The sequence below is a fragment of the Gopherus flavomarginatus genome, chromosome 1 (genome assembly GCF_025201925.1).
Source record: "Gopherus flavomarginatus isolate rGopFla2 chromosome 1, rGopFla2.mat.asm, whole genome shotgun sequence".
In the NCBI taxonomy this organism is placed as follows: Eukaryota; Metazoa; Chordata; order Testudines; family Testudinidae; genus Gopherus; species Gopherus flavomarginatus.
This window is the reverse complement of record NC_066617.1, coordinates 373,727,863-373,799,635: the sequence shown is the minus strand read 5'-3', so window position 1 is coordinate 373,799,635 and position 71,773 is coordinate 373,727,863. Positions and strand designations below refer to the sequence as shown.

Sequence of the window (71,773 nt, the reverse complement as noted above, 5' to 3'; positions counted from 1 at the left end):
ACCCACCCCAGGAAATTGGGCTGTGTCCTCTTTCCTGGGCTCTTGAGTCCAGCAACCCCCAAATCACCCACAGTCCCAAAAGTCTCTGTCCTGGGTCAGTGCAGCCCAAAGTTCGAGAGTCTATCTGCAGGTCTCCCCCCCCTGCCTGGTAGAAAGGGGCACCTTACGTGGTCCGGGGCCAACTGCCCTGCCTCTCCGTGGATTCTGCTCCCGCCTTCTCCACGAACTGCTCCGCTTTACCAGCCACTCCACTCTGCTCCTCCAGCCGTTCTCAGAAACTGCTCCGCTCCGCCAGCAGCTCTGCTCCACCTGTGAGCTGCTCCAGTTGTCCCTGCAAACTGCTCAGCTCTGCAGGCCGCTCACAGCTACTCCGCTCTGCCAGTCGCTCCGCTGCCACCAGCTGTCCCGTGATCCGCTCCAGCCGTCCCCACAAACTGCTCCACTCCGCCAGCAGCTCTGTTCCACAGTATAGCTTTGGGCTCCCCACTAGTTAGCACAGTACTCAGTGCTCTCAGCTCAGTGATTTTAGCTCTTTAGTGATTTTCAGCTCTTAGTGATTCCAGCTCATAGTAGGGGAGCCCCAGTGCTAGTGCACCATTAGCCCAAAGTGATTTCAGCTCAGTAACCTGTAATTAAATTCTTAAGAGAATAAAAAAACAACTCTGACATTCCACAGTGGAGAGAGGAGAGGGTGCAACTGGTGCTTCTAGCCCCACAAGGAGACTGCACCACCAGGCACAAATACCTGTCCCCAGCCTCTCTCAGTTCTCTGGGTTTTGGAACCCATGTCCCATGTCTAGCCAGTACCACCCAACTGAGGGTGAGCAATTTGTCACCAAGCATTCCCACAGCTTGGTAGTCTGGGATAGGGTGGGCGTGCCTATGCAAATACACTCTCTCACATTCTTTCCACCAGATGTCAGGGTAGAGCTTATTCTGACTCTGCTTACATCCTCCCCCCAGCCAAGAATTTGTCGTCCCGACAAATCACCTTCCCTACTATACCAACTTATTGGTCCCCTCCAAAAGGCATTAGATAGCCCACTTTAGCTTTCACAAACCTGTGTGCTAAATGTATAGGCTCCTCACTAATCACCCCAGGTGCATCATAAGTTAACCGTTTCACTGGTCTTATTACCCTGTCTCGCCTATTGAGAATCTCTGTTGCTATGGTAGAGGGGACATCCTCTTGAGTGCCGGATGGGGAGGTTTCCTGTGAGTTCCCCTCAGATACTGGCATAGGCCCCTGCATTTCTAGTTCTAACAGTGGAGGGTCGCAGGTGCTCTGGACATCCTCCATCTGTATGTCACCACTGTCCAATAGTCTGTGTAAGTCATTACACGGGGGTCCCACCAGTGGCTCAGGGATGTCAGGAATGGGTCTAAATACTTCTGCCATAGGGTTTAGGGCGGAAGAGGATGTGCTCTCTTCTGGTTCAGCGGATCGAGACTGAAATCTTGTCTTCATCCCAGGATACACCATGGTTGTGTCTTCCTCCTCAGACTCACTCTCAGATGTGCTGAGTAGGGGTAGGTTAGCTGCAGGGAGCCGGCTGTCCACGTTGGAAGGCGGCTTTGGCACAGCACCTTTGTTCTGCCCAGTTGCCCGGTTGTGGCCAATCTCATAAGGGCTGCCTACCAATTCCCCCACAGGGAGCAAAAGGTTTCTGTGCACGGTCTTGGTCTGCCCTGTACCCTCTTCAGGTTTGATCTTATAAACCGGCAGGTCTCCTAGCTTTTCCATCACTAGGTAAGGTATTGCCTTCCACCTGTCAGCTATCTTGTGTTTGCCAGCAATACCCAAATTTCGCAGTAGGACTCTGTCCCCTGGCTGGAGCTCTTGCACACGTACCCTAGCATCATATCGATGTTTGTTGCGGCCTGCATTCTTCTGAGCTGCAGATGTAGCTAAGTGATAAGCATCCCGCAGCTTTTCTCGTAGTCGGGATAGATATTGCTGGTGAGTGTCATAGCTATCTCCATCCTCGGATACACCAAAGCACAGGTCTATGGGTAATCTTGGTTCTCGCCCAAACATTAAGAGATATGGGGTGACTCCCGTAGCGTCGTTCTTTGTGGCGTTGTAGGCGTGCACTAGAAATGCGACATGTTGACTCCAGGTTGCCTTCTGCTCTGGCCGCAAAGTCCCTAACATATCTAACAGGGTTCGGTTGAACCTCTCTGGCTGCGGATCACCCTGTGGGTGATAAGGCGTTGTCCTTGACTTTTTAATTCCTGCTATCCTCAGCACCTCCTTCAGAAGGTGACTCTCAAAGTCTCGTCCCTGATCCGAGTGTATCCGGGCTGGGAATCCATAAACTGAGAAATATTTTTCCCACAGTACTCGAGCGACAGTAGTGGCCTTCTGATCACGTGTGGGGTATGCCTGCGCATATCGCGTATAATGGTCGGTCACTACTAGAATGTTCCCAATATTCCTCTTGTCTACTTCTAAGGACAAGAAATCAATGCAAACCAGCTCCAGAGGTTTGTTGCTGGTGATGTTCTTCAGATATGCGGCCCTTGTGGGCAGAGTTTTCCTTTGAACACATCGAGCACAGGTATCACATTTTCTGCGAACATCTTCGGCCATCCGAGGCCAATAGAACCTACTACGGATAAGTTCCAGGGTCCTCTCCATCCCTAAATGTCCAAAATCATCATGCAGGGCCCTCATGGCCAGGGCTCTGTACTCTTTTGGCAGCACTAGTTGATTCCGTTGCTTTTGTAGAGGGTCTGTGGTCACGCGGTGTAGCACTCCCTGAATCAGTTTCAGTTTGGTCCATTCTCTCATTAGTAGTTTACCCTCTGGGGTAGGTGGGACAACCTCAGCTGGGCCTCGCCCCTCTCTTTTAGCAAGTAGTGTATCACAAATGTCAATATCTTGCAGCTGGGCTTCCTGCCAGTCAGCCGCATTGAGCATGGGCAAGGGAGATTGGTCCAAAGCAATATAGTTCACTGAAGCAGAAGGCACGCATTCAGGGGGCAGGCCCAAAGCTTCAGCAACACATCCATGAAGGCTCTCAGGGGCCTCTGACTCTCGGCGACTCACACTGCAGATAGCTCTCACGCCATCCGTGGGTATCACAGCAACGTCAGGTGCCTGCGGACGTCTGGACAAGGCATCTGCATCTACATTCATAGAATCATAGAATCATAGACTATTAGGGTTGGAAGGGACCTCAGGAGGTCATCTAGTCCAACCCCCTGCTCCAAGCAGGACCAATCCCCAGATTTTTACCCCAGTTCCCTTAATGGCCCCCTCAAGGATTGAACTCACAACCCTGGGTTTAGTAGGCCAATGCTCAAACCCCTGAGCTATCCCTCCCCCCTGCTCCTCCCTGATCGGTATTGAATGCTGAACTCATAGCTAGCCAAGGCAGCCACCCATCTCTGGCCTGTAGCATCCAATTTAGCACTTGTTAACACATAGGTCAGTGGGTTGTTGTCTGTCCACACCTGGAACTGAGCACCGTACAAGTAGTCTCGAAATTTCTCAGTGATGGCCCATTTCAAGGCCAAGAACTCCAGCTTGTGGATGGGGTAGCGAGTTTCACTGTCAGACAGTCCTCGGCTGGCAAAGGCTACCGGTTTGCGTTTGCCTTCCACTTCCTGATACAGTACTGCTCCCAGACCCTCCAAACTGGCATCAGTATGCAAGATAAACGGTTTGCTTGGGTCAGCAAAGACTAGGATGGGAGCATGAGTTAAGCGAGTAATGATTTCCCGAAAAGCTCTCTCACATCTTTCATCCCACCGCTGCCCAAATGGTTCGAAGGGGCCATAGTGTCTCTGCAAAGGAGTCTTTGGAGGCCTTCGCTTATTCTGGGTCTTAGATTTGTTCTTGTTGGACTGGTATCCCCTGGTAAGATCATTCAGAGGTTTTACAATCGTAGCATAGTTCTTCACAAATCTGCGGTAGTAGCCACTAAATCCAAGAAACGTCTTGAGTTCTCTGTAGTTAATGGGACGTGGCCAGGTAGTGAGTGCTTCTATTTTATCGGGGTCAGTACTCACACCCTCTTGGGACACGATGTGACCTACATACTTCACTGAGGTTTGGCAGAACTGGCATTTATCAATTGAAAGCTTCAAACCGTATGCCTCCAACCTATCGAGCACTTTAAGAAGTCTTTCTTCATGTTCCTCCAGGGTTCTTCCAAACACAATCAGGTCATCCAAGTAAACTAACACCTGCAGTAAATTCATGTCTCCCACGACTTTTTCCATAAGTCGTTGAAATGTGGCAGGGGCCCCAGAAATCCCTTGTGGCATGCGTTCGAACTGGTAGAACCCTAACGGGCAGATGAAGGCTGTCTTCTCCTTATCCTCTTCTCCCAGAGGGATCTGGTAGTATCCACTCCGAAGATCCAACACAGAGAACCACTGACTGCCCAGCAAACAGTCCAAGGCATCTTGTACTCGAGGCATGGTGTATTGATCAACTGTAGTGCGCCTGTTTAGGGTGCGGTAGTCAATACACATCCGGATTTTTCCACTCTTCTTACGAACGACCACAATGGGTGAGGCATAGGGGCTTCGTGACTCTGTGATGATACCATTCGCGATCAGCTCTTGAAGATGATGGCGCACGTCTTCCATTTCAGAGAGGGCAATCCTCCTAGACCTCTCCCTGAAGGGTCGGGGATCTTGTAGCCTGATATGGTGTTCCACTCCCTTTGCACATCCCACGTCCCACTCATGTAGTGAGAACACCTTGGATCTCTCGCAAAGCTTCTTCCTCAGGCGATCCTTCCACTCCTCAGACAGCGGTGAGTCCCCGAAGTCAAACTTCGCAGGATCTATCATTGGAACTTCAGCTTCACACTGGGGTCTCACAACGCTTTCAGGCTCAAAGATGTCTGCAATCTTCTGCCCTGGTTTTACAAACACATCACGGCATGTTTCATTAGCAACCAGTATCGTCACCTCCTCCTGGGCTTCAGCAGGTAGGGTTATGACTCCACTGAGAACCAGCACTCCTTCTGGGAGCCCTCCCTGGGTTGGCTGCTCTACCACAGCTAATGTTCCCTTACTGCCTTTTAGGCAGGTACTCCTGACAATCACCTCCTTTTCTGACATGGCAGGCACCACTAAAGGGACCGGGCCCGCATACCTCAGTGCTCCTACTGGCAAATCAGGCATCACTTTTCTTGTGTCCTCAATTTTTCTGTAAGCCGCGGCACAGTGTGTGTGTATCACCAAGGTGTTCAGATATTGGTCTCCTGCTTGCTGTCTGCAGTAATCGGCCAGTATCCTAAAGAGGCTGGAGTTGGTCCCTATTAGCACAGACACATCAGAGGCTCCTTTGGGGTCAGGGCATATTAAAGCAGCAGTGTCCACCTCCTGTCTTACCCCAGCAATCTCTTCTGGGAATTCCAGGTGTACTATGACATAGCCCTGATAAGGGTATTCATCCATGCTGAGGCCACATAGGCCAAGCCCTGTCAGGGGCTGTATAGGCAGATGCCCAAGCATCTGCTGGTAGAAAGACTGGAATATGATAGTCACCTGGGATCCAGTGTCAAGCACTGCTCTACATTCTGTCCCTTCAACCTTTACAGTGACTTCCGCTCGGGGTCCTATCAATCCTGGGGGGATTCGGGACGCATGGTTCCTTCCAGGGGAGCCTCCGCATCTTGCAGGCCTAGGCGGCTCCCTTCCCAGGCCCTGGGGCCGTTTCCCGGCTTTCCCCAGGTGGTCCTCAGCTTTTGATATACCAGCATGGGATTCTCTGCATTCTGACACCTTGCAGCAATGTGCCCACTCTGGCCACACCGGTAGCAGAAGAAGGATTGTCCTTTCCCTTGCTGTCGAGGGGGTGCAGATGTTCTAAACGTAGTCCTCTGGACCATGGTAGCAGAGGGTTCCTTGCACCTTGAAGTCTTTGCTGAATCGAGGGTACTCTCTAGTTCAGTCACTTTCTGTGTTAAGGCCTGCACTCGCTGAGTAAGTTCCTCTTGAGGATTCACCATTAGTGCCTTGGGTGTCCGTGTGGATGTTGTGCCAGATGCTTGGTGTTGCTGCACCTCCCAAACCTCGCCAGCTGCCTGCCTCTCTTCTTCTTCTCGGACCTCTTTTATCAGGTGAGAGTAACTTGGTGGATTATCTTGCCGTTCCCTTAATCGAAGGTGGAGAAGGATTGGGTTCTGATATTGAATTCCTCTCACAATCTGAGACAATCTAGTCCGGTCCATTTGCTCAACGGCTACTGCTCCCCTCATGATGGCTCTCTGTAATAATTTCTCCAATCTTTGGACATAGGCAGAAACCTTCTCTCCCTTTTGTTGCCTGGCATTGAGGAATTTGCAATAAACATCCTCTGAACCCTCCGTTCTCCCAAAAGCATGGTCCAGGGCCTCTAGGCAGTCCCTCACCTTGACCCCAGGGTTACCGAGTTTCAGGGTGCGAATCACATCTAGAGCTGGCCCCCTGAGACACTCTACTAGTCGCCTTCTCTTTTCAGCCTCAGGCACCGCCCACTCCTGCAGCATCTCTGTGGTGTGCTCCAGCCAGGGTTCAAATGCTTCCTCCCCAGGTATTGGGGTGGGACCCCCAGAAAACAACCTCAGTTTACGATAGGGGCTTGACTCGGGGTGGGGTGGCATGACCTTCCCTAATGCTTGCCCCAAAGCCTTCACCCACTCATCAGGTGAAGGAGCAGTCTCCTGTTGTGGGGCTCTCGGCTTAAGGCCCAACAGACCTGGCATATCAGCCAAAGTTTTTCCCTCTTTCCCCAAAAAGTCTGACATTTTCTTTAAAAACTCTACATCAGCAGTAGGGGCTGGTGAGGGCTGGCTCCCAGTGGTTATTACCTTCCACTCACCATCATCCACTGCTATCGTGCCTGGAACCTGTAGAGGGTCCACAGCCGAGGGCAGCTCACACAATACAGCAAAAGCGCCCTCTTCCCTCACAAAAATGCGCCCACGCATTTTGCACTTACACAAGTACTCAGTGGATGACCTTAAGATAGGTTCTATTGAGCCCTCATCGACTGCCTCCAGCACTCCCGTTACCAGAAGACAGTTCCTGGGGTCAATATTCATCCCCTTGCACCAATCCTCTAACAAGTGTAGAGCCATTATACAAACTCTAATCTTTTCCCAATACAACAGATCAAAAACAACAAGGTAATTAGGGGTTTTCCCAATTCAATGGATCACTCAAAATGTGCTTGCGAGGGGTACTGACCTAGGATATCCCGGACGAGCCCCCAAAATGTAACCCTTCTGCCCCTCTAAGTTGGCAGCAACAAGGGCCGGGTTCAGTATCCAGAGGTTCCGTTTCAATAACCCAATGCCAAACCAGCTCGAGCCCCCACCCAGTGACCTGGGAAAATCTTACACACACCCCTAGGCGCCTCAAAGAGGCAATGCTTCCCCTCTCGCAAGCACAGAGTCTCGGTGTAGCAGAAAAGATTTAATACATGAGATAAACAACAAACACTAAATTGGGAAAAACACCTCTACTAGAGTTCATAGACCAAACCGTGAGCAAAGACCCACCCCAGGAAATTGGGCTGTGTCCTCTTTCCTGGGCTCTTGAGTCCAGCAACCCCCAAATCACCCACAGTCCCAAAAGTCTCTGTCCTGGGTCAGTGCAGCCCAAAGTTCGAGAGTCTATCTGCAGGTCTCCCCCCCCAGCCTGGTAGAAAGGGGCACCTTACGTGGTCCGGGGCCAACTGCCCTGCCTCTCCGTGGATTCTGCTCCCGCCTTCTCCACGAACTGCTCCGCTTTACCAGCCACTCCACTCTGCTCCTCCAGCCGTTCTCAGAAACTGCTCCGCTCCGCCAGCAGCTCTGCTCCACCTGTGAGCTGCTCCAGTTGTCCCTGCAAACTGCTCAGCTCTGCAGGCCGCTCACAGCTACTCCGCTCTGCCAGTCGCTCCGCTGCCACCAGCTGTCCCGTGATCCGCTCCAGCCGTCCCCACAAACTGCTCCACTCCGCCAGCAGCTCTGTTCCACAGTATAGCTTTGGGCTCCCCACTAGTTAGCACAGTACTCAGTGCTCTCAGCTCAGTGATTTTAGCTCTTTAGTGATTTTCACCTCTTAGTGATTCCAGCTCATAGTAGGGGAGCCCCAGTGCTAGTGCACCATTAGCCCAAAGTGATTTCAGCTCAGTAACCTGTAATTAAATTCTTAAGGGAATAAAAAAAACAACTCTGACATTCCACAGTGGAGAGAGGAGAGGGTGCAACTGGTGCTTCTAGCCCCACAAGGAGACTGCACCACCAGGCACAAATACCTGTCCCCAGCCTCTCTCAGTTCTCTGGGTTTTGGAACCCATGTCCCATGTCTAGCCAGTACCACCCAACTGAGGGTGAGCAATTTGTCACCAAGCATTCCCACAGCTTGGGAGTCTGGGATAGGGTGGGCGTGCCTATGCAAATACACTCTCTCACATTCTTTCCACCAGATGTCAGGGTAGAGCTTATTCTGACTCTGCTTACACACAAAGCAGCCAATTAATATCTGACTCAGCAGAGAGCCCAAGGGTTCTCATCTCCCTTTGGGGACGTCCCTTAATTACTGTTTACTCCTAAAGGTGGATAAAGAGCACAGAAAGACAGACAGGCTGGTCTCCAGCCAGTTTGCATTCAGATGCCTCTTCTCCAGTAGATGCTGAGCGAACCCTCCTGGGATTGCACACAATTATATTATAAATACTGCACACCCTCAGCTTTTGGTGAGGGATGTTGCTGCAGATGCTGGAGTGAGAGAGGTGTGGGACACGGCTACCTGAAGGGGATTCTCAGGGAAGACACTTCCATATCGGGATTCACAGGTACTCATCTCTAGCTGAGGAGCTCACCTGCTCGACAAACTCAGTGAAACGTGGAGTGATGAGATAGAGAGTAAGTTTGTGGTACTTTCCTCTCTGTGCAGCCATTAAAAACCTTAGGGCTCTTGCCACGGGGGATGAATTTGCTCTAATATCATTGACCTAAATGTCCCTCTTTGCTATGCCCACCCAGGCTCAGGGCCTCCAGCTCCAAACTGGCTGCATTTCAGTGGAGGAAAGGTGTTAGTAGATGTAGAAAACAAAAGTCAATTTCTGATGCCATAGTCTGTAGTTTGCTTAGGCCCCACTGAGAGAGGTAGGTGGGTATATGCTATTACTTTACTTTTATCTGCTGGAATAATTATAAAAAATTGTCAGCATGGGCAAGACATGTTTTCTCCTAGCTTCATTTCAGAAGTCGACTGAACTGTTATGCCTGAACTGGCTGCATTTCAGTGGAGGAAAGGTGTTAGTAGATGTAGAAAACAAAAGTCAATTTCTGATGCCATAGTCTGTAGTTTGCTTAGGCCCCACTGAGAGAGGTAGGTGGGTATATGCTATTACTTTACTTTTATCTGCTGGAATAATTATAAAAAATTATAAAAAATTGTCAGCATGGGCAAGACATGTTTTCTCCTAGCTTCATTTCAGAAGTCGACTGAACTGTTATGCCTGAAATTTTAAAAAAAGCAGTTCAGCCAGAAGCAGACACACTGCATGGAGAATTTAAGTCCAAATGGTTAAAGATTGAAAAACTTATAAGCAACTGAAAATCAGGTCTCCTAATTGAAGGTGTCAGACAGCCAACAGCACCACCTACAATGGCCAATTCATTCGTGAATCCCATTCAGCTAAGTTCTTTGCTTTAACAATGTCTGTGCCAAGTAGTTCCACAGGCCAAATGTGATTTAAGCAAACAATTTTCTTTTATCAGTGTTATATGTTCAGACTTTCAATGTCATTGAATGTTCCCTTGTTCATGTGTTATGAAACACAGTGAATATAAATGCCTGATCTACTTTCTTTATCAATTGATTCATATAGTTGCAGACTTGAAGGGACCATTAGATCACCCAGTCTGACTTTCGGCATAGCACAAGCCATTAAATTTGACCCAGTTACCCCGGGGCTGAGCACAAGGGCTTGTATGTGACTGAGGTCTACATAGGGTTAGAAGGGACCACAAGGGTCAATTGCTCTAACCACTTGCCAAGGGCTGAACAATCCCAGTGGTGCCCCTAGATGATCGAGATGCTAAAGGAGCAGTGAAGGATGATAAGGCCATTGCAGAGACACTACATGAATTCTTTGCATCGGTCTTCACAGCTGAGGATGTTTGGGAAATTCACAAATCTGAGCCATTCTTTTTAGGTGTGAAGAACTGTCCCAGACTGAGGAGTCATTAGAGGAGGTTTTGGAACAAATTGATAAATTAAATAGCAATAAGTCACCAGGCCCAGATGGGATTCACCCAACAGTTCTGAAGGAACTCGAATGTGAAATTGTAGAACTGCTAACTGTACTCTGTAACCTATTATTTAAATCAGCTTCTGTACCACATGACTGGAGGACAGCTAATGTGACATCATTGTTTAAAAAGGGCTCCAGAGGTGATCCTGGCGATTACACACCAGGAAGCCTGACTTAAGTACCAAGCAAAGAAAGGGGAGGGAAAGCTCAGTGGTTTAAGCATTGGCCTATGAAATCTAGGCTTGTGAGTTCAGTTCTTTAAGGAACTCATTTGGGGAACTGGGGTAAAAATCTGGAGATTGGTCCTGCTTCAAGCAGAGTTGTTTTGTTTCTTTTGTGCGGGGCTGGAAGGGATAGCTCGTTGGTTTGAGCATCAGACTGCAAAACCCAGGGTTGTGAGTTCAATCCTTGAGAGGGCAGTTTGGCGATTGGTCTTGCTTTGAGCAGGGGGTTGGACTAGATGATCACCAGAGGTCCCTTCCACCCTTAATGATTTAATGAAACTGGTTGAAATGATGGTAAGAAAAAAAATTGTTAGACACATAGATAAATCATAATTTTTTGAGGAAGAGTCAACAAAGTTTATGTAAAGGGAAATCATGCCTCAGCTGGAGGTCAATGCAGTTTGTCCTAATAGTTAATTACGCTCAGTGCTAAACATTGGGTCCTTAATTCCAGCTGGAATTTGTATGAGTTCAGCTTTCTGCCTTTCTTGGCCAGATTAAAGAGACGGTTATTACTATTTAAGATAAATAAATGAAGGTCTCTGAGTGTCTCACCATCGGACATTTTTTCCAGGCTCAATTCATTTTTGTGGCTCTTTTCTGCACCCTTTCCAATGTTTCAACATCCTTTTTGAAATGTGGGTCCCAGGACTTTACGCAGTCGGTTTCACCAGTGCCACGTGCAGAGGTAAAATCCTTCCCCTGCTCCAACTCACCGCTCCCCTGTTTATGCAGCCAATGACCACATCACCTTTTTGGCCATAGCATTGCACTGGGAGCTCACAATGATTTGGTTGTCCACAATGACCCTTAAATCCTTTCCAGTGTCCCTGCGCTCCATAATACAGGCCCTAGTCTGAGGGTCAGCCCTGCATTACCTGTACCGAGAGGATAACTTTGCATTTGTCTGCATAAAAACATTTTGTTTGCATGAACCCAGCTCACCAAACACCCCAGATCCGTCAAAGTACCTGCCTTGGCCTCCTCATTGTTCCCACTTTGCCATTCTTTAGGTCATCTGCTAATTTTGTCTGCAGTGATTTTCTATTTGATTCCAGATCGTTGCTGAAAATATTGAATAGCATCAGGCCTAGAATTGATCCCTGCAGAAACCCACCAGAAACAGCCCGATTCACTGACAATGGCCCATTGACAACTGCTTTCTGAGACTGCTTATCAGTTAGCCAGTTTTTAGTCCATTTAACATGTGTTTTACTGATATTGTATAGTGTTGATTTTTTTATCTGAATATTTTCCCCTACTAAATCAAATGACTCAGAGAAATCAAAGTGTAGTGTTTCTATGTGGTTCCCTTGTTCAAACAAATGTGTTCTCTCATTAAATGATGAAATCAGATTTATTTGACGAGATCTGTTTTAAATAAACCCAGTTGTTGACTGGCATTAATTATATTCCTAGACTTTTTTTTTTTAACTAATCCCATACCAGCTTCCACTGTTTTCTAATCTTGTCAAATCTTTTTTTAAAGCTTTCCCTATATGTTTGATAGTTTAAATTTAACACAGTACTGTTCTATATATGCTTTTTCATATATATATATATATTTCATCACCTCATGTGATATAAATACTTCATACTGCTTCTTTCCAAATGCAGAACAAAAATATTTCTTGAACACCTCTGCCTTTCCTGCAACATTAACAATTTTCTTTTCTCCCTCTACGAATTGGCCGAAACCTTTTCTAGGCTTTCTTTTCTTCTTAATACAATTAATAACCTCCTTTTTTTGATCCTTAGCCATGCCACTCACAGATTTCTCCCTGACATCTTTCACATTACTTATCAATTTTCATTAATTCCAATTTGTATTGTTTGTTATCTATTTTCCCTTTTTCTAATTTGTTATGTGTTACTCATTTCCCCTCCCCCCCCGGGCCCAATTACTGCCTTTACTTCGCTTTGCTACTGAACAAGGTTTTTAGCCAAAGTTTTCCACTTTCTTGGCTGTGTTATTGTGGAGTTTTAGCTATCTAATACTTTTAAAGAACTCCCAAGTTTCATTCCCATTTTTCTGTCTAAATTTAACCTTCCAAGTAGTTTTATTGATATGTTGCCTCAACTTTGGGGAATTAGCCCCTTTGAAGCACTGTCTATACATATTACTGGTTGGGAACTGTTCTCCATTTTTCCATTTGAATGTAATCAGTTCATTTGTTTATTTTGTTCTCCTTATCATATGACCCCTTCTTTGTCTCTTTTCTAAACTGAACAGTCCCAGACTTTTCAGTCTGTCCACATCTGGCACCATCCCCATTCTCATAACCTGTCTCAGAAATCCCCTTTCTGTGTGCTATATCCTTTAAGAGACTGAGTGACAACAACCGAGAACATGTCCAGAGCAGGTTATTCTCCATCCCATTCCTTAGGCATACGAACATTGTCTTTGTTTGGCCACTGCTAGGAATGAGCAAGTGTTTCTGTGAAGTTGCTATCAGTGATGCCCGGGTCTTCTCCCTGAACTGTGCTCTAGCTGGGATCTATCCCCTGGCACATGTCTTTGCAAAAAAATTCATTTTTTTTTCCACTCTCAGATGTTGAGCAACTGGGTGAATGGGGAACTTTCTACAGCATGGACACTCTAGCCTGGCTTTCATTGCGTTAAGAAACAATGATGGATAACCAGTATCCACACTTGTGTTTCCTGCTGGTGCCTATTAACATTTCCTGCACCGTGATGTGCAGGAATTATTGCTGCATGGAGCACCATGAAGTATGGAATTGGCATTAGTATGGCCAGTTGTTCAGAATTAATTCCTCTGAAGAATGAAAATACCAGTTTTCAGTGTTTGACGGGCAACCAATCTGCTTTACCCATGAGAACAGCCCCCAGTAGTGCATGTAGTGTCTCATATTAACACTGTCCCTCCATTCAGGTGTTTGTCCTGCGATCATCACGCTAGACCCTGGGCACATACAGGAAGTTGGGGGAAAATATGGTATATACAGGAGACACCATTCTGCCTCAGAGTTAGAAACCTTCTCCCCTATCCCATGTCAGATTCCAACATAACTGACTTCATCAACCCCTCCAACTTTATCCTGCTGGGCATTCCTGGCCTGGAGGCTGCCCATATCTGGATCTCCATCCCCTTCTGCACCATCTACGCCATAGCCATCTTGGGGAACTTCTGTGATGCAGTAGGGACTGTCTGTGTGGGGAGTGGGAGAGCAGGGGAGGACTTTAGGAGATGGACGATGCCAGAGCCTGTAACCTGAGCTAGGTAAGGGAGAGGAAAGGTCAACACCTTTGCCCGGGAAGGGGACAAAGGAAGGGAGTGGCAGGAGGGAAGCAGTTGGAGTTTGGGCTTGGGGCTGTGTGGGCGGAATTCAGGGTATCCTAGCTAGGATCCAAGCACCCTGAAAGCCCAGAAGGACTCGGTGGAGGGGTCCTGACTGTGCCTGCAAGCTCTGCTTTAACCTGTGTTCCTGTTGTCCAATAAACCTTCTGTTTTACTGGCTGGCCGAGAGTCACTGTGGGTCCCAGGAAGAGGGGTGCAGGGCCGGACTCCCCCACACTCCGTGACAACTGGTGGCAGCGGTGGGATATACTGCACCCCGTGGACGGCGCTTCCTGCAGTAAGTGACTGGGGAGCAGTAAAACGAAGGGGTGGTTAACCCCTGGGAGTGTGTGCCCAGTGAGAAGGACTTTGCAGTAACAGGGTCCCCCGGGGGATTGCAGCGAGCGGTCCCAGGGGCGGAGGAGTCTGCAGCTCGACCCTGGCAGAGAGGTGGTGACCTCAAGAAGGGCTGGTGCACTAGGGATCCCCCTGGAAACCGTGGGGAGCGGCGAGCACCCCGGCCTGTGAGTGGTCAGCAGGAAGATGTATGCCAAGCGGCGCAAGTGTGACCTGCTAGAGCTGTGCAAGCAGAGGGGGCTGCACCCAGGGAGACGCACCAAGGACCAGCTGATTGCCCAGCTGGAGGAGGGAGACCGCATGAATGAACGGAGCCCTGTCTCTGAGGGAAGCAGCCGAGCAGATGCAGCGCAGGCACCAGTGTCTGTCCCCGCTGGGAGTGGTCAGCCGGCGGACGAGGGCTTCCCGAGACCCCCCCTTCCTAGGCGTAGAGGAAGGGCGGGGAGGAGCCCAGTGTATACCGAGGGCACCGTGACACCCCCGGCCAGCAGGGGATCTGCCCGGCGAAGCCCACCCCCCAGCAGGGGATCCTCCCGGCAACGCTCGGCATCCGTGGAGCGGATGCGGCTGGAATATGAAAGGGAGCTGAGACGGGAGGAGCTCGAGTTAAAGAGGCGAGAGCTGGAGGAGAAGGCGAAACAGCGTGAACATGAGGAGAACCAGCGTAAACATGAGGAGAACCAGCGTAAACATGAGGAGAACCAGCGTAAACATGAGGAGAACCAGCGCCAGCGTGAGTGGGAGGAGAAGGAGAACCAGCGTAAACATGAGCTGGACCTGGCCCGGCTGAGGAGCAGTGAGGCTCCGGCTGCGGTGAGTGAGGGGGGACCCAAGCCTACAAAGAGCTTTGATAAGCACTTGCTGCCCCGGCGTAAGGAGGGGGAGGACATAGATACCTTCCTGACGGCCTTTGAGAATGCCTGCGAGCTGCACAGGGTTGACCCTGCAGACAGGATTGCAGTTCTCACCCCCTTACTGGACTCCACAGCCGTGGAGGTGTACAGCCGACTGAAAGGGGCGGAGGCAGGGGACTATGAACTGTTCAAACAGGCCCTGCTCCGCGAGTTTGGGCTGACTCCTGAGATGTACCGGAAAAAGTTCCGGAGCCAGCGTAAAACCCGTGAGGTCACATACCTACAACTGGTCAACCGGGCGCAGGGGTATGCCCGCAAGTGGACAGCTGGGGCCCAAACTAAAGAGGACCTGCTTGACCTATTCATACTGGAGCACCTGTACGAGCAGTGCCCGTCCGACCTGAGGCTGTGGTTGATGGACCAGAAGCCGGAGAACCCGCAGCATGCAGGCCAGCTGGCCGACCAATTTGTGGACAGTCGGGCAGGGGATGGCAGGGAGGAGTCTCGAAGGAGCAGGCCTGCCTCAACGCAGAGAGAGAGTCAACATGGGACCTCCCAAAGGGGGCCTATGGAGAACCCCCCCAAAAGGGGAACATCCAGCGGCAGGTCCCTCCGACCCACTCAAGGGGACCCACGAGATATGGGCTGCTATCGCTGTGGCCAACGAGGTCACATACGGGCCCAGTGCCCCAAGCTCAGGGACAGACCAAGCGGACCCAACCCGCAGAGGGTGGACTGGGTAAAAACCCAATCGGAGGAGGGGCTACATTCCCAGGAAAGGGGGATTGGCAACATACCACCTATGGATGCTCCCGGTTCCGGGTTTTTGGTTTACCGGGTGGGCGCGGGGCTGCCCCTCCGGAAAGAGTGCATTGTTTCCCTGGAAGTGGATGGGAGGAAGGTCACTGGGTACTGGGACACGGGCGCAGAGGTGACGCTGGCCCGGCCCGAGGTGGTGGCCTCAGATCGGATGGTGCCCGACACCTACCTGACCCTGATGGGCGTGGGCGGGACCCCATTCAAGGTACCCGTGGCAAGGGTACACCTGAAATGGGGGGCCAAGGAGGGCCCCAAAGATGTGGGGGTACACCAATATTTGCCCACTGACGTGTTAATGGGAGGGGACCTTGAGGACTGGCCTAGTAACACCCAGAGTGCCCTGGTCGTGACTCGTAGTCAGAGTCGGCAAATGGCACTGCACCCCGAAAACGGGGAAGGTACTCGACCTGAGGTGCAGGACCCTAACTCAGGGAGCGGGGAACGCCCAGGGGCACGGTGCAGAGAGGCTGCGGCCTCAGACCCAGCCAGCAAGAGAGAGCCGGTCCCCATTTCTGTCCCAGCTGCTGAGTTCCAGGCCGAGTTGCAGAAAGATCCCTCCTTGCGGAAGCACAGGGACCGGGCTGACCTTAGTGCGGTACAGACCATGAGGAGAGGTTGCAAGGAGAGGTTCCTGTGGGAGAAGGGGTTCCTGTACCGAGAATGGGCTCCCCCAGGGGAAGTAGAGTCATGGGGGATCAGGAGGCAGCTGGTGGTTCCCCAGAAGTTCCGTCACAAGCTGTTGTACCTGGCCCATGACATCCCTCTCGCAGGGCACCAGGGAATCCGGCGCACCAGGCAGAGGATGCTACAGAACTTTTACTGGCCTGGGGTCTTTACCCATGTCCGACAGTACTGCCAATCCTGTGACCCCTGCCAGAGGGTGGGGAAGGCCCGGGACAAGGGGAAAGCGGCTTTGAGGCCTTTACCAATCATAGAAGAACCTTTCCAGAAGGTGGCCATGGACATAGTGGGACCTCTCAGCAAGATGACCCGGTCAGGGAAGAAATACATCCTGGTGGTGGTGGATTTTGCCACTCGCTACCCCGAGGCAGTGGCCTTGTCCTCTATCGAAGCAGACACAGTGGCAGATGCGCTGCTGACAATTTTCAGCCGGGTGGGGTTCCCCAAGGAGGTCTTAACGGACCAGGGGTCCAACTTCATGTCGGCCCTGCTCCGGTCCTTATGGCAGAAATGTGGGGTCCAGCACAACTGGGCCTCAGCGTATCACCCCCAGTCCAACGGGCTGGTAGAAAGGTTCAACGGGACGCTGAAGATGATGCTAAAAACATTTATGAACCAGCATCCGCAAGATTGGGACAAGTACTTACCTCACCTGCTGTTTGCGTACAGGGAGGTACCCCAGGAATCTACCGGGTTTTCACCTTTCGAACTGTTGTATGGAAGGCGGGTGAGGGGGCCCCTAGACCTGATGAGGGACGAATGGGAGGGGAAGGCCTCTCCCGAGGGAGAGTCAGTGGTGGAGTATGTCCTGACCTTCCGGGAAAGACTGGCCGAGCTCATGGGCCTGGCCAGGGAGAATCTGGCCCGAGCCCAGAGGAGGCAGAAGGTCTGGTATGACCGCACAGCACGAGCCCGTGCCTTCGCCACCGGGGATCAGGTGATGGTTCTTATCCCCGTGAGGAGAAACAAACTCCAGGCCGCCTGGGAAGGGCCCTTCAAGGTTATCAAGCAACTGAATGAGGTAAACTATGTGGTGGAGCTGTCAAACCGGGCACATCACCGTCGGGTGTACCATGTGAACATGATGAAACCATACTATGACAGGGGGAATGTGGTGTTGGCCGTGTGTGGACATTGGGAGGGGCAGGGAGATGACCCCTTAGTGGATCTATTCCCTGGGACAAAAGCTGGTTCCCCCCTGGAGGCGATTCCCCTCTCTGAGCAACTGACCCCGGGCCAGCACGCTGAGATCAGAGGGGTGCTGCATCTGTACCGACAGCTGTTTTCCAACCAGCCTGGACGCACTAATTTGACTGTCCACCGGGTGGAGACGGGGTCACACCCCCCTATAAGATGCTCCCCTTTTCGGGTCACTGGTAAAACTGCCCAGGATCTTGAAAGAGAGGTCAGGGACATGCTGGCTTTGGGGGTGATCCAGCCGTCTTCCAGCCCTTGGGCCTCGCCAGTAGTGCTGGTTCCCAAGAAGGATGGGTCAATCCGGTTCTGTGTGGACTATCGAAAGCTCAATGCCATCACCGTATCTGATGCCTACCCTATGCCCAGGCCTGACGAGCTCCTAGACAAGCTGGGAGGTGCACGGTACCTCACCACTATGGATCTTACCAAAGGCTACTGGCAAGTGCCGCTGGACGCAGATGCCAGGCTGAAATCGGCCTTTATCACCCCTCTGGGGCTCTATGAGTTTTTGACCCTGCCCTTCGGCCTCAAGGGAGCGCCGGCCACCTTCCAGCGCCTGGTGGATCAGCTACTGAGGGGGATGGAGAGTTTTGCCGTGGCGTATATTGACGACATCTGCGTCTTCAGCCAGACCTGGGAGGACCACGTGTCCCAGGTTAAACAAGTCCTGGACCGACTCCGAAAGGCTGGGTTAACAGTAAAGGCTGAGAAGTGCAAGGTGGGGATGGCTGAAGTATCTTACCTGGGCCATCGGGTGGGGAGCGGCTGCCTGAAGCCGGAACCAGCCAAGGTGGAGGTGATCAGAGACTGGCCTGCTCCCCAAACCAAAAAGCAGGTCCAGGCCTTTATTGGGATGGCGGGGTACTATCGAAGGTTCGTGCCCCACTTCAGTGCCATAGCCGGCCCCATCACTGAACTGTGCAAAAAGGGGAAGCCAGACAAGGTGATCTGGACTGAGCAGTGCCAGGAGGCTTTCCGGGCGCTGAAGGAGGCTCTGGTTAGCGACCCAGTTCTGGAAAACCCAGATTTTGACAAACCCTTTATGGTGTTCACCGATGCCTCAGACACGGGACTGGGGGCGGTGTTAATGCAGGAGGATGAAAAGGGGGAGAGACACCCTATCGTGTACCTGAGTAAGAAGCTGCTACCCCGGGAACAAAGCTACGCGGCCATCGAGAAGGAATGCCTGGCCATGGTGTGGGCCCTTAAGAAGCTAGAGCCATATCTCTTTGGGCGACACTTCACCGTGTACACCGACCACTCTCCCCTGACCTGGCTGCACCAGATGAAAGGAGCCAACGCCAAGCTCCTGAGGTGGAGCCTGCTCCTGCAGGACTATGACATGGACGTGGTCCATGTGAAGGGAAGTGCCAACCTGACAGCGGATGCGTTGTCCCGGAGAGGGGACCCTGAACTTCCCCAGGTCACTGGGCAGAGTGACCCCGCTCAGTTCAGTCTCGAAGGGGGGAGAGATGTGATGCAGTAGGGACTGTCTGTGTGGGGAGTGGGAGAGCAGGGGAGGACTTTAGGAGATGGACGATGCCAGAGCCTGTAACCTGAGCTAGGTAAGGGAGGGGAAAGGTCAACACCTTTGCCCGGGAAGGGGACAAAGGAAGGGAGTGGCTGGAGGGAAGCAGTTTGAGTTTGGGCTTGGGGCTGGATGGGCGGAATTCAGGGTATCCTAGCTAGGATCCAAGCACCCTGAAAGCCCAGAAGGACTCGATGGAGGGGTCCTGACTGTGCCTACAAGCTCTGCCGTAACCTGTGTTCCTGTTGTCCAATAAACCTTCTGTTTTACTGGCTGGCCGAGAGTCACTGTGGGTCCCAGGAAGAGGGGTGCAGGGCCGGACTCCCCCACACTCCGTGACAACTTCATTATCCTGCTCATCGTGAAGAGGGATCCAAGCCTGCATTGGCCCATGTACTATTTCCTCTGCATGCTGGCCATCACCGACCTGGTCCTGTCCACGTCCATCCTGCCCAAAACATTGAGCATCTTCTGGTTCAATTCCAGGGAGATCTATTTCAGTGTCTGCCTCACACAGATGTACTTCATTTACTGCTTCTCAGGGATAGCGTCTGGGATCTTTGTGGCCATGGCTTTTGATCGCTATGTGGCCATTTGTGATCCCCTGAGACATTCCACCATCCTGACAAACCATGTGGTGGCCAAGATTGGCCTGGCTGTGGTGCTGCGCGGTAGCATGCTTGTACTGCCCTATCCCTTCCTGGCGAGGCAGTGGCCATATTGCAGAACCAACATCATCCCCCACACATACTGTGAGCACATAGCCGTCGTGAAGCAAGCCTGCGCTGACATTCGTGTCAGTATTTACTACGGCCTCTTTTTGACAGTCTCTGTGGTGGGTCTGGATACGTTTTTTATCGCCATGTCCTATATCCAGATCCTCAGGGCCGTATTCAGCCTCCCCACAAAGGATGCCCAGCTCAAGACTTTTGGGACATGTATCTCCCACCTCTGTGCCATTTTATCCTTTTATGTCCCAGCTCTCTTCTCCTACCTCACACACAGGTTTGGCCACAATGTGCCCCTGCATTTTCACATTCTCATGGCCAACATGTACCTCCTGGTTCCCCCCATGCTAAACCCCATCATTTACGGGGTGAGAACCAAACAGATCCGGGACAGGCTGCTCTGGCTCTTTTCTCATAAAGGGACTGTGACGACGCGGTTCTGGCGGGACCCAACTGAGAGTGCCAATTCAGGACCAATTGCTTAAACAGAGCAGTCACAGCCCTAGGCTGGGGTTTTTCCACCTCTAAGGTAAACCAAACCAGCCAGACAAAGAAGACTTCGGTTTTACCCCACTGGCTAACCACAAGTCACACAAGCAATTTCCTTAGACACTAAAGTCTCCCAGTATCACCACCAGTGCCGCTCGTCCGGGGAATGAATAGTTATGAAAACCAACACCCCAATAAAAGAATACGGTTCTCTCGATTCCAAAGAATCAAGCCCCAGACGCAGGTCAATATACACATCAGGTCTGACCCACAAATCACGCTGTTACCAATCCTTTAGAATCTAAAATCCAAACGTTCATTCATAAAAGGAAAGAAATATAGATGAATGTTAGAATGAGTTAAATGCAATCAATTACACACATATTGGCAAAGTTCTAGTTTCAGGCTTCTAGCAATGATGGAATAAACTACAGGTTCAAATCAAGTATCTAGAGTACAACCACCATTTGGATGGGGCATTCAGTCCTTTCTTCAGAGCTTCAGTTTCCAGCAAGGTTCCTTCAGTAGTAAGAAACAGACCAAACCAGATAGTCTCTACGTAAAAGAATAAATGGACACAAATCTGACATCAGGAATCATAACATTCAAAAACCAGTAGGAGAACACTTCAAACCTCTCTGGCCACTCAGACTGGGAGTGGATGTGTCATTACAAAAACTAAGTTCCCCATACTAATTTCCCTACTGTTACTCACACCTTCTTGTCAACTGTTTGAAGGAGGCCACCCTCACTACCACAACAAAAGTGATTTTTCCTCCCTTGATACTCTACCATTGAGAATAGCCTGCTTCCACTTTAATTGAATTATCCTATTAGCACTGATCCCCTACTTGGTAAGGCAACTCCCATCTTTTCATCTACTGTGTATATATATCTGCTAATGTATTTTCCACTCCAGGCACCTGATGAAGTGGGTTTTAGCACATGAAAGCTTATGCCCAAACAAATCTGTTAATCTCAAAGGTGACACAAGGACTCCTGTAATTTTTGCTGATACAGACTAACACGGATACCATTCTGAACCTGTTATCTGTGAATTTTTAACCTGAATAGACAAGTCTGAGTTTAGTCCCACCACAATATTTTGATCCACTGTAACCATTTGTGTCTCTTGTGGCAAACCTGCCTGTGACTCAGTTTGAACTGCAGGATTCAAGTAGAAGTAGAGGATTACTGTGGGTGCGAGTGGCATTTTTATTGTGTCTGGCACTGAGCTCTTTCGTGTTGGCTTTCTTGCGCAATTACTGTTAATGGTTCTGGTACGTGTGGAAAGATATTTCTTTTGAATGCCACTATAGCTGATTCGCATGGTAATATTTATCTGCTTTTTTGTTGCTTTGTACAATTTTAATTTTATACACATTGGCACTTAACCTGTCCACAGTAGTATATAGCCCATCGTATGGGTTACATCAACTGTGCTCTGGTACAGCATAAGATACAAGCATAAATTGGTTTCCAAACTCCTAAGCATTTTTTTTCTTTCATTTTTGTCAAAATAAGCTTTTGCCTTTTGTTTGGATTTTTCCAATTTCGCAGCTACCTGCAAGTGGACCTGATTCAGATGTTTCTGTAATGCTTGCAGACGAGTTTCAAGCTTTACTTCCTTTAGCTGTGTGTCACTGGCATGATATAAAAGATGCTCTGGCACGTGCATAGTTTGTTTAGTTATAACTTCACCGGGTGTATGATTTGTGGAGACAGCTGGAGTTTCCCTGAATGCCATTAAAATGAGAGGAAGCAGGGTGTCCCAATTGCATCCATTAGCATCTACCAGTTTTACCAGCATATGTTTAATGGTACGATATTTTCACTCTACCATCCCTGATGATTCAGGTCTGTATGGAATATGCAATTTTTCTTGCATTCCTAAGAATTGCAGGCATTTTGGAACACCTGTCCAGTAAAGTGTGCTCCTCTGTATGACTCTTCCCTAACAGGAAATTCTTATCGATAAAATACTTTTTCAATTAGAACCTCTGCTGTGGCTACAGCGTATTTGCTTTTAAAGAAAATGCTACCACTCGTTTAGAGAACGGATTAATGACAACCAGAAGGTATTGGTTTTCCCTTGGAGTTTTGGTAAAGGTCCAAAAAATCAACTCGCAGAGCCTGCCATGGACCTTCATATATCTGGGATCTTAAAGGCACATTTGTTTTTGTGGAGGTAGGATTATTCTGTGCACAAACCAAACAATTTTTACAGTACCGGTGTACATTTGCCTTCATGCATGACCACCAACCTATTAGGATGAGGCACTGCATGGTTTTTCCCACTTCTCGATGACCTCCTGATGCTATGTCATGTAACAGATAGATCAGTTCCCTTCTTTGCATGCTTGTTTCTCCAAATTCAAGCAACTCCTTTTTCCAAGAGTTCATAGAGTGGCCCTGCGATGTGAGTAAAGTTATGGATGAAGTCTCGATATTATTCTGCTGAACCTAAGGAAGAAGGTAAAGAGGTTATGTTCGTGGGCATGGATAGTTCTTGAATCGAATCCACCTTTTGTTGTGCAGGTGATCGACCTCCTTGAGACAACGTGATACCCAGAACGGAAACTTCTGGGACCATTAGTCAGACCTTTGTTGGATTGCACTTTAATCTTCCATCCTTTATGATTTGAAAAAAATCAGTTAGACACTCCAGGTGTTTCTCTTGAGTTTCTATTGCTAAACAAATGTCAGCTACATATTGAAATTGAAGGATCAATATTTCACACTGTGTAGAGTCAAGCACACAAGTTTATTATGCACAGCACTGGTGGAGTGTCACTTTGTTTGTTAGGCTTAGAGACACTACAGAACAATTAATTACAATAGAATATATAGGGTGCTCATTGGGCGGAGAGAAGCAACAGGAATGGGTTTTCCCAAGCCTTTCGATAGGTTCTAGCAGCAAGAGAAGATAAGCACAATAAGCCAATGGTCTGAAAGATTACATAATGGTTCTGTCCAAGGCTTAAATTAACATATTGCTGACATACAGGTAATTACCCCCAAACTATGTATATTAAAGTGTATAGGTTAAATCCTAATTTGGGGTTCCAGGGGAATGAGGTAGCACAGTTGACCAGCTGGTACATTCCTGGAGATTTAAAGCAAAAGGCAGTAATTAGTACTTAAAATTAACGATTGTTTATAAATTTACCCTTACATTTGTGTGGGTTGGGATTGGCATATATCTGTGAGGGGAGGGTGTCATAACTCATGTCTATAATATTGGGACTCTCACTGAACTCTGTCTGGGATCTGAGGGGTATTGTACCACTATCTCTTTCCTGTATTAGGGAGTAACCATGAAGCCTTTCCCAGCACTTCATGGGTCTATAACTCGCGATAAGGACACCAATTACTAACTCAGCTCACTAATTGAAACTGTGAAAGTAGAATGAATTATATAGTAAGAATAGAAAGGATTAAAGAAATGTTGTCTGTATCTTTAAGCAAAGTTGTTGGAATGTTGCAACCAGGTGTCAGGAATACAGACATTAACATAGAACAATTGCACCGTTTAAGGGCAATTGGTGAAGCATTAGCCTTAGATCGATAACAGTTAGGATATACATGCTGTGCCCCAGGTGAATTTTCCTGTTTTGCTTTCTTTGTCCCTTTGTCTAATTCCCGCTCTTTTATCTGTATAAATAAGACTGTTTGGGCCTTGCATGGCCACTCACATATTCTGAATGTTATTGGCGGAGCGCTGCGCTAATAAACAGAGTGGTCTGACAAATTGTGATTCCTGATTCTAACTTTGACAATTTGGAGGTTCCACCGAGATGGCAACCGTCTTCACTGGGGCTGTGTGATTCCTGACTGTTTTTGTAGGATGACCATGGCAGCCGGCACCTGGGCATTTGGCCCAACCGGTTCCCCCACTAGAGCAGAAAGGCGCACAGCCACAGTGAGGTCTACGCCATCGAACCTGTCAGTTCCCACTCTGTTCTGGTAGGGATCCCGGGATCTGACATCAGGAATCTGGTCAGGTAATTATTTCTGTGTTTTGTCCGGACTGAGGACTGTCCTGTCTCTGTGTCTATCTGTCTCATAGACTCATAGACTCATAGGTCAGAAGGGACCAATCTGATCATCTAGTCTGACCTCCTGCACAAGGCAGGCCACAGAACCCCACCCATCCAATTTTATAACAACCCCTATCCCAGGACCGAGTTATTGAAATCCTCAAAAATGGTTTGAAGACCTCAAGCTGCAGGGAAACCACCAGCAAGCGACCCGTGCCCCACGCTGCAGGGGAAGGCGAAAAACCTCCAGGGCACCTGCCAATCCGCCCTGGAGGAAAATTCCTTCCCGACCCCAAATATGGCAATCAGCTAAACCCTGAGCATGTGGGCAAGAGTCACCAGCCAGCACCCAAGAAGGAATTCTCCGCAGCAACTCAGTACCCATCGCATCCAACATCTCCCCGCAGACCATTGAGCAGACCTGTGTGGTGGTAATTCAAGATCAATTGCCCAAATTAACGATCCTATCATAACATCCCCTCCATATACTTATCAAGCTTTGTCTTAAAGCCAGGAAAGTCTTTTGCCCCCACTACTTCCCTCGGAAGGCTATTCCAGAACTTCACTCCCCTAATGGTCAGAAACCTTCGTCTAATTTCAAGTCTAAACTTCCTAATATCCAGTTTATACCCATTCGTCCTCGTGCCTACATTAGTACTAAACTTAAATAATTCCTCTCCCTCCCTAACGTTAACCCCCTTGATATATTTATATAGGGCGAGCATATCCCCCCTCAGCCTTCTTTTGGCCAGGCTAAACAAGCCAAGCTCTTTGAGTCTCCTTTCATAAGGCAGTTTTTCCATTCCTCGGATCATCCTCGTAGCCCGTCTCTGAACCTGTTCCAGTTTGAATTCATCCTTCTTGAACATGGGACACCAGAACTGCACACAGTATTCCAGATGGGGTCTCACCAACGCCGTATACAACGGTACTAACACATGCTTATCCTTGCAGGAAATACCCCGCCTGATGCATCCCAAAATCGCATTTGCTTTTTTAACAGCTGTATCACATTGGCGACTCATAGTCATCCTGCTATCAACCAGTACCCCAAGGTCCTTCTCTTCCTCCGTCGCTTCCAACTGATGCGCCCCCAACGTATATCCAAAATTCTTATTATTAATTCCTAAATGCATGACCTTGCACTTTTCACTATGGTATTTCATCCTATTTCTATTACTCCAGTTTACAAGGTGGTTCAGATCTTCCTGAATAGTATCCCTGTCCTTCTCCATGTTAGCAATACCCCCCAGCTTCGTGTCATCCGCAAACTTTATTAGCACATTCCCGCTCTTTGTGCCAAGGTCAGTAATAAAAAGGTTAAATAAGATCGGTCCCAAAACCGATCCTTGAGGGACTCCACTAGTAACCTCCTTCCAGTCCGACAGTTCACCTTTCAATACGACCCTCTGGAGTCTCCCCTTTAACCAGTTCCTTATCCACCTTACAACTTTCATATTCACTCCCAGCTTTTCCAATTTAACCAACAGCTCCGTGTGCGGAACCGTGTCGAACGCCTTACTGAAATCTAGGTAAATTATATCTACCGCATTTCCTTTATCTAAGTAATCCGTCACCTTCTCAAAGAAGGAGATCAGATTGGTTTGGCACGATCTACCTTTAGTGAATCCGTGTTGCAATTCGTCACAATTACCATTGACCTCTATGTCCTTAACTACTTTCTCCCTTAAAATTTTTTCCAAGACCTTACATACTACAGACGTCAAGCTAACAGGCCTATAATTACCCGGATCACTCTTATTCCCTTTCTTTAAAATAGGAACTACATTAGCAATCCTCCAGTCATACGGCACAACCCCCGAGTTTATCGATTGCTTAAAAATTCTCGCTAACGGGCTCGCAATTTCACGCGCCAGTTCCTTTAATATCCTCGGGTGGAGATTGTCCGGGCCCTCCGACTTCGTCCCATCGAGCTGTTCAAGTACGGCCTCTACCTCAGTTGCAGTAATATCCACTTCCATATCCACATTCCCGTTTATCATCCCTCCATCATCGCAAGGTTCCTCACTAGTCTTATTAAAAACTGAGGCAAAGTACTTGTTTAGATGTTGGGCCATGCCTAGGTTATCCTTAACCTCCATTCCATCCACAGTGTATAGCGGCCCCACTTCTTCTTTCTTTGTTTTCTTCTTATTTATGTGGCTGTAGAACCTTTTACTATTGGTTTTGATTCCCTTTGCAAGTTCCAGTTCAATGTGGCTTTTAGCCTTCCTCACTTTATCCCTACATGTTCTGACCTCAGCAAGGCAGATTTCTTTACTGATCCTGCCTTCCTTCCACTCCCTGTAAGCTTTCTTTTTGTCTAATCCCCTCTCTGAGTTGCTTGCTCATCCAGTTTGGCCTACAACTCCTGCCCATGGTTCTTTTTCCCTTTCTCGGGATGCAGGCTTCCGACAGTCTCCGCAGCTGTGACTTAAAGTAATTCCAGGCCTCCTCCACATTTAAATCCACTAATTCCTCCGTCCAGTCCACTTCCCTAACTAATTTCCTTAACTCTTTAAAATTAGCCCTCGAGAAGTCAAAAACCCTAATCGCAGATCTACATTTGTTTATCCTTCCATCTAGTTTGAACTGAATCAGCTCATGATCACTCGAACCAAGGTTGTCCCCTACCACCATTTCTTCTACGAGGTCCTCACTGCTCACCAACACCAAGTCTAAAATGGCATCCTCTCTCGTAGGTGCTTCAACTACCTGATGAAGAAATCCATCCGCTATCACATCCAGAAAAATCTGACCCCTATTATTCGTGCAAGTACTCGTCCTCCAGTCTATATCCGGGAAGTTGAAGTCCCCCATAATCACACATTTCCCCTTTGTGTTTACTTCATTAAAGAGGTCTCTATCCATATCCCAATCCGATCCCGGCGGTCTGTAGCACACCCCAAGCACTATCTCAGGGGAAGCTCTAGTTGCTTTTTTACCCAGCGTGATTTTTGCCCAGACGGACTCTGTCTTATCCATTCCATCGCATCTTATTTCGCTACATTTAATTTCATCATTGATGTACAAGGCTACTCCCCCACCTTTGCCTTTCTTCCTGTCTTTTCTGAACAGCACATAGCCTTCAATACCCGTGCTCCAGCCATGAGTACTATTCCACCAGGTTTCGGTAATCCCTATAATATCTGGCTTCACTTCCCGCACGAGTAACTCCAGTTCCTCCATCTTGTTACCTAGGCTCCTCGCATTAGTGTACAAACCTTTTAATTTCCTCTTGTGGAGTGTTTGAGTCTGGGTGCCGTCTCTGTCTGGGGATCGGCCAACCAAGGGGTTCCTGTCCCCGCGGTCTGAGTGAGTGAAATCTACACAATCGCAGCCGCAGCGCACTTTGGGTAAAACCCCTGGTGTGAAAGCAAAGGCGATTGAGGCAGTAGCCTGTGGGCTCCTTTTGTGTGTTGCACTGGGCATCGCTCTGACGAACCTGAATTTCCTTCTTGTGTGATTGGTGTGTGAAGTCCTCCTGTATGGGTAACCAGACGTCTAAGTCAGGACAGTTCTCTAAATGAACGTCGGCTCACATTATGTATTTAGGATGGGTCCAGACTCCTGTAAAAAGGGTCCAGACTGCTGTAAATTTCTGGGAAAATGGTCTAGGCTAACTCAGGGGGATGCCAAAACTCAGTGGCCACTGTTAAAATCTTGGAACAAAGACTGAGTGGACGTCTTAAAGGACAAACTCGGCCAACCTAAAACTAAATTGGCTAAAGGAGAGGTTAATTGTTTCATGCAGTGGTGGAAAGAAGCAAATCGTAGGTGAACAAAATCAAAACTGGCCTCTCTCAATTATTCAAATAATAAGTTAAAAGCTTTATTAAAAGCCTCCTCTCCCACCACCAGACCGAGCGCTCCCCTTTACCCCGTTCTCCAAACCCTGGATCGATCAAACCCCCTTCATACTCCCATCTCATTGTAAAAAGGACAAAATGCTCCTTGTTCTGCTCCCCTTTGTCTGCCTCAGAAACCGATTCGTTAGTGTTCCACTACCAATTCCGCAAGGAGGGTGGGCTCCTCAACTAGCCCCCAGCCTTCCTGGTCCCTTTCCTTGAACATTTCTTTCAAAATTGTGAAGTGACTACAATATCACTCACAAACGGTTCATTGGAAAAAAAAGCAGGATCGGGCCCAGAAAAGCAGGCAAGCAACAGATAAAGAAACAGGTTGGAAGCCCTAAGGGCATAGTGTCAAGAGTAAGAAAAGCAGTAAGTGCAGACATGAATCCCTGGAACAATACTTAAAATGGTGAAATCGGAGGTGATAAAGGTGTCATTTTGGGACAAAAACAAGTGATTTAAGGGAAGAGAGTGAAAAGTTAACTCTACAGAGGCTCTAGAGAGTTAAGCAGTTAAACTTTGTGGAAAATGTTAAAAAGGACCATGTTAAAGAGAGAATTCTTGGTTTCTTTGCAGCCATTCTGAAGGGAAAATGGGCCCTTTTCCAGAAGAATGCCTGTAAATCATCCAAATATATATACAGCTATGTAAAAACAAAGTAGTGTAAAGAAATGTTAAGAAAAAAAAGTGTATGTATCTGTTTGTCTGTGAAAATATGTAAAGTTCTAAGAATCTAAACCAACACATCTGGTTTGTAAAACTCCTGTTTTGTAGGTGTAAAATAAATTAATTTTGTTTTTGTTTTTAATGCCACTAAAAATTCATTTGACTCTTTAATTCAAAGTTGCAAAACTGACAGACCTTTCTGCAAGACACAGGCAATTAGTGTTGTTTGGCTTTGGGATTTAGCCTTTAACCCTTAAGGGGTAACTTCATTCTTTACAAAAATTAAAACGTTTTTAAATAAAGACCAAGTCATGGCTGCAATAGGGCAGTCAAAATCAGGAGAATAGGTAAAGATTCTGGAGTCTGTTTGTTTGTTTGGTTTGGTTTTTTTTGTAACAATAGCAGATAAAAGCTGTAGTGAAAGAATAAGAAATTAACAGTGATCCTCTAAAGCAACAGCAGAGGTGAGGTGCACAAAACAAAAAGAAGCAATGTTAAAAACACTGAGCCTTAAAATGGCTCTGTGGAATCAGACTGTCACTTTGATAAGAATACATAAAAACTCTGTAAAAACAAAAGAAACAAACAGTTACACCTTATGTAAAAATTGATATGGTTAAAGTTTTTTAAAAGTTATAGTATACAAGGAATGTGCATTTTCCCTCAGACATGTGCAGTGTATATTGTAAAAAGGGGTAAAAGAAATGCAAATAAAACATGCTGCTGAATTAAAATCCTATTAGGGCTCCAAAAAGAGCTGCAATAGGCTGTTTTTTTCTTTTTCAGATCCCTGTGTGTTAAGACAGAGTCTCTGAGCTCTGCTGATGGCTTTGAATCCAAAAGCCAAGCCTGTGTTGATGCAAATTACCTAACTGATAAAAAAAGGTGAGAACTGCCAGCACAAAAGAAGCTGCAAATAAATAACATACCTGGTCAGCAAACAAATTGCTTACATAAAAGGCATGGTATAACAAGATACCTTTAATAGATTTGATGCTAATGTTATTGTTAATATTAAACATTGAAATAAATTTAATGTTAGTAAGTATCCCTGTAACAAGTTAAAGTCTATGATTTTTGAAAAAATCCTTTAAAGTAATATGGTAATGATGCTTCTCAGCTATTATCTGTGAATAAACTTAAAGTTTAACACAGCAGGAAAAACATTACAAACCTGGTCTGCTATATAAGAGGAAAAACTAGAGGTACACCACCTCATAAACTTAATAACTAAACAGTGGAATAATTTCCGCATAACCCTTAAAAAGTAGAAGCCATTGAAACCTGGCCTGCCTATAGAACAAAAAAAAAAAACAAAAAAAAAACAGGAAAAATATGGGGTAATTCCTCCATTTTGTCTGCAATCAGCAAGGGTATTTGTAAAAGAAAGAAATCTTTTAAGTAGTAATCAATGCCACCCCAAAAGGGATAGAAAAATATTTTTGTCTTTCAGATAATCCAAAGTACTGTATAATGGGCTATGTATATGTGTTAATTCTTGGGGAAAAGTGTTTAAAAAGTGTTAGCAACCTACTGGACCATTCACATTATACACACAAATGGGGACATGTTAAGAATTGCTACTACAGAAAAACATCATAGCTTACCATTGGTATAACATATTTTCTGGATGGTTTCCCGCAACTACTGGCATACTAATGTTACTACCCCAATTGTGTTTTTGGTTTTAAATTGTATGTCTGTAATTGAAATGTTTACAATGTGCTGGTGGATAAAACAAATGTGTGCAAAGCTAAAGCCACAGGCCCAAATCATCTCCCAGTATTTTCTATTACATGGACTAAATAAGAAGTGACACTGGTGATTAATAATCTTAGTATCAAAAGGGGGATATGTAGGAGCAGGATTTTATAATGTCCCATAAGAATTACAGTATAATTTGATTTCATCCTGCTAGCCACTTTTTTTAAATAGCAGAAATAAATAACCCTCTGGAACTATAAAATTCTGTTTTCCCATATGCATTACAAATTGGGCCCCCTCTAACTCTTTGTTTTAAGATTTAGGTAGTAAGAGACAGGATTCTCTATTGTGTCTATGTTAAGTAAATTAGAGAAACATTGAAGGCCTGGGTCTCAATGTAAATTGTCTTAGTTATCAATTCTAAAACTTAGCAAGGTTTAATTTGCAATGCTTTTTTTGTTCTATATAAAATACTACTGTTTGTATTCTCAATCTATTTGTGTGAATGAGGAATGTATTCATCATGAAAAAATAAGGTGTAAAGGCCATTGTTACAGCCAGAGTCAAGGGAAGGCTGTTAAACTGTCTGGCATCTCAGAGTGGATACATGCTTCACAGTGTAAGAATGCACCACCCCCAGTGAACCAGCCACCACCTCAGGACCACGCAGAGTCAATTTTTTTGACTCCAGAAGAAGACGTAGAGGAACAGCCTGCAATACCTTACAATCTACGCTCTCGTAAGGGTTGCCAGAAGCAGATGACTACATAAAGCAAGGCCCAAGAAGCAGCAGTAGTGAGCCTAGCGCCTGCTGCCTGGTGGACATAAAACTGTGACTGCAGTTCCCTCAGTTGGGGTTGTCAGAACCAGAAGGGCCCTGCCTCCAACATGCGCCTCTGGTGGTGCCTGTTCTTCGGCCGCTGGTGTCTTAAGGTCTGGGGAGTCCACAATGACAATTCTTTTATCCAGCAGCAAGTGTGAATAGCTCAGACCCTTATTATTTCTAAATGCTGGGTCTGCAGCCACATTCCAGCCCACTCTCAAACTGGTGTTCCTGTCCTGGCTATCCCACTCAATTCCCCAGACCTCACTGGAGGACCTTATCTGTTTAACACAATATGGAACAGTAATGACATCTGGGAAGAGGCTATTGGCAGTTCCTTTATCCCACTTGGGGGAGTAATACACCACGCAAAAAGACTCCTAAGCTTACAAGCAGTGGTTAAAATAATGGCAAATGAAACCAGAGAAAGTTTAAAAACCCTGGCCAAAGAAACAGGGGTGATCAGACATATTGCCCTCCAAAACCGTCAAGCATTAGACATAGTGGCTGGTGGCCAAAGGAGGGACCTGTGCTCTCATTGGAAAAAAATGTTGTGTGTTTATACAATACCAATGAGGTAATAGATTGCTATAGCCACTTAGAACAAATCTCATATCTTCCTCATGAAGAGCTGAGTTCTTTATGAAAGTGGCTAAGTAACCTGTTCAATTTCTCTGGCATAGGAAACTGGTTGTTTCAGGAAGCCCTAACTATCCTGTTTGGAATCTTAGTGATTTTTGTATGCTTTCAGTTAATCTCCTGTTGTATACAGAATTGTGTCACCCAGATGACTGCCCCAAAACAGAGTGCTAATATAATAATTTTAAATATCGCTGATAAACTAAGAGATAAGGAACGGTTAATTTGTGAAACTCGGTAAGGGTTGGTCATGGCGTACGCCTGACCAAAAGGAGGGATTGTGAAAGTAGAATGAATTATATAGTAAGAATAGAAAGGATTAAAGAAATGTTGTCTGTATCTTTAAGCAAAGTTGTTGGAATGTTGCAACCAGGTGTCAGGAATACAGACATTAACATAGAACAATTGCACCGTTTAAGGGCAATTGGTGAAGCATTAGCCTTAGATCGATAACAGTTAGTAAGGAAATAGGATATGCATGCTGTGCCCCAGGTGAATTTTCCTGTTTTGCTTTCTTTGTCCCTTTGTCTAATTCCCGCTCTTTTATCTGTATAAATAAGACTGTTTGGGCCTTGCATGGCCACTCACATATTCTGAATGTTATTGGCGGAGCGATGCGCTAATAAACAGAGTGGTCTGACAAATTGTGAGTCCTGATTCTAACTTTGACAAAACTCACAAGGTTACTTGTTTACCCCAGCTTCCTCTTAGCTATGTATTGTTCTCTGTTAGCCAGCCCCCATAGCCCAAGCCAAGCTGTGGACTCTGGGCCTAGATGAAAAGTTCTCAGGAGAAACTGTAGTTAAGCTCTTACATCCATAGCTAATGGATTCTGATGCTTCAAAATAGAAGAGATGGTTTAGAAAACCTTGATAAAATTCATTTCATTTGCCCATGGAAAATGCCTGAACTATTATGTAGTCCTTCGGCTCAGACTTGAAATGGAAACTGACTCCCTTCTACTCTGAAAGCTGGGCAACGTTGGCTTCCCTTAGACACATGGTAGAAAACCATTTTGCTTTGGGACTGATAGATTTAATCAGGTCAGGCATTTTGCACACAACAGCTGTACAAGCTGGAGTCACTTGATTCGATTTTTGATAATCAATAGTAAGATGCCATGATCTATTTGGTTTTTGTAAGAGCCAGTTTGGAGAGCTGCATACTGAAATTCACTTATGAATGATTCCCTGCTGAAGCAATGATTCAATGGTTTTAGCAATATGAGGTGAGGCCTAAAAAATTGAAAAAATTGCCATTCCTAGGAAAATCTGAAATAGCTACTTTGCAAGCAACAGTGGTGGGGCCACAGCAGAAGAGGAAGAGCATTTATCAGCAATTAGGAAGGTGGCAACTCTATGACTTGGGCATAATTTGCCACATCAACACAGAATAGTAAGGCTGGGAAAGGAGTTAATGTCTCTGACTGTATCACCAGCCAGCTCTGCATGGAAATCTGAGAGCACTGGGAGAAAAAAATTAGGTGCCTTTATTAGTAAAGAGCCAGAGCAGCCTATCCCGGATTTGTTTGGTCCTCACCCCGTAGATGATAGGATTTAGCACAGGAGGCATCAAGAGGTAAACGTTGGCAATGAGAATGTGGAAATGCAGGGGCACATTCTGACCAAACCGGAACATGAGAGAGAAGAAAAGACTTGGGCTGTATATGATAACGTTTGCTGGGAGGGTAGAGGACAAGGAACTATCCTGACAGGACACTTACTTTTCAAGCTAATGATAGCTGTAGGTACGTTAAAACCGCCACATTGCAAGATATACATTTTAGTCTCATCACCACTGCAGACAATCATATTGTTTATTGGCCTGCAGATAGAATTTTGCAAGTAGCCCTTAGTTTAACTGGACCAGCTTAGTACCTGAACGATTTCAAAATTTGCTTTCATTCTTAACAGAGGTTCAAAGAATCTCTGAATTGCAAGGGCAAATTCACATGCTTCAGAATATATATCAAGCTGAAAAGAATGCCTTTCATACAGCTTATAGAGTGTCTACTTTGTGTACTAAGTATGATATATTATGCTTTGTAACCAAAACTGTACAACAACCTCATCATATTATTGCTATGGGGATATTATTGCTTGCATTGTTGTTAGTTTAAAATTATGTCATTGCTGTTGTAAAAGACATAATAATAGTAATACCTTTCATGACCATGCTAATTATGTATTGTCATTACACCAGTGAAAATCCCTAAGGTTGAAACATCTGATGTAGAATCAGAAATCCATGGCTTAATGCAAATAGAGATTTGAGAATATCTGTTGTACTAGAAGTACAAAAGGGAGGGGGTGGAAGAAGGGAAAGAATTGACAAGGATTTGTAAGGGATCTTAATGCATGTCAGTCTTTTAGCAAGAGTTAGGCCAGCTGTAACCCTAATGACGTGAGATTTGTAGAAGCGAGGATAGTGTGAGGTGAGTAGGAAAGAACTGTGTGAGAAGTTATCACGACCTTGCACTGATACGTAGACTGGCGCCCAACGTGAAGAAAATAAGATAGCAGGATAGCCTATGTATAAACAAAATGCAGCTGTTGCTCATTAATTGTCTATATTATTGCTTGTTATTGTCTGTAACAAAGGTATAAATGCTTGCTGTAATTGTTTACCTGTTGAGAGACCTGTCCGGGACTGGGTGAGGCAGTGTCCTAGGGCACTCCCTCCCTCTATTGCAATTGCTGGAGTTAGAATAAAGTATTTGATTTTGCTGCACCCAAACAAAAAGCGAGAACTGAGTTTTTCTCCGACACCATGGAACTGGCTACAAGGGAGGCGCAATACATCGGTGCATCCCCTAGGGCGCAAAAAGTGTCACACGAACCTACCCACAAAACTGTGCAGAGTCAGGAATGTTACCGCTGTGGTAAGCCGGGTCACCAAGCATCAGAATGCAGGTGTAAGGACCTGGTGTGTCGACACTGTGGCAAAAAGGGACACAGTGAGTGTGCCTGTAAACAAAAGAAAAAGAGGCCTGTGGTCTGGCCGACAAAAAGAGGAACCCTGCATACCCTAGAGCAGACCAGGATGATCAAGGTGACACCTCATCGCAAGAGGAAATGCCACTGCATGTTTTGTCTTTGGCAGTGGGCTCACATGAATACTGGGTAACCCCGTTGTTGGACGGCAAACCTGTACGCATGGAACTGGACACCGGTGCAGCCGTCTCGCTGGTCTCTGAGACTGTGTATAAAGAAAAGCTACAGCATCTTCCCCTTAAGGCAACAAAAACAGTTCTGAAGACGTATACGGGAGAAGCTGTGCCCATGCTAGACACTGTTGATGTTACAGTGGAGCTCAATGGACAGGCTGCTAAATTGCCACTGTTTGTGGTGAGAGGTAACTACCCAGCCTTAATGGGTAGATCTTGGCTTGGGAAGATTCAGCTGAACTGGGCAGAAGTGCACCGGATGACTAAAGAAGAAACCAGTCTAACCCTGTAGCAGGGTGGACCACTGCTCTGGCCCTGAAAGGGTTAAAACAGCCCTGGATAAGGGCTGAGGCTGGAGAAAGCAGCCTTTTAGGCTAGGCTTATTGAGGAAAGTGGCAGCGGCCGGGGCCATGCCCCAAACTGACCAACAGGCCCTTATATAAGGCAGAGAAGCCAGGAGCACAAAGAGTCTCCCTCTGCCTGTAGAGGGAGAAGGGCCTGGCTGCAGGGAGCTAGTACTGGGGGTTGCAAGGGGCAGCCCAGAGGTAGGCCAAGGCAGCAGGTCCAAACCCTCCTTGTCAGTGATGAGTGGCTGATACTGCAGTCTGCCCCAGGGTGTGGGGCTAGACAAGGACTGGCAGTAGCTATACACTGAGGCAAGGTGGGAATAGAGGGTGGGGGTTCCCTAGGGAGGGGAGACCCTGAGAACAAGGGGTCACTGCCAGGGGGCAGCACCTGATGTAAAAGGGCACTGGGTCCAGGGAGGGACACGGGGCCAGTAGCTGGAAAGGCAGATCACCGGCCTGCAGGGGGCACGCTGGACACTGGACTGAGCTAATTCCTGAGGATGACCAGTAGGAGGCGCTGCGGGGGTGAGTCCGCCGGGTTACAAACCCCTATCCTAAGGAAACATGCTGCTGTTTTTGGAGATGATTTGGGAAGTATGAAGGGAATCACTGTGACATTGAACATTAAACCTGACAGTCCACCAAAATATCTGAAAGCCCGAACTGTGCCATATGCCATCAGGGCAAAAGTTGAAGCAGACCTGGAGCACCTGGTCACCAATGGAGTCCTAATACCAGTTACCCATCGCTCATGAGCCACTCTTGTTGTTCCAATAGTGAAGAAATATGACTCTCTCCGGATATGCAGTGATTTTAAAGTCACTGTCAACCCAGTGTTGTGTGCAGAGCAATACTCGCTTCCCCGCATCGATAACCTCTTCACAGGCCTGGCTGGGGGACAAAAGTTCAGTAAACTTGATCTGAGTCAAGCATATTTACAGATACACGTCGATGAAAAGTCCCAAGAGGTGTTAACTATTGTGACTCATAAGGGGTTTTATCGATACTGTCGCCTACCCTTCGAATAACACTGCTAAAACCACTTCATGAGCTCCTTGGGCAGAACAAGGCCTGGAAGTGGACTGAAGCCTGTAATGTTGCATTTAACAAAGCTAAGGATGCATTGCTAAATTCTGAAGTTCTAACGCACTTTGATCCATCCTTACCCCTACAATTGGCCTGTGATGCCTCCCCTTATGGAGTGGGAGCAGTTGTGTCACACATTATGCCTTCGGGAGAAGAGAGACCTATTGCTTTTGGTCGATGGTCTGTGAATTCCAAAAACAATTCCTAATACCTCACGTTCGATTTGGGTGTAGTTAGTTTCTGCTTTGCTTAGAGTGTGTGAAGCTCTGATGTCAATTTTTGGACCCTACACAGGCATTCCCCCATTAGCTGCTAGTTATATGCAACGTTTGGCATTGTTACTTTCAGCACACACACATGAAATCAAATATCGGAAATCCACTCTGCACGGCAATGCAGATGGCCTCTCAAGGTTGCCTTTGCTGATCAAACATCAAGATAGTGCCCAAAAGGAAATCTTCTACTTTGAACAGGTAGAGAATACACCCATCACAGCTACTCAGATAAAGAAGGCAACTCGCGTTGACCCAGTATTGTCCCACGTTATGGACCTGGTGATGCATGGAAAATCTCAACAAACCTCTCCGGTCTCACCCCACCTTGTTACCTACATGTCCAGGACGACAGAGTTATCGGTCCAATCTGGTTGTTTGTTGTGCGGGAGACGTGTCATTATTCCACCATCACTGAGATCACAGATGTTAGAACAGCTACATTCCGGTCACTGTGGAATTGTGCGCATGAAGGAAATTGCACGAAGATATTTTTGGTGGCCGAGATTGGACAGTGCTATTGAAGAGAAGGCAAAAGCTTTTATGTCATGTCAGGGTGTGAGGAATGCACCCCAGTGGACACTCCTACACCCATGGGACTGGCCTTAAAACCCGTGGCAACGTATTCACATTGGCTTCACTGGCCCCCTTGAAGGAAGCATGTTCTTGGTGGCAGTAGATGCCCATTCTAAATGGCCAGAAGTCTCTATAATGCAGTCCACTACTGTGGAGAGAACTATCCAAAATCTACGGGGACTGTTTAGTCGTTTCGTTCTGCCAGAACAACTTGTGAGCGACAATGGACCGCAGTTCGTCTCTCAAGAGTTTCAAAATTTTATGAAGGCAAATGGGATACACCACATCACGTCACCACCATATCATCCATCCACCAATGGATTAGCGGAAAGTTTTGTGCAGAGAATGAAACACGCTTTGAAATCAGCAAGGGGACAACACTCCATTCAAAAGCGTCTGGATGCCGTCTTACTTTCCTACAGAAACACACCTCATGCTGTGACCCAGGCATCCCCGGCCTTTTTAATGATTGGACGACAGCTGCACACTTGCTTTGATCTGCTGAAACCTTCTGAACCCCTACAAATTGTGCAATGTCAGCAGCAATATCAAGTCATCAGACGGGCACCCAGAGAAAACACCAAATCTTTAGCCCGGGACAGCCAGTTTTGGCTCGGAATTATACTTCCAGAGTTAAATGGGTCCCTGCCATGATCATCACTCAAACAGGACCTGTTTCCTACACAGTCCGGACTGCAGAGAATCTTACCTGGCGCCGACATGTAGATCAGCTGTTGCCAGGTCATGCCAGTCCTCAGGACACATCTGCAGTTGAGTGGTCTCACTTCATGTCTTCCAGTGAGACACCGAATCACCAATCACCTGTTCCTGACTGTTCTCCTCCATTACTGCCAGCAGCTGAGATACCCCTTTGCCCAGCACAAGCTGATACAACCTCCTCACCTGTTCGTGCTGCAGACCCTGAGCCCATGGTACTTTCGGGTGCGAAAACACCAGGAGTTCACCGTAATCCACCTAGAGACAGAAGGTCTCGTCATCGGCTGGATCTTTAGCTAGGGCGAACCCATGGTTATGGGGCAAAATAATCCCCAGGGTTTAGCCAGGAATGCAGGCAATCTACCCTCCTTCTGTAGTCTAGTGTGTGTTTTATTTAGGGGATGTTCTTGTTAGGAGGGAACAAATATGCTGTGTATTTGGTTGTCATGGTTTTTGTTCCCATGGCAACTGAGTTAGATTATTAGGGGATAGCCTAGCCTGCTTCAGCCGGTTAGATGAGCTCTGTGTGTGTAAATAAATGATAGTTTTGTTAGCTGTCTGGTGTCAAGTGATTTCTTCCTAAACCGGCTGCCCTCAAGGATATAACATGATCCTTGTCTGCATAAGCAGGGGCGTTGTGTGTTGTAGCAGGGGAAGGATTTTACCTCACATGTGGCATTGGTGAAATTGACTGCGTCCAGTCCCAGGGTCCATATTTCAAAAGGGATGTTGAAAAATTGGAGAGAGGGCAGAAAAAAGCTATGAAATTTATTGGAGGCTGGAGAAAATGCCTGTCAGTGAAAGACTTAACGAGCTTCACTTATTCACATTCAATTGTAATAATGGGATCTATAATATAGCAGAGAAAGACAGAGCAAGAACCAGTGGCTGGAAGCTGGAGTGATTAACCGCTGGAAGAAACTGCGATAGGAAGTGATGGATTCTCCAACTCCCCATGCCTGCAGATCCAGACTAGTCCCTTTTCTACAAGATCTGCTTGAGGGACTCTCTACACTTGGAATGCTACAGTGGCACTGCCATAGCAATTCAGTGTAGAGTCTATCACTAATGGCTGGGGTTCTCCCATCAGTGTTTGCTATCCACTTCCCTGAGAAATGATAGCTAGACTGAGAGAAGAATTCTTCCGTTGAGCTCATGGTGTCTACACAGGGATTAGACTGATATAATTACATCTCTCTGGGTACGTCTACACTACGGGATTATTCTGATTTTACAGAAACCGATATTTGGAAACAGATTGTATAAAATCGAGTGCACGTGGTCACACTAAACACATTAATTCGGCAGTGTGTGCCCATGTACCGAGGCTAGCGTCGACTTCCGGAGCATTGCACTGTGGGTAGCTATCCCAGAGCTATCCCTTAGTTCCTGCAGTCTCGCCCACTCATTGGAATTCTGAGTTGAGATCCCATCCAGGATCACCTTAGGTTTATCAGGTGTATTTCTAAACAATCCCCTTTCAGGCAAGCTGCTAGATTTCATAGTTAAAGGGTCAGAAGCATTTTCCTTTACTTTCCACACACAAGCTCAGGAATCTTTTTCTTCTTGCTATAAGTTTCCAAAATGTCAGTAGGTAACACAATCAAATTACTTTTCTGCTCTCCATGTGCCCTGGCTAGGGTATCACCCTGATCAGACAGAGCTGCTACACCCTTTTCCAGCCACACATTAGCAACAGGCAAAATACAAGCACCAGAATTGTCAGATCTCTGGGATTTTGCTAAGACACTAACTGGATGCAAACTAGTCACGGTGCCATTCTCCCCAGCAGACACAAACTTAGGACCATTGCCTTCCTGGGCTTTAGTTGAATCCAGAACCAACTCTGAGACAACTGCACTATTCTCAACCATCACAGGCTGAAAGTCAGCTTCTGTCTGCTCCACAGACAAAGAAAAGCCAGAGACACATGCTCCTTCACCAGACACACAGCTCGGGATTTCATATCCCTTGTCCCAGCACACAGGGCTGTTCACAGACAGCTGCTTGGAGACCGAGATAGCTCCCTCCATAGGCAAGTCAATACCCCTGACAGACACAGGCACATTTCCTTCACTGTCACAATTCTCCACACAGGACACAGGTAAGGGATAGGGACACTCATCTTCTACTATCCTTGCCTCCCCAAACTGCTGACTAGACACAGCCATCAGCTGACAAGGCTGCCTAGGGTCATTCAAACTTTCTTTGACCACCTCTCCCATCAAAAATCTACACTTTTCTTCCTCAGCCAGGGATTTAACCTGACCATCCAAATTAATCTACTCTTGAATTTTTTTTCCTGACCAATTCGTTCTTTCTGTGCTTGATCTAATTACAGATTCATTTCTGAGACATTAGACAGACATTCAGACACTTCATTCACAGACAAGCTATTTCCCACCAAGTTAGAGTCTCCCTCCTCTGGTCATAGCATAGGGGGTTAAACACAGAAAACTGCTCAGAGTAATACAACACACCAACATTGTTATAAACTGAACTTTCAAAGGATACCGTTTCTACTGTTTTTCCATTGATTTTTTTTTGCCTTGGAGCTGAAATCTGGCAGTTTCTTGTTGCATCTGATGAACCCTCTGAATATGATTACACTATTTGTGTATGTGTATCATTTCTATACCTAAAGTTATGAATATTGACTATTGTGACAAAGTTCCTCCTCTACCTTGGTGGGTCCTGTGCTTATTGGCAGATTTGCTCACCTCAGTGATCTCCCCCACAGTCTGGATCAACTCCTCCTGTGTCTGATCAGGAGTTGGGAGGCTTGGGGGGAACCCGGGAGCACCCTTTACTCTGGGTTCCAGGCCAGGGCCCTGTATACTGCAGCTGTCTATAGTGCCTCTTGTAACAGCTGTGTGACAGCTACAACTTCCCTGGGCTACTTCCCCATGGCTTACTCCAAACACCTTCTTTATCCTCACCACAGGACCTTCCTCCTGGTGCCTGATAATGCTTGTACTCCTCAGTCCTCCAGCAGCACAGCCTCTCACTCTCAGCTCCTTGTGCCTCTTGCTCCCAGCTCCTCATACACACTTCCTCTCCTCTAGCTCCTCCCTCCCTGACTGGAGTGAGTTCCTTTTTAAACCCAGGTGCCCTGATTAGCCTGCCTTGATTGGCTGCAGGTGTTCTAATCAGCCTGTCTGCCTTAATTGGTTCTAGCAAGTTCCTGATGACTCTAGAGCAGACCATGCTCTGGTCACTCAGGGAACAGAAAACTACTCACCCAGTGACTAGCATATTTGCTCTCTACCAGACTCCTGCATCCCACTGGTCTGGGTCTGTCACATATCCCTCCCCCCTGCTCAGCACCAAGGGGTTGGGCAGCTTGGGAAGCCAGACAGTGCACACGTGACAAGCCATCGGCATTACCGTGACGGGTCCCTACTCTGTGTTGCACACAGAACTGGAAAGGCTGGAGGGATAAGAACCACCTGGTCACCCTTGTGTTCGTCTCTTTGTTCCACTGCATCCATTGGAGAGGGGCATGGTCGGTCATGAGGACAAATCTGCGCCCGAGCAAGTAGTAGCGCAATGCTTCCATGGCCCATTTAACAGCAAGGCACTCCCTCTCCACCACTGCATATTTTTGTTCTCTCGGAAGGAGTTTCCTACAGAGATACAGAATTGGGTGTTCCTCCTCCCCGACCATCTGTGATAGAACAGCCCCCAACCCTACTTCCGATGCATATATCTGCAGGATAAATTCCTTGGTGAAATCAGGGGCTATTAGGACACGGTTACTGCAGAGGGCAGTCCTTAAGTCTGTGAATGCTTCCTCTGCTGCGTCATATCACCTCACTAGATCAGGTCCACGGGCTTTTACTAGGTCAGTCAGGGGGCTTGCCCTTGTGGCAAAGTGCGGGATAAATCGTCGGTAATACCCCACTACACCTAGGAATGCCCGGACTTGTTTCTTGCTACTTGGTCAAGGCCAATTTTGGATGGCCTCCAACTTGTTAACTTGGGTTTTTAACAGACCTTTTCCCACAATGTAGCCAAGATATTTGGGCTCCGTAAAACCTACAGCGCACTTGGCAGAGTTTGCTGTAAGGCCAGCTCGCCTGAAGGTATCAAGGACTGCTTCCACCTTCTCTAGGTGGGTTTCCCAGTCTGGAGTATGAATGACCACATCGTCCAAGTAGGCAGCAGCATAACTGTTATGCAGGTGTAATAGCTTGTCCATGAGGTGCTGGAAAGTAGCTGGGGCCCCATGTAGTCCAAAAGGGAGGACAGTATATTGAAAAAGACCCTCTGGTGTAGAGAACGCAGTCTTTTCCTTTGTGTCTTCCACAAGGGGAATCTGTCAGTACCCCTTTCTCAAGTCTGGAGTAGTCAAGTACCGGGCATTACTCAGACGGTCCACTAACTCATCTATGTGAGGTATGGGATACTCGTCAAACCAGGATACTTCATTTAGTCGCTGGAAGTCGTTGCAAAACCTTGTGGTGCCATCAGATTTGGGCACCAGCACGATTGGGCTGGACCACTGACTGTGGGATTCTTCGATGATCCCCAACTCCAAGGCTTTTTTTACTTTTGCTTTTATTTCCTCCCTTTTGGCCACTAGCACCCGATAAGGCATCATTGTTATTCTGGCCCCAGGGTTCGTGACAACGTGGTGATATGTCTCGGTTGTTCGACCCGGTTTTGTCGAGAACACATCTTGGTTCCGGAAGATCATCTCAGACACCTCATTCTTCTGGTCTGGTGTTGAATCAGGAGACACTCTCGCCTGTTTGGAAGGCTTATTTTCCTGGGTTAGGTCTTTTTGGACACTTATGCATGCTTCTTGTGCATGCCAGGGTTTCTGAAGGTTGATGTGATAAATCTGTTCTTGTTTTCGGCGTCCTGGCTGCCGCACCTTGTAGGTTACTTCCCCCACGGGTTCAACCACCTCATAGGGCCCCTGCCATTGGGCCAGAAGCTTGCTTTCTGCCGTGGGTACCAACACCATCACCCGATCCCCTGGTTGGAACTGTCAGACTTTTGCCTGGTGATTGTAATAGGTTCTCTGGGCCTCCTGGGCCTTTTCCAAATGTTCCCGTACAATAGAGGTGACACGGGCTATCCGGTCTCACATCTGTATTACATGTTCTATTATACTTCTCCTCTCATTGGGTTCCTCTTCCCAGATCTCTTTGGCGATGTCTAGTATGCCACGGGAGTGACGCCCGTATAATAACTCAAAGGGGGAAAACCCAGTTGAGGCCTGAGGTACCTCCCAGATAGCGAACATAAGGTAGGGTAGTGGGGTGTCCCAATCCTTCCCGTCCTGACTTACTACCTTCCTTATCATAGCCTTGAGGGCTCGGTTAAACCTTTCCACCAATCCATCAGTCTGCGGATGATAGACTGAAGTTCTCAGGGTATGTATATGGAACAGCATACAGAGGTCCTTCATTAGTTTTGACATAAATGGGGTTCCTTGGTCTGTTAATATCTCCTTTGGTAGCCCCACTCGGGCAAAGATCCCCACCAGCTCTTTGGCTATTGTTTTAGAGGCTGTGTTCCGCAAGGGAACAGCTTCTGGGTAGCGAGTAGCATAGTCCAAAACAACAAGTACATATTGGTGGCCTCGACCCGTCTTCTCCATGGGTCCATGGCTATTTGTTCAAAGGGGACCTCTATAATGGGAAGGGGTACTAAAGGTGCCCTCATGTGGGGAAAGGGACTGTGCAGTTGACACTCTGGGCAGCAAGCACAGTACCTCCGTATTTCTTCGTGTACTCTGGGCCAGAAGAACCGTCGTAGTACTCATGCCAGGGTCTTCTCTACACTCAAATGCCCCCCAAAAAGGTGACTATGAGCAAGATTTAATACAGCATTCTGGTGTTTGTGAGGTACTAGGATCTGCTGTATCTTCTGCCCCTGTACTGGTGCAACGCGGTATAAGAGATTCTTCTTCATTATGAAGCAGGGTCCTGGTCCCTGGGTTTTCCCTTCCACGGGGACCCCATCTATTTCAGTCACCTTCTTCCTAATGTTGTCATACCTTGGATCTTCAGCCAGGTCTAGTCCAAAATTTCCTCTTCCGGGACTAATCTGCCCAAGATCTAGGGGCCCAGTCTCTGTTGCCTCTACTGGTTCAGAAATGCTAGGGTGGGAATCAGACTCAGGTGCTTCTCCCTCCGGGGTGGCCTCCTTTTCAGCTGCTCGGGTCCGCCTGCCTACGAGAGCGACTCTCTGGCTTTGAGTCAGTATTCAGGTTCCAAGGCCTTAGCTGCCCTCCTTTCCCTTTTCGACTTTCTACCATGACTGGGAATGGAAAATAAATCTGGGGATATTTCAGAGAAAACCCGGGGTTGACAGTCTACTATGGAGGCCTCACTAACTTCAGGGTTCCTCTTTTCCTCCAATCCTCCTACTGGGAGTAAGTTTCCAAACCCTGGGAAGTCCCTCCCTATGATCACCGGGTGTGGGAGTTTAGGGACTACACCTGTTACTACCTCAGTAGTGTTCCCCTGAATTTCGAGTTTTACTGGGATGGTGGGGTAATAACCAGCTGTCCCATGGGCGCATGTTATCCCCATACGCTTAGCCCGCAGCAGCTGACTACACTTCACAAGCTTCCCCGAGACAAGCGTGATAGCACTCCCCGAATCAACCAGTGCTGTGGTCTCTACCCCATTTAGCTTTACTGGTCTGGTGTACATATGTGGGGTTAGTGAGACCCCCACAAGGTGGATTAGGGAGCCTGGGTCTGCCCAGTTCCTCAGGTTACACTGCATCGGCTCCTCAGCATTGGGACACTGTGCAGCTGTATGTCCCCATTCCCCACAGGCATAACATCTGTATGAAGACCTAGGTATTCCCCAGTCTCTTGGTTTGGGCAGTCCAACCTCATGATCCTCTTCTCTCTCAGTGCTCTGACTCTTTGTGGCATCTCGTGAGCCTTCAGCCCCTCTCTTTTTCCACCTGGGCTCCCCTGGTGGCCCCATCACTCGAGCTCTAGGGCTTGGTGCTGCTAGTTTAACCCGGGGAGCCTCTTCCTTAACTGGTCGGGTCAGCTCCCTCGCCGTCCTTCGCCTCTCTACCAGTGCAACAACCTCATCATAGGTGGAGGGTTCGTTCTGGCTTACCCAGTCATGAAGGTCTGGCGGTAGTCCCCTCATGAATCGGTCGATGACCAGAACTTCTAGTATCTCTTCTGGACTCCGGGACTCCATTCGCAACCACTTTCATGCGAGATGGATGAGGTCATACAATTGGGACTGTGCGGTTTTGTTTTCCTGGTACCTCCACTCGTGATACCGCTGGGCCCGCACTGCAGTCGTTACCCCGGATCTGGCCAGGTTCTCTGCTTTCAGCTGGGGATAGTCTGCTGCAGCCTCTTCAGGCAGATCATGGTAGTCCTTCTGAGCCTCCCCACACAGGAATGGGGCAAGGATGCCAGACCACTGATCTCGAGGCCAGGCCTCCCATAGGGCTGTCCTCTCAAAGGCCAAAAGGTATGCCTCTACATCATCCTCCCATGTCATTTTCTGCAGCCAATGGCTGGCCTGTATGAACTGCGTCCTATCATGGCCATGGTTCAGCTCTGTAAGGGTCTTTACCTGGTTTACCAGTTCTTGCAACATAGCTCGGTCTTGAGAAGCCTGGTCCATCAGCAGGCGATTAGTCTCTCGCTGCAGCCGCATTGCCTCCTGTTGGGCAGCTGCCTGGACACGAGTAGCCTCCTGATGGGCCGCCGTAGCTTGTATCAATGCCCACACTAAATTTTCCATTGTGGTGAAAAAAAATAAACCCTCTACCTTTTTTTTTTAATCACTCTCCTTCTTCTGCCGCGCTGTGCACACCAAGATCCCACTGCTGACACCAATTGTGACAATGTTCCTCCTCTACCTTGGGGGGTCCTGCGCTTATTGGCAGATTTGCTCACCTCAGTGATCTCCTCCACAGTCTGGATCAACTCCTCCTGTGTCTGATCAGGAGTTGGGAGGTTTGGGGGGAACCCGGGCCCACCCTCTACTCCGGGTTCCAGCCCAGGGCTCTATGGATTTGCAGCTGTCTATAGAGCCTCTTGTAACAGCTCTGTGCAGCTACACCTCTCTGGGCTATTTCCCCAAGGCCTCCTTGTGACGATGCGGTTCTGGCGGGACCCAACTGAGAGTGCCAATTCAGGACCAATTGCTTAAACAGGACAGTAACAGCCCTAGGCTGGGGTTTTTCCACCTCTAAGGCAAACCAAACCAGCCAGACAAAAATAACTTTGGTTTTACCTCACTGGCTAACCACAAGTCACACAAGCAATTTCCTTAGACACTAAAGTCTCCCAGTATTACCACCAGTGCCACTCGTCCTGGGGATGAATGTTATGAAACCAACACCCCAGTAAAAGAAAAAGGTTCTCTCGGTCCCAAAGACCCAAGCCCCAGACCCAGGTCAATATACACATTAGATCTTACCCACAAATCATGCTGTTGCCAATCCTTTAGAATCTAAAATCGAAAGGTTTATTCATAAAGGGAAAAAGATAGAGATGAGAGCTAGAATTGGTTAAATGGAATCAATTACATACAGTAATGGCAAAGTTCTTAGTTCAGGCTTGTAGCAGTGATGGAGTAAACTGCAGGTTCAAATCAAGTCTCTGGAGAACATCCCCCGCTGGGATGGGTCATTCAGTCCTTTGTGTAGAGCTTCAGTTTGTAGCAAAGTCCCTCCAGAGGTAGGAAGCAGAATTGAAGACAAGATGGAGATGAGGCATCAGCCTTATATAGGCACTTCCAGGTGTAAGAACACTTCTTTGTTCTTACTGTGGAAAATTACAGCAAAATGGAGTCTGCAGTCACATGGGCAAGTCCCTGCACACCCTTCTGAGTTACAAGGCGTATCTGCCTCCTCTCAATGGGTCAATTGTGTAGCTGATGGTCCTTAATGGGCCATCAAGCAGGCTAAGCAGAGCTAACACCACCTTGTCTGGGGTGTTTCCCAAAACTGCAGCACCAATTTGAAAAACAGACAGTATACAGCCAATGCTTATAACTTCAACTACAAAATGATACAGGCATACAGACAGCATAATCGTAACCAGTAACTCATAACTTGGTCTTAGACAGCTTATATGACCCCCTTTACACAGGATTTTGTGCCACTACAGGACCTTGGTTGCAACCCATGTTCTATATGGTCCCAGTTTATATCAATAACGTCACACTCCTCCAAAAACCTTCTTTATCCTCACCGCAGGACCTTCCTCCTTGTGTCTGATAACGCTTGTACTCCTTAGCCCTCCAGCAGCACAGCCTCTCACTCTCAGCTCCTTGTGCCTCTTGCTCCCAGCTCCTCACACACACTTCCTCTCCTCTGGCTCCTCCCTATCTGACTGCAGTGAGCTCCTTTTTAAACCCAGGTGCCCTGATTAGCCTGCCTTGATTGGCTGCATGTGTTCTAATCAGCCTGTCTTCCTTAATTGGTTCTAGCAAGTTCCTGATTACTCTAGTGCAGCCCCTGCTCTGGTCCCTCAGGGAGCAGAAGCCTGCTTCTCCTGGGGCCAGGGCTCTTCCTTCGACCGCTCTGCTGTAGAGGAAGGAGGGAGAGGGCTGCTGCTGCTGCTGCTGCTGTTTCCTGCTGGGCACTGGGCCCTCGCTGCTGCTGCTGTTTCCTGCTGGGCACTGGGCCCTCACTGCTGCTGCTGCTGCTGTTCCTGCTCCTGCTCCTACTGCTCCCCTGGCTGGGCTAGACACTGCCACCAGCCCGTCTCTCTGCTGTCTGTTTGCTGGCTGGCTAGTGGTTCCCCCCCACCTCAGTTACTGCTGTTACTCCACCTACAGCCCCGGGGGGGGAGGGGGGCTGCTGGCCTGCTTCCCAGAGAGGAGGGGAGTGAGGGACCCCAGCTCTTGTTGCTGAGGACACCATCTGAGCGGGGTCCCTCCTGCCTGGACACCAGACCACCACCACCTGGAGCTGCTGGGGCTGCTGAGGCTGTTGCTGGGGAGCTGTCGGTGCCTGGAGGAGGAGGAGGAGTAGAACAGGACCCACCTGCTGCTGGGAGACCACGTGAAGACCACTGTGGAGGGGGCTTTTCTGGACTGAGTCTTTTTCGAACTGTGCTCTTGTGGTGGGGGTTTGGACTGTGTCTGCTGGGGCAGCGGGGGTGTGGTGTGGAGCCTGCCCCTGGTCCATCCGTGTCCCCCTTCGCCGCCACCACCATCATTGCCCCCTCCACCACCCCCGCTGGCTGTTTTCCTTCTGCTTTGGACTCCTGCCTCTGGGTCTGAGCTGGTCGCTTGGCTCACCACGCCCACTTCCACCATTTGGGCCTGCAGCAGCAGCAGCCAAACATTGACTTTTTGGCACAAGTGCCTGTGGGTGCACCACCTCCCCCCTCATACTGGACTGACCCCCTCCTCTCTGCCACATTTGTCCACCCCACCTATTTCCCTCTGTTGCCTGATAGTTCTGCCCCAGCCCTGTAGCTGTCCCCGTAGTCCCTCTACCCCAATCTCAGCTCGTCCTTTCCCCCCACCCTGTGCTCCCCCAGCCCTGATCGGTTCCCCCTCATGCGCCCACGCCCCCTCTCAGGCGCTTGTGCCCTTCCCCATTTGGTTTCCCCTTGTTCACTGCACTCCCCCCTCTGCCGTTGCCCCCCCCCGCTCCCCTAGTGCAACTGGAGGAGCCGGAACCCCCCTCTGCATTGGTGCCCTGCACCAATCCCACCCGTAGTCCTTGGTTGCTCCCTACGCCCCTTTAGCCTTCCCCTTCTGGCGCCCTCCTCCCCTGCCTGCAGCCTAGCGGGGAAGGGTGGCCGCCTCCTCTCCTTCCCCTCCCCTCGCTGTTTGTCCCCCTCCCCGCTCTCGTTATGGCGGGGGACGCGGCGGGGGAGACCCCTCGCGACGCTCCCACTACCCCTCCTCCACCTGCCCCCGTGTCCACTGCCCAAGCCTCTACCTCAACCGCCGCTGCCGATCCACCTACCACCGCCCCTGCTGGGGCACCGGCTGCGGTGAGTACTGGGGAGGCCTCCATTGCTGCCACGTCTCTCGCCCCTTCTGATTCGGGGGGAGCCCCCCCAGCCGGTGGGAAGGGTCGGGGTGGGAAGAAGGGTAAGGGCCCCGCTAGAAAGGCCAGGCCCTCCATGGCGGAGACTGCCCCCGCTGCCGCAGCCCCGCTACCGGCTGCGGCGTCCCTCCCCGCTGTTCCCTCCACCAGCTCTGCAGGTGTCCCTCCCCCGGCCCCCAGGGCGTACGCCCAGGTGGCGGCGGCCCCCCCGCCTGCCGCTGCTCCTCCGCTCGCCGCTTCCGTCAACATCTACAGCGGCCGGGGCCCCTTTCCCACTTTGACCAGGAAGCACGGCGTCCGTTGCCTCCTGGTGCCCGCCTCGCCCCACGTGGAGACCTACGTGCGGGCGTTGGCCAGGGTAGTGGGGCCCACGGCCATCGTGGCGGCCTCCAAAATGTACGGGAAGGTGGTCTTCTTCCTGGCATCGGAGGCTGCCGCCCAGGAGGCGGTAGAGACGGGCCTGGCGGTGGGGGGCGTGTTCGTCCCCCTGGAGCCGTTGGAAGACCTGGGGGTCCGCTTAATCTTGACCTCTGTCCCTCCCTTCCTGCCCAATGCCACCCTGCTGCCTGCCCTTTCTGCCCTGGGACTCCCCATCTCCGTCATCAGCCCTCTCCCCTTGGGCTGCAAGGACCCCGCCCTCCGTCATGTTCTCTCGTTCCGCCGGCAAGTGCAGCTTCAACTGCCGCCGGCGGCGCGTGGCGGAGAGGCGCTCGAGGGGTCTTTTCTGGTCCCTTACCAGGGAGCCCACTACCGAGTGCATTACTCAACGGGGGAGGCCCGGTGCTACCTCTGCCGGGCGATGGGGCACGTCAGGAAGGACTGTCCCTTGGCCCAGCACGGAGGAGCGTCCGGGACCTCTGAGCAAGGCGCCGGCCCTGTCATCGCTGGTGCCCCTGGCTGCCCGGCACCAGAAGCTGCCCCTCCTCCTCCTTCTCGATCCACCTCTGTGGAGGAGGGTGTGGCGGGGCTACTGCCGGACGTGGGAGAGGGCTCATGCCAGGGGGAATCCTCCCTGTTTTCTGCTGTCCCACCACTGCCTCCCCGAGTCCCTGAGCCATTGCCCTTGCCCCCCGAGCCAACCCCTGTTAGCCAGCCCCCAGATGATGCCATGGAGGGCTGGTCTTTAGTGCAGGGGAAGCGGGGCAAGCGGAAGGCTCGAGTTTGCTTACATCCTTCGGATTCGGAGGCCCCCCGGAAGAGCAGGAAGGGGGCACCGATGACGAGTCTTCTGCCTTGCCCCCCAAGGGAGGCTGTCTCACCTCCTTCCCACTTGACACCTCTGAGAGCGCCGGGGTGGGTATCGCCTCGGGTGCTGGCGGGGAGGGCCCTGGGGTGGTGGACGGTGATCTCCCTCCCATCTACGCGGAGATTGAGGCCCTGGGTTTGACCCCGGTCACGCAGGGGGAGGACGACCCTCTGCCAGCGGGTCTCGATCTGGGCGACCTCACTACATCCTCCCTGCCCCTGGGTTCCCTTCCCCTACCCGCTGTTTCTGCTCCCACCTCTGAGGGTCCCCTGGAATCTTCCATCGACCTGGCTGCGGGTGGCACTCTGTTGACGGTCGCCGTGCCCCTTTGGCGACGGCCAGTGCCCCGCTGCCGAGCCCCGCTTCCCAGGGGGTGTCCCTCTTGGGTGTGGAGGACACGCCCTCCTTCCTCAACGGGGACCCCACTGACCACCATCTCTCTCTGGATGCCGAGGCTGCCGCACGTGCCACAGTGGCTGAGCCCGGCATTGTTAGGTGTCCCCTGCCCACTTCCCAGATCCTTGAGCCTGGCCAGGAGGAGCAACCTTCCGGCGTCTCAACTATGGAGGCTCCGGATCCTGCCTCTACCTCCTTCCCAGATTCTCTCCCTGATCCCCGCCCTTCTCCTGTTGGCTGTATCCTTTTCCCCCCACCTCCTGTGATTCCAGTGCCGCCCCTGGCAATACCTCCCAGGGAGCGGGTTCACTAGTTCTTTCCTGTCCCGACCCCCCAGGGGCTGCTGTTCTCCTTCCACCGCCCCTTCTTGAATCTGGGAGCGGGGCGGGTCATGTGGCGTCGGCCCATCTGCTGCATCGTTGGGGGTCTGCCCCCTGCCTACCCGCCTCGGTGGGCCACGGGGCTGTGACGGGGGCCCCACTGGGGGCCAGTCATCGATCAGTGACCCCACCCCCCCATGCGCTGAGGGAGGAGCTGCGGGAGTTCCTTGAGGACGTCCGTGGCTCCCGGAACAAAGTCCATCTTGCGCTCCAGCGGTGGGGGGATTTCCATCAGGTCCTCCGGGCCGCGAGGGCCCTCATGGGGGACGGTAAGAGGACCGGGAAGCAGGCCGCGGTGGCCTACCGGGGGGTCCGTATCTTCCGTGACTCCTTACTCACCTTCGGGGTTGGTCACGGATTGCTGCGTGTCCTGCCGGAGGCCGTGGACGTGTCTGCCAGCGAGGATCCCCCCCAGTCCTCCTCATGGCACCGATCGTCTTTGCCACCTTAAACACCCGAGGCTGTAGGATGGGTCTCCGCAGGAGCCAGGTGCTCTCCTTCCTCCGGAGGGGGGGTACTCTGTGGTTTTCCTGCAGGAGACCCATATGGATCCGGCCGCTGAAGCTAGCTGGCGGCTGGAGTGGGGGGACGGGGCCTACTTTAGCCACTTCTCGGTCTGCGCGGCTGGAGTGGTGACCCTGTTCTCCCCCGACCTACTGCCCGAGGTGCTGGGGGTCGCCGAGGCTGTGCCGGGTCGCCTCCTGCACCTCTGGGTCCACATGGAGGGGCTTATGGTTAATCTCATCAACGTTTATGCCCCGACATCGGGCCCGGAGAGGCTATGTTTTTATCAGCAGGCGTCTGCGATCCTCGGCTCCCTGGATCCTCGTGAGTGCCTGGTCCTGGGAAGGGATTTTAACACCACCCTCGAGGAATGGGACCACTCAGGGACCAAGCAGTGCCCGGCCGCCGCAGACATCCTCCGGGAGATCGTCGACCGCCACTCCCTGGTGGACGTCTGGCGCGACCACCACTCTGACGACGTCTCAACGTTCACCTTCGTCCGGGTGGAGGCCCATCGGTCGTGCCACTCCCGGCTGGACCGTATTTACTTGTCGCGTTTCCACCTTTCACAGGCCCAATCCTCCAGCGTTCGGCCGGCCCACTTTTCGGATCACCACCTTGCCACCGTGACGACCTCTCTTTGCGCGGAGAGGCCGGGGCCGGCCTATTGGCACTTTAATAATAGTTTGCTGGAGGAGCGGGCTTCGTGGCGTCCTTCCGGGAGTTCTGGCTGGCCTGGCGAGGGCAGAGGCGTGCCTTTTCCTCGGTGCGGCGGTGGTGGGATCTGAGGAAGATGCGCGCCCGGCTCTTCTGCCGTGACTACACTCTGGGTGCTAGCCAACGGAGGAATGCGGCGATAGGGCAGTTGGAGCGGGAGGTCTTGGAGCTGGAGAGGCGTCTGGCCGTCAACCCCAAGGATCCATCCCTCTGCGGAGCTTGCCGGGGGAAGCGGGAGGAGCTCCGGGCCCTAGAAGACCATCGATTCTACATTGTTCGATTCTACATCCACCTCCTTCGGGAGATGGATCGCGGCTCCCGCTTCTTCTACGCCCTGTAGAAAAGGAGGGGGGCCAAGAAGCACATCACCTGCCTCCTGGCAGAGGACGGCACCCCCGTCACGGATCAGGCGGAGATGTGCGAGAGGGCCAGGGCCTTCTACGCCACTCTTTTCTCCCCAGATCCGACCGATCCTAACGCTTGCAGAGTGCTCTGGGATGGGCTCCCGACGGTCAGCATGGGCGACCGGGACCGGCTAGAACTGCCTCTCACTCTGGCCGAGTTCTCGGAAGCCCTCCGTCGCATGCCCACCAATAAATCTCCAGGCATGGACGGGCTGACCGTGGAGTTCTACCGCGTGTTCTGGGACGTTCTTGGCCCAGACCTGGTCACCGAGGCTTTGCAGAGCGGGCCGAGGCTTTGCAGAGCGGGGTCCTCCCTCTCTCGTGCAGGCGAGCCGTGCTGGCCTTATTGCCGAAGATGGGGGACCTCTGCGACTTACGGAATTAGCGTCCCGTCTCGCTCCTCAGCACGGACTACAAAATTGTTGCGAAGGCCATCTCGATGCGGCTAGGGTCCGTGCTGGCGGACGTGGTCCATCCAGACCAGACCTACACCGTCCCGGGCCGCACCATCTTTGATAACTTGTATCTGGTCCAGGACCTTCTGGAATTGGGGTGTAGGGATGGTCTGTCGTTCGCTCTTGTCCCTGGATCAGGAGAAGGCGTTCGACCAGATGGATCACGGGTATCTCCTGGGCACTCTGCGAGCGTTCTGCTTCAGACCCCTGTTTGTGGGTTTTCTCCAGGTGCTGTACGCTTCTGCGGAGTGTCTGGTCAGGCTCAACTGGACCCTGACCGAGCCGGTCAGCTTCGGGTGGGGAGTGCGGCAGGGGTGCCCCCTCTCGGGCCAGCTGTACGCTCTGGCGATCGAGCCCTTCCTCTGTCTCCTCCGCAAGAGGTTGATGGGGTTGGTGCTTTGGGAGCTGGGGCTGCGGCTGGTCCTGTCGGCGTACACTGACGATGTGCTCCTCGTGGTCCAGGACCCGGGCGACTTGGCGCGGGTGGAGGCTTGCCAGGCTGTGTACTCGGCGGCCTCCTCCGCCCGGGTCAACTGGGTCAAGAGCTCTGGCCTGGTGGTCGAGGACGGGTGGCGGGCGAGCTCCCTCCCACCCACGCTTCAGGCCATCCGGTGGAGCGCAGGTCCGCTGCTCTATCTCGGCGTTTACCTTTCTGCCAAGCATCCGTCTCCGCCGGAGAACTGGCAGGATTTGCAGGGCAGGGAGACGGAGTGGCTCCCAAAATGGACAGGACTACTCTGGTGCCTCTCCCTTCGGGGGAGGGCACTGGTGCTTAATCAACTGGTCCTGTCCATGCTCTGGTACCGGCTCAACACCCGGCCCCGTTTTTCCTGGCCAACCTTCGAATGGCGATTCTGGAGTTCTTTTGGCCAGGGACGCACTGGGTCTCTGCAGGGATCCTCCACTTGCCCCTGGAGGAGCGGGGGCAGAGCCTGAAATGCCTACGCGCTCAGGTCCATGTCTTCCGCCTCCAGGCCCTGCAGAGGCTCCTGTTTGGTGCGGGTAGTCCGGCGTGGAGCGTATTGGCGCACGCCTTCTTCCGCCGCTTCCGAGGGCTCCGATACGACCGGCAGCTCTTTTACCTCCATCCGAGAGGTCTTCCGCGAGACATCTCCAGGCTGTCGGTCTTCTACCAAGACCTCCTCCGGACCTGGAAGCTCTTTTCAACGACCAGATCCGTGGCGGCCACCGTGGGGGTTGACCTCCTCGCGGAGACCCTGCTACACAATCCCCAGCTTCGTGTGCAGGTGGCGGAGTCCCCCACGGTGTGCCAGAGGCTGGTCTCGGCGGGAGTCACCAGGGTCGGAGACCTCCTGGAGTACGACTGGGGAGACTGGCTGGATCCTCTGACGCTAGCTCAGCACATGGGGCTCTCCAGACCTCGTACTCCCCAGCGCGTACTTCAGGAGGTGAAGGCTGATTTACTGCTTGCTGCTCGGGCTTACCTGGACCGGGTCCTGCGAGAGGGCACGCCTTGCCCACCCTCCACCCCAGGCCCCGTGGACATTTTTATCGGACCCCTGCCCCGTGGACCCAATCGGCCCCCTCACCCTTTCACTGCCAGCCGGCTGCATGATCTGCAGCCGCTTTTGTTCCAGACCGCGGCACGGAAACTTCTGTATTCGCTCGTGCTCCATACCCTTCACTACCTCACCCTCGCGTCCCGCCCCGATACCAAATGGCGGGACCTCCTGCCGCCTCTCGAGGGTGAGGAGCCCCGGTGGGCCAGCTTGTACTCTGCCTTGGTCCCAAGGCCCGCCGGGGATATCAGTTGGCGGCTCCTTCACGGAGCCGTGAGCATGGGCATGTACTTGGCGTGGTTCACGTCTGTCCCTAGCACCTGCCTTTTCTGTGGTGAGAAGGAGACCTTGGCGCACGTTTATTTGGAGTGCGCCAGGTTGCAGCCCCTGTTCTGGCTCCTCCTGAATATTTTCCTGCGTTTTTGGTTGCACTTTTCCCCTCACCTTTTTATCTACACACTCCCCATCCGTGGTCCCACGAAGTCGTGGGATCTCCTTCTCAACCTCCTCTTGGCCCTGGCCAAACTGGCCATCTACAACACCAGGGAGAGGAGGTTGGCCGACGGGATTTCCTGCGACTGTAGGGCCTATTTCCGTTCCTCTGTCTGCTCATGCATCCGGGCAGAGTTCCTCTGGGCGGCGTCCACTGGCTCCCTTAACGCCTTCGAGGAGCAGTGGGCGTTGTCCGGGGTTCTCTGCTCGGTGTCCCCATCAGGTTCCCTTAGTTTAGCCCTATGACCTCACTCCCGATCCTGTTTTTTCATTAGTTATCCCCCGTAATTACTTGGTGTCCCAGACCTGTGGGTCCTCCCCTTAGGCTGGGGGGAGGCCCTTTAGAAGTGGGCGGGCTATGCCCGCCCACCCCCGCTGGATGCCAATAGGACCAGACTCCTGCACCCCACTGGCCTGGGTCTGTCACACTATGTACCAGTATTTCAAATGTGTTTGCTCCTGGGTAACAACAACAAGAGACTTTACATCCACATCTATACTATAAAACTGAGATACTGTTGATTTAAACTCTCTCTAGTGTACAGAACTTAAGCTGTGATTTTGTTTAATTCTTAGGTAATCAACTTTGATTAGTCCACTATTACTTATAATCACTTAAAATCTATCTTTCTGTACCTAATCTGTTTTACATTTTTCAACCTAACAGCACATTGTTTGAAATGTAAAAGGGAAATCTGCTCAGGAACAAAGGCTGGTGCATTGTCCTCTCCACATTGAGGGAGAACAATGGTCTCAAGTTGCAGTGGGGAAGATCTAGGTTGGATATTAGGAAACACTATTTCACTAGGAGAGTGATGAAGCAGTGGAATGTGTTACCTAGGGAAGTGGTGGAATCTCCATCCTTAGTGATTTTAAGGCCCAGCTTGACAAACCTTGGCTGAGATGACTTAGTTGACCTCCTGAGGTCCACTAGATGACCTCCTGAGGTCTCTTGCAACCCTAGTCTTCTATAATTCTATGATTCTATGAGAGGCAGACTTTTGATCAGGGCATGATAGTATAAGTCTGCGGTCCCAGGCTGGAGATCTGGGGTGAGCTGGCTGGAGCCTCTGTATTGTTGGATCATGAGTGGTTAGTGAAAACACTTATGTAAGTACAGATGGTTCTGTCCCTGTCTGCGAAAGGCTGTGTAAATGGAAGATCTGAGATGACTGCACCTTGTCAGAGTCTCACAGTGCGAGAAGGGGCCTAGACTGGTTTAGCAGAGGGTTTGAAGGTAACTCCATTCCAGGCTGCACCTGGGAAAATCCATCACATCCACAAAACAAACAGGTCTGGCTAGACCAAGAGTTCATTTCCCTCTTGTCATGTGCTCAGTTAGTGATGGAGAGACCGGGGTTATGGCAGGGAAATCAGGACTGGTGCATTCTGTCTGTCATTCTCTGTGTGACCTTTCCCAATTCACATCTCCCTGTGCCTCAGTTGACCTATCTGTATGATGAGGATGCATTCATAGTGATTTTCCTCTGCTACGTATTTTGAATCAACTATAATTTTTAAATATACACAAGTGCACAGAGCAGCCAATTCCTCTTTGACTCAGTGGAGAGCCCAAGAGTTCTCATCTCCCTTTGGGAAGGACTCTTAATTATTGTTTACTCCTATAGCTGGATAAAGAACACAGAAGAACAGAAAGGGAATGAAAATATTGGCTAGAGTGCTTCTGTATCCAGTCTGTTTCCATTTAGATGACCCTTCTCCCCTAGAGGCTGGATGAACCTGCACGGGGATTGCACAGAGCTACAATATAAAGAGTGCACATCTCTGTGTCAGCTCTCAGTGTGGGATGCTGCTGCAGATGCTGGAGTGAGAGAGGTGTGGGAACCGGCTACCTGAGGGGGATTCCCAGGGAAGACGCTTCCTTCTCAGTATTCACAGGTACCATCTCCTGCTGAGGAGCTCACCTACCTGACAAACCTAATAGAACATGGGTGTTCTGGGATAGAGATTAGGTCTGTGATCCTTTCCGCTCTGCGCAACCATTAAATACCCTAGGACTCTGGATAGAGGTGGTGAGTTCACTCTAGTATAACTGGCCAAATTGTCCCTCTTTGCTGCCCTCTCCATGCAGGGCTGGCTTTAGGCTCCAGCCCTCCAAGCATGTGCTTGGGGCAGCACTTTCTAATGGGCAGCAAACTGGCTCCCCCCTTTTTTTTCTTTTTTTGCTTGGAGTGACAAAAAGCCACACACCTTGTCAGCGCATGAGCCGGGATCCGCGCCCCCTGTCCAGCCCTGCAGCGCCCTGCACAGCCCACTCAAGCAGAGAAATGCTGCACCGTCCTGGGAATACTCAAAGCTGCAACTTCAGCAGGACCCCTCCCCCCTTCCTACATCTCGGGCCCCGATTCCCTCCCTCCCCGGCTCCTCACACACTCCGGGAGCCCCTCTTGCAGCCACAGCCCGGGCTCGGCTCTACCTCCCTCCCCAGCTCCTCACACTCTCTGGGAGCCCCTCTCACCACCGCTGCAGCCCATGCTCGGCTGCAGGGCCTGGGCTGTAGCGGCGAGACGGGCTCCCGGGGTGTGTGAGGAGCGGGGAGGGAGGGAAGCGGGTCCCCTGGAGCCAAGCCCAGGCTGTGGCGGCGAGAGGAGATCCTGGAGTGTGTGAGGAGGTGAGGGGCTGGCTGGGCTCGTTGGAGCTGAGCAGGTAGCCCCGCAGCCAGAGATCCTCGTCTTACCACCCAACGAGGCTGGGCCAGGGCGTGGTGAGGCTGAAGATCAGCATGTTCGGGGGGCTCTCCAGGTGCCCGGCCACCAGCATGTCGAGAGTGAGGGCAGTGAACATGAACTGATCCACCTTGGCCACCAGCAGCACCACAAAGCCCAGGGAGGGGGCCGTGTTCTCCGTGCCGCCCCACAGCTGCACTGCCACTTCGACGTACTCCCGCTCCACGCCGCCCAGCAGCTCCACCTGCATGGGGATGGAGCCACGGCTGGGCCAGAGCTCAGCTGCCGTGTGCTGGTAGCGAATCCCACATTTGAGGGTGAGGAGCCTAGTGCTGGGGCGGCTGGGGTGTGGGTGCGGGGGGAGAGAGATCAGTGCTGGGGTGGCAGGGGGGGACTGGTGAGCGGGGGTGTGGGGGGCAGCCAAAAATGTTTTTGCTTGGGGAAGCAAAAAACCTAGAGCCAGCCCTGCCTCCATGCCAAGCTGATGACTCCCAGCCCCAATGTGTCTGTATTTCAGTGACACAGTGGATTCTTCAGCATGAAAGGTGTTAGTAGATGTCCAATACAAGGCCAAATTCGGAGGCCATGGACCAGAGTTTGCTCAGGCCCCACCAAGGCAAAAGCATCCTTGGAGTTAGAACTCAGAAAAGACCTCAGGAGCTAGATGTGTGCTAATACACAGAGAGTGTCGCCTCCTATTCTTGGATTTCAGGGCTTGACTGTTAACGAGTGAGGGGGATTGGAACTGTTACCTTTATTTAATTTGCTGGAAAGCATAGAGGTGATAGTGTTCCTCACTGGAATAATTATTAAATTTTTTCTACATGGGCAAGACAAGTTTTCTCCTAGCTTTATTAATTAAGTTAGTTAAAGTGTTATGCCTGAAACTTTCAAAAAACAATACAGCCAGAAGCAGAAACCCGGTATGGGAATTTTCAGTCCAAACAGTGACAGTTTGGTAAACTTATAAGCAATTGAAAATAAGGTCTTCAAATTGAACATGTCAGACTGTCCTAACTAAAAGTAGTGCCACCATCACTATGTAGAATGGCCAATCCTAAGAAAATAAGAACATAAGAATGGTCTTAATGGGTCAGACCAAGGGCCAATCTAGCCTAGTATTCTCTCTTCTAACAGTGGCCAGTGCCAGATGCTCCAGAAGGAATGAACAGAACAGGCAATCATCAAGTGATCCATCTCCTGTCGTTTATTCCCAGCCTCTGGCAAACAGAGGTTAGGGACATCTTCCCTGCCGATCCTGGCTAATAGCCATTGTTGGACCTATCCTCCATGAATTTATCTAGTTCTTTTTTGAACCCTTTTATTTCTTGGCCTTCAAAACATCCTCTGGCAAAGTGTCCACAGGTTTGTGCATTGTGTAAAAAAATACTTTATTTGTTTTAAACCTGCTGCCTATACATTTCATTTGGTCACCCCTAGTTCTTGTGTTATGAGAAGGAGTAAACTATCTACTTTCTCTACGCCAATCATGAGTTTACACACCTCAGGCATATCCTCCCTTAGTTGTCTCTTTTCCAAGCTGAAAAGTCCCAGTGTTATTCATCTCTCATCACACAGAAACGCTTCGTAATAATTTTTGTTGCCGGTTTTGTGAACCTTTTCCAATTCCAGTATATCTTTTTATGAGAGGGGGTGACCATATCCTCTCACAATATACAAGATGTGGGCGTACCATGGATTTATATACAGACAGTATGATATTTTCTGTCTTATTATCTATCCCTTTCTTATTTATTCTCAACATTCTCTTTGCTTTTTTGACTGCAGCTGGACACTGAGTGGATTTTTTCAGAAAACTGTCCAAAATGACTCCAAGATCTCTTTCTTGAATGGTAACAGGTAATTTAGCCCCCATCATTTTATATGTGTAGTAGAGATTATGCTTTCCAATGTGCATTACTCTGCAATTATCAATATTTAATTTCTTCTGCCATTTGGTTGCCCAGTCATGCAGTTTAGAGAGATCCTTTAATTGTTCTTCGCATTTTGCCTGGGTCTTTAGAATCTTCAGAAATTTTGTATCATCTGCAAATTTTGCCACCTCACTGTTTACCCCTTTTTCCAGATCATTTATGAATATGTTGAATAGGACTGGTCCCAGAACAGACATCTGGGGGACACCACTATTTACCTCTCTCCATTGTGAAAACTGACCATTTACAACATTTATACTATCCTTTGTTTCCTATCTTTTAGCCAGCTACCAATCCATGAGAGCACCTCTCCCTTATTCTGTGGCAGTTTAAGAGCCTTTGGTGAAGGAACTTGTCAAAGGCTTAATGAAAATCTAAGTACCCTATATCCACCAGATATCCCTTATCCACGTGCTTATTAACCCGATCAAAGAATTCTAATAGATTGGTGAGGCGCGATTTCCCTTTACAAAACACATGCTCACTCTTCCCAAACAAATTCAGTATATCTACATGTCTGACAATATTGTTCTTTATTATAGTTTCAACCACTTTGCCCGGCACTGAAGTCAAGCTTACCAGACTGTAATTGCTGGGGTCACCTCTAGAGCCCTTTTTAAAAAATTGGCATCACATTAGCTATGTTCCAATCATCTGGTACAGAAGCTTATAGTTTCTCCATAATGACATTATTAACCCCAGTTCTCTCAGCTTCTCATCGTAAGTCTTGAGCACCAGCCCCCTAATCATTTCCGTTACCCTCCACTGGACTCTCTCCAATTTGTCCACATCCTTTCTGCAGAGGCGGGACCAAAACTGGATGTAATACTCCAGTTGTGGTCTTACCAGTGCTGAATAGGGGAGAATAATCACTTCCTTCAATCTGCTGGCAATGCTTCTATTAATACAGCCCAATAAGCTGTAAGCCTTCTTGGAAACTAGAGCACGCTGCGGACTCCTATCCAGATTCTCAACCACTGTAATCCCTGGGTCCTTTTCTGCGGAACTGCTGCTTAGCCAGCTTGTAGCAGTGCATGGGATTCTTCCTTCCTAAGTGCAGGACTCTGCACTTGTCTTTGTTGAACCTCATCAGATTTCTTTTAGCCCAATCCTCCAATTTGTCTAGGTCACTCTGGACCCTATCCCTACCCTCCAGTGTATCTACCTCTCCCCCATCTTAGTTTCATCTGCAAACTTTCAGAGGGTGCAATTAATCCTATCATCCAGACCATTGATAAAGGTGTTGAACCGCTTCATACCGGTTGCCAGCTAGACATAGAGCCGCTGATCATCGCCCACTGAGCCCGACAATCTAACCAGATTTCTATCCACCTTATAGTCAATTAATCTATTAATCCATACTTTTTTATCTTGCTGGCAAGAATGCTGTTGGAGATTATATCAAAAGCTTTCCTAAAGTCAAGATATATCATGTCCACTGCTTTCCCCATATCCACAGAACCAGCTATCTCATCATAGAAGGCAATCATGTTGGTCAGGCATGACTTGCCCTTGGTCAATTCATGTTGATTGTTCCTGATCACCTCTCTCTCTCCAAGTGCTTCAGAACTGATTCCTTGAGGACCTACTCCACGATTTTTCAAGGGAGTGAGGGGAGGCTGACTGGCCTGTAGTTCCCTGGAGCCTTTCTCCAGCCATCCAGGACCTCCTCCAATCATTATGAGCTTTCAAAGATAATAGCCAATGGCTCTGCAGACAAATCAATCAGCTACTCTAAGACTCTCAGATGCAGTTCATCCGGCACCATAGACTTGTTGTCTTCCAGCTTTTCTAAATAGTCCTGAACCACTTCTTTCTTCACAGAGGGCTGGTCACCTCCTCCCCATGCTGTGCTGCCCAGTGCAGTAGTCTGGGAGATGACCTTGTTCGTGAAGACAGGGGCAAAAAAATCATTGAGTACATTAGCTTTTTCTACATCCTTTGTCACTAGGTTGCCTACCCCATTTGGTAAGGGGCCCACATTTTTTCTGACCTTCTTCTTGTTCGTAACATACCTGAAGAAACTCTACTGGTTACTCTTAACATATCTTGCTAGCTGCAACTCCAAGTGTGATTTGGCCTTCCTGATTTCACTCCTGCATACCTGAGAAATATTTTTCTATTCTTCACTGGTCATTTGTCCAAGCTTCCACTTCTTTTTACCTCTTCTTTGTGTTTAAGATCAGCAAGGATTTCACTATTCAGCCAAGCTGACTGCCCACCATATTTACTATTCTTTCTACACATCGGGATGGTTTGTTCCTGCAGCCTCAATAAGGATTCTTTAAAATACAGACAGATTCCCTGGACTCCTATCTCCCTCATGTTATTCTCCCGTTATACATTCAAGTTATTATGGTGTCTTTAAAAAGTTTCCAAGCAGCTTGCAGGGATTTCACTTTTGGCACTCTAACCTTTCATTTCTGTTTAACTAACCTACTCACTTTTGTGTAGTTCCCCTTTCTAAAATTGAAATGTGCTCAACTTATTATTACATCAAGAATTGCCTCTCCTCATGTGGGTTCCCAGAATAGCTGCTCCCAGAAGCATCCTGTCCTCAGGCGACATGTACCATGTCAATGTGAGGATAGTTGAAATCCCCCATTATCAATTAGTTTTTTTATTTTAATAGCCTGTTTAATTGCCCTGAGTATTTCATAGTCTCGGTCACAATCCTGCTCAGGCTGTCTAGTATACCCCTACCGCTGTATTCTTATTATAAGACATGAAATTTCTATCTATAGAGATTCTGTGGTACAATTTGATTCAGTTAAGATTTTTACTTCATTTGATTGTACACTTTCTTTCACATATAGCACTACTTCCCCGCCAGCACGACCTCTTCTGTCCTTCCAATATATTAGTACCCTTGTATCACGGTGTCCCATTGATTATCCTCATTCCAACAAGTTGCTGTGATGCTTCTTATATCAATATCCTCATGTGATATGAGGCACTCTAGTTTGCCCATTTTGTTATTTAGAATTTTAGCATTGGTGTATAAGCATTTTAAAATCTTGAGTCCTTTTAACTGTCTGTCATTACAGGATGTAATTAAATGGGATACTTTTTCATTTGACTGTTTCTCATGAAATCCTGCCTGTATTTTATCATTTTCCATCTTCTCGTCCTCAGTAAGGCTTAGAGAATCTCCATTCATAGATCAGACCCTTAGGGATGTCTTTGTCTGAACCACGTTCCTCTGCACCTGTCGGCTTTCCCCGAACTCTTATTTTAAAAACTTCTCTATGACCTTTTTAGTTTTAAGTCCCAGCAATCTGTTTCCATTTCAGTTCAGGTGGAGCACATCCTTCCTGTATAGACTGCCCCTTTCCTAAAAGTGTCCCCATTTGTGAATCCCTTTTAGCTAAACATTTTAATCCAATAATGGCTGAGCGACAGAGTGGGGATTCAGTCTTGACAGGAACAATATGGATAAACAATATGCAGAAACATGTTTCCTGCTGGTGCCTATTAACGTTTCTCAGACTATGACATGTAGGAGTTAGTGATGCAAGGGGCACCTTAAAATTTGGAATTGGCATTAGTAGGATCTGTTGCTCCTAATTCATTTCTCTGAATAATTACAATGTCATTTTTCAGTATGTGAAGAGTGACCAATCTGCTTCACCCATGGGAAGAGCCTCCCGTTAGCATAGGAAGTAGTGTCTCACATTAACATTGTCTCTCCATCCAGGCATTTGTACGGCGACCATCACCTGAGAGACTGGGAACATACAGAAAGTTTGGGGAACGTACAGTACATGCAGGAGAGATCGTTCTGCTTTAGAACTGGTCACCTTCTCTCCTACTGCATGTCAGATTCCAACACAACCCACTTCACCAACCCCTCCACCTTCATCCTGCTGGGCATTCCTGGCCTGGAGGCTGCCTACATCTGGATCTCCATCCTCTTCTGCACCATGTATGTCACAGCAATCTTGGGGAACTTCACCATCCTGTTCACTGTGAAGACAGAGCCGAGTCTCCATGGGCCCATGTACTATTTCCTCTGCATGCTGGCCATCACCGACTTGGTTGAATCTACGTCCATTGTACCCAAAATGCTGAGCATCTTCTGGTTCAATTCCAGAGAGATAGATTTAAGGTCTTGCCTCACTCAGCTGTATTTCATTCACTGCTTCTCAGGGATGGAGTCTGGGATCTTCGTGGCCATGGCTTTGGATCGCTACGTGGCCATCTGTGATCCCCTGAGACATTCCACCCTCCTAACAAAGTCCATTGTGGCTAAGATTGGTCTGGCCATGATGCTGCACAGCAGCATAGTTGTACTGCCATATCCCTTCCTGGTAAGGCAGTGGCCTTATTACAGAACCAACATCATCCCGCAGCCGTACTGCGCACACATAGCCGTGGTGAAGCTGCCCTGCGCTGACACCCGCATCAGTAGCTACTATGGCCTCTTTGTGGTATTCTGTGTGATGGGTCTGGATGCGATCTTCATTGCCCTGTCTTACACCCAGATCCTCAGGGCCATCTTCAGCCTCCCCACAAAGGATGCCCGGATCAAGACTTTTGGGACCTGCATCTCCCACCTTTGTTCCATCTTAGCCTTTTACATCCCAAGTCTCTTCTTCTCCCTCATATACCGATTTGTTCAGAATGTGCCCCTGCATTTCCACGTCCTTATTGCCAACATTTACCTCTTGATGCCCCCTGTGCTAAATCCCATCATCTACGGGGTGAGGACCAAACAGATCTGGGACAGGCTGCTCCGGCTCTTTACTTGTGAAGGGACCTAAAATTTTCTCCTAGTGCTCTGGCTCTCAGACCTCCAAGCACAGCTGGCTGGTGATGTGGTGCTGGAGAGTCAGAGAGACATTAAATACTTTTCTGACCTTAGTATGCTGCTTTGGTGTAGAAAATTAGGGAATTGGTCTATAAACTATTCATAGAGTTGACACCTTTCTAATCGTTGGTAAATGCTCCACCTCTTCAGCTGTGGCCCGAGCCCTGTCACATGAAAAAGAGCCATTTCATATTTTCCTAGGAATGGCAATTTTTTCCAGTTTTTTAGGCCTCACCCCAAATTGCTAAAACCATTCAATCATTGCTTCAACAGACAATCATTCCCAAGTGTATCTCAATTAGCAACTCTCGAATCTGCCCAGTACAAAAAACAAATGGGTCGTGTCATCTTACTATTGACTATCAAAAGTTGAATCAAGTAGCTCCAGCTTGTACAGCTCTTGTATGCAAAATGCCTGACCTGATTAAATCTCTGAATCCCGAAGCAAAATGATTTTCTAGCATGCGTCTAAGAAAAGCCAACGTTGCCCAGCTTTCAAAGTAGAAGGCGGTCAGTTTCCATTTCAAGTCTGGCCCCAAGAGCTACATAATAATTCATCCATTTTCCATGAGTAAATGAAATGAATTTTGTCAAGGTTTTCAGAACCCTCTGTTCTATTTCAATATGTAGATGACATTTGTTTAGCAACAGAAACTCAAGAGAAACACCTAGAGTGTCAGCTGAAATTTTTCAAATCATCAAGGACACAGGATTAATGGTCCAAGCAGATTCCTTTCTGGGTATCACATTTCTCAAGGAGGTTGATCACCTGCACACCAAAAGATGGATTAAATTCGAGAACCACCCAGGCCCACTAACATAACTGCTTTACATTCGTTCTTAGGTTTAGCAGGATACCATCGAAACTTCATCTGTAACTTTGCTCACATTGCACTTCCACTCTATAAACTCTTGAAAAAGAAATTGCTTGAATTTGGACAAACAAACATGCAAACGAAAGGAAATGATTTATTTGGTACATGATGTACCATCAGAAGGCCATCAAGTGGTGGAAGAAAAACATGCAGTGCCTCAACTTAATAGGTTGGTGGCCATGCATGAAGGCAAATGTACATCCGTACAGTAAAAATTGTTCAGTTTGTTCACAGAATAATCCTACCCCAACAGAATAGAATGCTCCTTTAAGATCCCAAATATATGAAGTTCCATGGAAACCAATACTTTCTGGTTGTCATTAACATTCTCTTAATAGGCGGAAGCATTTCCTTTAAAAGCAAATACGCTGCAGCCACAGCAGAGGCTCTGACTGACCAAGTATTTTCTCACTGAGAACTCCCTGCTAAGGTGGAGTCAGACAGTGGAACACAGTTTACTGAACAAGTTTTCCAAAAAGGCCTACATTTATTAAGAGTGCAACAAAAATTCGATATCCCATGCAGATCTCAATAATCAGGGATGGTAGAGCGAAAAAATCATACCATCAGACATACACTGCAAAAGCTGGTAGATGCTAATGGACACAGTTGAGACACCCTGATTCTTCTCATTATAATGGCATCCAGGGAATCTCCAGCTGCCTCCACAAATCATACACCCGGTGAGGTTATAACTAAACAAACTATGCATGTGCCAGAGCATCTTATATATCATGCCAGTGGCACACAGCTAAAGGGAGTAAAGCTTGGAACCCGTCTGCAAGCATTATAGAAACATCTGAATCAGGTAGTTTGCAAATTGGAAAAATTCAAATGAAAGGCAAGAGCCTATTTTGACAAAATTTAAAAAAAAAAAGCTTGTGAGGTTGGAAACCAGGTTATGCTTTTATTCTATGGTAGATCTGAACAACACAACTTACGTAACCCATAGACTAGGATTATATGTAACATTGAGAAATAACCAAAAGTCTTATGTAGATTGGAAAAAAGAAAATCTTTCCCTTACTGAAGAAGTCTAGCGGGGGAGAATGTAAAACATATATCTCAGGAGAAACTCATTCTTTTCCAACCAGTGATAGAATTCCATATGGATTATGGGAAAATAGAACCAGACGTCGAAGCTCAGTAAAAGGTGGAACAATGGCTATTCATGACTTAAAACAGGAGGATGAGAGAGAGTATAAGACCTGCATCAAAATTAAAATTTGGATGGAACTGGAGTTTTTGACAAATACTTCAAGGTCAAAGTACAGGCAATAAGAGTTAAAAGGGACTGTGAACCTCAAAATTCAGTAAAATATCCAAAATTACAGGAAGGGCCTATTAGTGGTCTGACTGCCACACCAGTGCCAGGAGTGTTAATCAATCAGGTATATTTCATGCATATCCCTGTTGTTAAATCTATCTTATTGGCAAATAAGCAAGTTCAATTCCTGCAGAGACACCAAGGTGGCATTTGTTTTTTTCCTCAGTACCCCGTGTGGATAAGGTTACTGCTTATCAACAATGAGTGCAAGATATAGCTAATTTGGATCGAAAAGAACACAATAATCTGCATGTTCCTAGAAGAAAACACAAACACCAAACCAAATGGAAATCATAAACCATATTACAAGGTTATGTGGTACAAAAAGGTCAATTTGAAATAAGGAGAATGTTGAAAAAACAAAAAGCACATTAAGTCTGTACTTCAGGAAGAAGTTAATCACGTAGTTGATCCAATATTGAAAGGGATATATGGATTATCAACTATGAAAAAATTGATGGTGTATAATATGCATAAAATCACTAGATTATTTAATAAAAACCAAGAGAAGATTAATCAATTGGTAAACTACAATAATGATCAGGACAAAATTCATTATCTTGGAGGAAAACTTAGATTCCCCGGCAGTGAATGTGACGCAAGCATCATGCCCAGTACAACCGACTAAATGGAGATCTGTAATGGGACAAATGGCCTATGCAGAAAAACAACAACAACAACAATAAACAGTATTACATGGTAACCATCATAAAGAATTTTATCATGGTCAATGTAGATGTATGTTCATTAAACCACATTTTTGTTTAAAATCACAGGTACACACAACAATTGGTCATACAACAATACCTCTGATACTCACTTTTGAAAAGTGGGTATTCACCCATGAAAGCTCATGCTCCAATATGTCTGTTAGTCTATAAGGTGCCATAGGACTCTTTGCTGCTTTTACAGATCCAGACTAACACGGCTACCCCTCTGAAAATAAAACTGTTATTCTTAGTAACCCTGGCTAGCAGGATTTCATCAGACAAAGCACTCTGATCTTTCACAGCTGTATATCACCACTAACATTACTGCTGAAACAATTATTAGAAAAAAGAAATTACTATTTAATTTAAATTAGCAATGCCATGTGTCATGGTATAATCCCCACTCTGAACCTTAGCGTCCAAAAGATGGGGTACCAGCGTGAATTCCTCTAAGCTCAATTACCAGCTTAGTACCCATAACGCTGCCACCAAACAGGAATTCCAGTGCCTGGTACACTCTGGTCCCCCCAAAACCTGGCCCGGGGACCCCCAAGACACAGACCCTCTGGATCTTAACACAAGGAAAGTAAACCCTTTCCCTCACCGTTGCCTCTCCCAGGCTTCCCCTCTCTGGGTTCCCCTGGAAGGTCACTGTGATTCAAACTCCTTGAATCTCAAAACAGAGAGGAAAATCCACCTTCCCCCCTCCTTCTCTCTTCCCCTCCCAGACTCTTCCTGAGAGAGAAAGTAATCCTGACACAAAGAGAAATTAGCCTTTCTCTCCCCCTTCCCTCCTTTCTCCCCACCAATTCCCTGGTGAATCCAGACCCTGTCCCCTGGGGTCTCACCAGAATAAAAAATCAATCAGTTTCTTAAACAAGAAACTTTTTATTGAAGAGAGAAAAACAGTAAAAATAATCTTGTAAATTTAAGATGGAATAGGTACAGGGTTTTTTAGCTATAGACACTGGGAATACCCTCCCAGCCTGAGTATACAAATACAAATTAAAATCTTTTCAGCAAAATACCAATTTGAATTCCTTTCAGCCAAATACACATTTGAACTTCTTCCAACCAAATACACATTTGCAAATAAAGAAAACAACCATAAGCCTAATTCGCTTGATCTACCTAGTACTCACTAGTCTGAACTTATAAGAGCCTGTATTGGAGAGATTGGAGAGAAACCTGGTTGCACATCTGATCCCTCTGAGCCCCCAGAGTGAACAACAACCAAAACTAACAGCACACACAAAAACTTCCCTCCCTCAAGATTTGAAAGTATCCTGTCCTCTGATTGGTCCTCGGGTCAGGTGACAGCCAGGTTTACTGAACTTGTTAACCCTTTACAGTCAAAAAGATATAAAGTTCTTCTGTGCTATTAACTTTTCTTATCTGTTTATGACAGGCCCCCCAATCGCTGACAGTGTGGAACCACACTGGCAGTGATTTCTCCCTAGAACTTTAAAATAAACAGATTAATAAACACATGCATCCTTACATATGCCACTAATTATGTAAAATTACAAGATTCTTCACATTGCAAGGACAATTTTTAACCAGTTGATGTTAGGGAACTGTCACGGGAGAGTGCATCAACTTCTTGATCTGTTGCCCCTGCAGACGTTTCTGGGTTGTCGAGAGGGTTACCTCTCCCATGCCACCGTTACTTTTCCCTTTGTCATAGACACCGTCAGGCCACTCAGCATCATCTCCTCCCTGGGCTGTGAACTGACAAACCTGTAAGCCTCTGTAATAAAAGGGCTTGAGAGAATTAACGTGGTACACTCGGGGCTTTAGGGAGGAATTGGGAAATGCTATGAGGTAGTTAACAGCTCCCAGGTGCTCTTAGACCGTGAATGGCCCTTCCCATGATGCTTCCATTTTATGGGCCTTTTGTGCCTTTAAGACCATAACCTGGTCTCCTACCTTGAAGGAACGTTCTCTGGTATGTCTATCATACCAGGCCTTTTGCTGTTTTTGGGCATCATTTAGGTTTTCTTTAGCAAGGGCTAAAGAGTGTGGGAGGGTATCCTGTAGGTTGCTCACAAAGTCCAGAATGTTAGTTCCTGGAGTGGGTGTAAAGCCCACCCATTGCTACTTTACCAACTGTAATGGCCCTTTAACCTCATGGCCATACACAAGCTCAAATGGTGATAACCCTAAACTGGGATGTGGTACAGCCCTGTAAGCAAAGAGCAACTGCTGCAACACTAGGTCCCAGTCATTGGAGTGCTCATTCACGAGTTTACATATCATGGCCCCCAAAGTTCCATTAAACCTTTCCACCAGGCCATTGGTTTGATGGTGGTACGGGGTGGCAACCAAGTGATTCACCCCATGAGTTTCCCACAGTTTTTGCATGGTCCCTGCCAGGAAATTTGTCCCTGAATCTGTAAGGATATCGGAGGGCCAACCGACCCTGGCAGAAATGTCTATTAGGGCCTGGCACACAGTTTTAGCCCTGGTGTTGCCTTGACTTACTGCTTCTGGCCATCTGGTAGCAAAGTCCACAAAAGTCAGTATGTACTGCTTTCCTCTGGGTGTCTTTTTTGGGAAAGGACACAGAATATCCACAGCTACTTGCTGAAATGGGACCTCTATTATGCGGAGTGGCCTCGTCTTGGGGCTTTCCCACCTTTTGGCACGCCTCACAAGACCAGACATACTTGGCAACATCCTTGCCCATCCTCTCCCAGTGGAAGGACTTCCCCAACCTGTCTTTGGCTCTGTTTACCCCAGCATGGCCACTGGGATGATCATGGGCCAAGCTTAATAGCTTTCCCCTGTACTTAGTTGGAACCACCAACTGTTTTTGTGGATGCCATTCTTCCCGGTTCCACCAGTAAGAGTCTCCTTATAAAAAAGCCCTTGTTCTATAACAAACCGAGATCTGTTAGAAGAGCTGAGAGGTGGTGGGGTGCTCCGTGCCGCCGCGCAAGCTTTCTGAAGGCTGTCATCTGCTTTCTGCTCAATCTGGAACTGTTTCCTTGAGGCTGGAGACACCAGTTCTTCCTTAGACTGTAGACTTGAGCTTGGTCCTTCGGGAAGCTGTCATAACATATTTCCCAGATTTGGACCTTAGCGTCCAAAATATGGGGGTTAGCATGAACACCTCCAAGCTTAGTTACCAGCTTGGACCTGGTAAAGCTGCCACCACCCAAAAAATTAGAGTGTTTTGGGGCACTCTGGTCCCCCCAACAACCTTCCTTGGGGACCCCAAGACCCAAATTCCTTGAGTCTCACAACAAAGGGAAATAAACCATTTCCCTTCCCCCCTCCAGGTGTTCACTCGCTGGGTTCCTGGAGAGATATGCAGAAGCAAGCTCTGTGAATCTAAACAGAGGGATTCCACCCTCCCTATTTCCAGTCCTGGAAATAGGTACCGAGAGAGAGATAATCTGTCCTCTCCCTCCTTCACCGAGAGGGAATGCAAAGTCAGGCTAGTAAATCTAACACACACAGATATCCCCCTGACTTCTTCCTCCCACCAATTCCCTGGTGAGCACAGACTCAATTCCCTGGAGTTCCCCACTAAAGAAAAACTCCAACAGGTCTTAAAAAGAAAGCTTTATGTAAAAAGAAAGAAAAATACATAAAAATGCTCTCTCTGTATTAAGGTGACAAATACAAGGTCAATTGCTTAAAAGAAATATGAATAAACAGCCTTATTCAAAAGAACACAATTCAAAACACTCCAGCAACTACACACATGTAAATACAAAAAAAACAAACCTATGGTCTTCCTATCTTTGTACTTACAACTTGGAAACAGAAGATTAGAAAAGCAGGAGGCAGAAAAATCCTCTCATAGCTGAGAGAGTACAGGCAGAAGACAAGAACAAAAGACACACAGACAAACTTCCCTCCACCCAGATTTGAAAAAGTCTTGTTTCCTGATTGGTCCTCTGGTCAGGTGTTTCAGGTTACTCCTTTCCAGGTAAAAGAACATTAACCCTTAGCTATCTGTTTATGACAG

At 48.6% G+C, this 71,773-nt stretch overlaps 2 protein-coding genes across 2 annotated transcripts; both read left to right on the top strand.

Moving 5' to 3' along the window:
• The first annotated feature begins 13,491 nt into the window (after positions 1-13,491).
• LOC127046241 (olfactory receptor 52R1-like) lies at positions 13,492-46,612 on the top strand. Its single transcript, XM_050943034.1, has 3 exons — positions 13,492-13,622; positions 19,554-20,454; positions 46,519-46,612. Exons 1-2 carry the CDS (start codon positions 13,492-13,494, stop codon positions 20,425-20,427), a joined length of 1,005 nt encoding a protein of 334 aa, XP_050798991.1. The 3' UTR covers positions 20,428-20,454; positions 46,519-46,612.
• A 17,275-nt stretch (positions 46,613-63,887) lies between these two features.
• Positions 63,888-64,835, top strand: LOC127052192 (olfactory receptor 52R1-like). Its single transcript, XM_050955615.1, has one exon. It carries the CDS (start codon positions 63,888-63,890, stop codon positions 64,833-64,835), a length of 948 nt encoding a protein of 315 aa, XP_050811572.1.
• The last annotated feature ends 6,938 nt before the right edge of the window (positions 64,836-71,773 follow it).

Coding starts and splice junctions, on each gene's coding strand:
- LOC127046241 (XM_050943034.1), top strand. CDS start 13,492: ATGTCAGATTCCAACATAACTGACTTCATCAACCCCTCCAACTTTATC. Junction 13,623..19,553: donor TACGCCATAGCCATCTTGGG/GAACTTCTGTGA, acceptor CACACTCCGTGA/CAACTTCATTATCCTGCTCA.
- LOC127052192 (XM_050955615.1), top strand. CDS start 63,888: ATGTCAGATTCCAACACAACCCACTTCACCAACCCCTCCACCTTCATC.